Source organism: Xenopus laevis, chromosome 3S, assembly GCF_017654675.1.
Source record: "Xenopus laevis strain J_2021 chromosome 3S, Xenopus_laevis_v10.1, whole genome shotgun sequence".
In the NCBI taxonomy this organism is placed as follows: domain Eukaryota; kingdom Metazoa; phylum Chordata; class Amphibia; order Anura; family Pipidae; genus Xenopus; species Xenopus laevis.
The window spans coordinates 73,941,822-74,013,910 of record NC_054376.1 but is presented as its reverse complement, the minus strand read 5'-3'; the positions used below and the strand labels follow the sequence as shown (position 1 = coordinate 74,013,910).

Sequence of the window (72,089 nt, the reverse complement as noted above, 5' to 3'; positions counted from 1 at the left end):
TGTAGACTTTGTTTAGTGGATATTGGTGGGTTCATCAGATATCTATGAGTATCTCCCAGTATACAGTCTATTTAGGGTTGGTTACACAATGTGCTAACAGTGAGTCCAGGGATCACAGGATCATTTTGCACTGTACACAACATAATGGAATTAGGCATACCCAGAAATAGTCTATGTATCTGAAGCATGTTTTGTGGATCCGGTGTATCAGTAAGATAAAATTATTCTGTGTGCCTGATGTATCAATAGAGACTGTGCTCCATCACTTCGGGGCACATTTACTAAGCTTCGAATTTTGAAGTATTTTTTTGGGTATTTCGACCATCGAATAGGCTTCTACGACCTTCGACTTTAACTTCGACTTTGACTTCGTTTCGAACGATTCGAACTAAAAATCGTTTGACTATTCGACCATTCGATAGTCGAAGTACTGTCTCTTTAAAAAATACTTTGACTACATACTTCGGTAGTTTAAACCTACCGAGGTTCAATTTTAACCTAGGGGGACCTTCCCCAGCACTTTTCTAAGGTTTTTTTGATCGAATAAAAATTGTTCGAAGTATTTGCGCTAAAATCCTTCGAATTCGATATTCGAATTCAAAGTATCGAATTCAAAGGATTTTACTTCAATGGTCGAATTCGAGGGTTTATTAACCCTCGAAATTTGACCCTTGATAAATCGGCCCCTTCATGTTCAAAGGGTTAAAGAGAGAACAAAGTTAAGTATGACTAATTCTAACTCAATATTTGTACTGTTTTAAACATGCAGGAACAAGGAAGACAAAATATATTGTTATTTAAATGTTCAAAGTCTATTTTAAAAAATGTGAAGGAATTTATTGATTAAATGTATTTGTCTTAAAATGCCATAGCTATGAATTGTAAACTAGAATTAAAATGAAAACGAATGCAATGGCAAGTAAATGAGCAAGCACCGAGAATGAACTTAGCGTACAGAGAATTGCAAAGTACACAAAAATGAATGTCAGTACAGGTATGGGATTCGTTATTCGGAAATCCGTTATCAAGAAAGTTCCAAATTACAGAAAGGCTCTCTCCCACAGACTCCATTATAATAAAATAATCTAAATCTTCTCTGTAATAATAAAACAGTAGCTTGTACTTGATCCTAACTAAGATATAATTAATCCTCATTGAAATCAAAACAAGCCTATTGGGTTTATTTAATGTTTACATGATTTTCAAGTAGACTAAAGGTAGTAAGATCCAAATTACGGAAAGATTCATTATGCGGAAAACCCCACTTCCCAAGCATTCTGGATAACAGGTCCCCTACCTGTACAGACAAATATGTGGCCATGTCCTCTGACTTTCAGGCCCATTGTCTGCAACACCTTGTTTCTCAAATACATATGTCTTATATATTTAACTTTGATCATGAGTAGACTTATTTATTGCCACTTTTAATAACAACTGGCAGTTGTAGATTGCAAGCTCCATAAAACAAATACAACAAAGAAAACATCCCTTGAAACCAATTTTCAAAGTTTACTTTGTCATGTAATCATATGATTTTGGGGTCAACAATATTTAAATTTTAAAGGTAAACTAGGCCACTAAACTGCTGGTGTATTTTCTTTGCCTTTTTCCTAGATGGACAGGGTTTTGCAATCTCAGCTGAATGTAGAAACTGTGTTGTTATTTATTGTACATGGTGGACATGAAATTGGGGTAAGGTTAATGGAGTTTATTGGATCAAAGCTTTATTTTATCAGACATTTTCATGTACTTTCTCTAAAAAGGTAAGTGTTTATATTATCCTGTTGATATCAGTTTTAAATTACCTGAAACATTGTTATATCACTCAACTGGTATAAATAAACAGCAGCTCATTATACATTATAAACATCTCAGTTGACTGCTGGTTTGTTTTACTTGGCTTATTGGGAAGTAGAATGTGGCTTTAGTTTCATTTTTATATGTTGCCCAAGAACATAGAAATTTCCTAATTAAAAGATGCCCACCAGACTGCACTCTAAACCTTGCTCCAGATTTATGTTAAGAAACAAGTAAAGTAAAAGAAAATGCAGGCCATTGAGAAAAAAATACTATTTACTAGTTAGCATGTGGTCAAATTTCATGAAAATTAAAATCATAGTAAATTAATTAACATTATAAAGACAGAGCATAACATTAAACCTGTATATATAATCACACAAGTTATGTTTAACCTTTCTGCCATATTTCCAGTGCAGTAATCTAAGCTTTTAAAATAGAGCATTCATCTTTTACAATGTAATTAGCTTCTTCTATGAATAAGGTTAATAATTCTTCCATTGTGCATGGAAGGCATTCGATGTTATTGATTTTTGTATAAAGCTACTATCAGTTTCTTTGAGACTTCTTGCCTTTTAAGAGACACATTTGGAATGCTAAACTCATTGCTCTCTCAAACTGATGGTCATCTCTCTTTTACTTCTAGAGGTTCTATACAAGTCAAAAATGCACAGGTGCATAAGTGCTGCACAGCGTCATTTCTAGGCTGTCCTCAGCCACACTGCACTTACCTCTTTGGTGTTGGAGTGGGTTATGTGGGGCTGAATTGCTAGCGCAGAAAGTGCTAATGTTCTCTCTGCACTAAAATAAATCAATTTTCAATTGTAAAAAAGGAAATTCACTTCTTAGAATTACAAAAGATGATTGTATGTTACCTCCGGTGTATCTGAGTCAAAACTAAGGCTGCTATGTATCAGTAATACAGGTTCATGGACTGGGATTCAACATAAACCCTGCCCAAACAGTCCTCCACCAGCTTAATAAATAGTGACTGTCCTTAAAAGTCCACTGTGCCTCTTAAATTTAACAACATATTTACTTCTAATGTTTAGCAACTCTGCAAAGGATGTCACTCAAAGGGTGCCAAGGGCATGGTCGCCAATGGTAATAACAAAGTGCCAGTAGTGAGTTTGTCTACAATAAAATTGCTTTTCAACATGTATAATAGAGAGTGCAGTTAGAAAATGTTTGTTCCATCCATAACTTCATTTTAATTGAGGTAATATAAGTTTTTAAAATATGTACTAGGTAAGAAACCCAAGCACATATCTAACAGATTGCTATGAGTTAGTGCAAACTTTGTAACTTTTAGGACATTTCCTCACTAGAATGTTAGAATAATATGAGGAGTACAGCATTTTTGTCTATCTGTAATGTAAATCTTAACGAAATATGTTAAGAGAGCTCCACAGCAAAATTTCACTCTTTTGGCCATGGAAGTTGCATCCCTTATGTGCAAAGGAAGTTCTCACCATATATAAACCCAAAATCAGCAATTCAGTTACATAATAGTGAAATAGTCAATTCATTTTTCGTGTTAGATTATCTTTAAGTAAATAGGCTCATCCTACAAAACACATTTACTCATGTACTGTATGTTACAATTACATGTACTACTTTGTAGAAAAGAATATGCGACTGGGGAATGGTAGCTTAATGCTCTCAATCTCAGTGGACACCCCCGCATCAGGTGCTAAACTTTATCCAATTTGTCAGAATACTGAGAGAAAGCAATCAGAGCAGAGCTTGCTGCTAAGTGTTCTTTATTGGACACAACATGTTTCGGGCGGGTGCCCTTTATCAAGTGTACAAATAATCAGTGTTAACAAACATTTAAAGGGTAAAACAGGAAGTGAGATCACATAACAAGATAAGCATTAGGGGTAATTAGTGAGTCATTTATGCAAAATGTCCTTGATTTATTCAGTCCACAATGTGATATTTTCTGGAACCATTTCCAAATAGTCTCTTCAAACAAATGTTGAAAAATTGAAAAAATTTGAAAAAATTTGAAAAAAATTGAAAAAAAAAAAGTGTATAATACTCAAGGAACTGCTCATTTCTGGGCCTACCACAAACATATCTTGATAAATTACTCAATTATTATGGAAGGAAAAGATATGCCCATTACTCTTACCATTAGCCGTACATATAATGTAAATATCATGGGCTCAGAAATCAATTATCTGAAAAAGAAACAAATCAAGCATCAGTAACAAGAAAAAGTAACAAAAACTTTTTAACTGTACAAGTAAAACGCAACATTGTAACGGGGTCAAAGGAAGCATTTCACACTCCAGCTGTCATTCATGGTACATTGTATCTAACATCTTGAGCATACTGGATCAAGAAGTTAGATACAATGTACCCTAAAGGCATGAATGACAGCTGGAGTGTGAAATGCTTCCTTTGACACCGTTACAATGTTGCGTTTTACTTGTACAGTTAAAAAGTTTTTGTTACTTTTTCTTGTTAAAAAGTTTTTGTTACTTTTTCTTGTTACTGATGCTTGATTTGTTTCTTTTTCAGATAATTGATTTCTGAGCCCATGATATTTACATTATATGTACGGCTAATGGTAAGACTATTTGGAAATGGTTCCAGAAAATATCACATTGTGGACTGAATAAATCAAGGACATTTTGCATAAATGACTCACTAATTACCCCTAATGCTTATCTTGTTATGTGATCTCACTTCCTGTTTTACCCTTTAAATGTTTGTTAACACTGATTATTTGTACACTTGATAAAGGGCACCCGCCCGAAACATGTTGTGTCCAATAAAGAACACTTAGCAGCAAGCTCTGCTTTCTCTCAGTATTCTGACAAATTGGATGTACTACTTTGTGTCATCATGGCACAAATCTCTGTGCATTTTGACCCCATAATTGAAATATTTCTATGGTTAATTGCAATGCATTTGTAATATTTCATTGCATAATTGAAACAAAGTACTGTTAAAGCTTTCTATGGTATCTCTAGCATCTCTACAGTAGTAATGATCCAGGCCTTCAAAGTTGTCACAGGAGTTTCCTAAGCATGTGCAGTGAATCAGCAGAGAAGAAGATGGGAAGCTACTGGGGCATCTTTGGAGACACAGATCTTCCCTGCTAAAGTGCTGTGGTTACCTCAGGCTAGTATAGAAGCCGAAAACATGATGTACAAAATGTCTGCCCTACGTCTTTAGTTAAGCTTTAGTTATTCTTTAAAGGTTGAATTATAGTGGTTTTAGAGGTTTTAGAATCCACAACTAAACATTATTTACCTAAAATCACCAGTGCTATGAAAATTATTAAAAAATCCAAATATAAAAAATTAATAAATGTTAAAAAATGGTGAATGTTATGTTACACACAACTTCTGTTATTAGGGTTGCCACCCTTCCTCGTCCTCCTTTCTGGACAGAGGAGGGCAGGAGCTGACATCATAGGGGAATGCCTATGGGGTGGAGGATGGGTGATGAAGTTGTTGAAAAATATTCTCTGACCGACTGGATGAATGAAGGTATGGGAGATTTTCACAGTTTGGAAAAAACTTCAGCAAGATCTGCATACTTATGTTTGTCCAGTCGCTTTCAGCTATCTAAAGAGATTTGCAGATAACAGTGAGTAGTGTTCTGTAAAGATCCTGGCTCAGATCTAAGGAAAATATCACTAAGTACAGCAGCTTGAAACAGAACACTGAACAATTCACTTAAAATACAAATATCTCTAAAATATTAGTTTTTCGGACAATTACTAGCGAAAAAAACCTCTAAAAGTCTGAATGGTAAAAGAAAAAAGGTCCAGTGGCTTCCTTTGGCTTTTCAAAGGTTTTTGCAACCTGGTTTCAGAAGTTTTTTTTGTGGTTTTAACACTAAATAAAGATCAAAATTATCAGCTTTTACACAATGCAGTGCTGAAGTCTAAAACACAACGGGCCCTACTAAATCCTCCTGTCCACTCTCCTCACCTGATCCCCAGCCACTCGAGCAGAAGACCAACTATAGCTAAAGCAGACCCCATGGTTTGGACCTCCATTTCCCCTGTGCTCCCCAATGGCTGCATGGTCTGCTTGCTCTATAATTATACCGGAGGATATAACAATCTAAACACTTTCATTTCACAGATGCTTGGGGCCTGGGGTTTTCCTGATAAGGGATCCTTCCATAATCAACATACTTTAAGAATCATTCAAACATTAAATAGTTTTGTTTTGCCAGTATGGCATCATGTAGCTTTGGATTAAGGACAAGCTACTGTACTGTTTAATTATTACAGAGAAAAAGGTAGTCTTGTGGAGATGGCATTCCCACAATTCAGAGCTTTCTGGATAATGGGTTTCCAGGTAAGGATGTACCTATTTAAGTGAAACATAAAAAAATTTAAGTGTTTTAGAGTAATACAAATATAATGCGGTGTTGCCCTGCACTGGTAAAACTGCTGTGTTTGCTTCAGAAACACTACTATTTTTTATATAAATAAGCTGCTGTGTAGCCATGGGAGCAGCCATTCAAAGGAGAAAAGGCTCAGGTTACACAGGAGATAGCAGATAAGCTCTGTAGAACATAATGGTGTTATCCGTTATACACTATTTAACCGTGCCATATATAATTTTTTCAATTTCCTCCATGTTACACTGCAGCTTATTTAAATTATTTATTATTCATTTTAATTTTTTTGGTGTTACTGTTCCTTTAATAGGATTTAAGCACAAAAAAAATCATTGTAAATGTAATCAGGGTTCTTCTTTCAGCACTTTTGCAATTTTCCATTGAGCAGTTTTTGAGATATTTTTATTCTTAGATGTTTAATCAGGATGTTGACTGATCTGAGAGTCAGCAATGCTAGCAATGTTTGGCTCAAGTCAGAATTCCTTGGATAACTGAATCCAGGAGTTGCATAGACAGCGCCCAGTTTAAAATTGTAATTTTTAATTATTCTTTAAGTAAACCCCGCGTAAATTTACAAATCACGAGTTCTGTGGGGAAAAAACTTTATTTTACCTAAACAGGCTTTTAAAATGAAGAAAAAACACACAAGTTTACTAATCACGTGGGTTACTTGCTGAAGAAACCTCAGTAATCTTACTTAAAGAGATACTGACACCAGAAATTAAATCTTTTTTTTACATCTATCATAATATTGCCTTTGAAAGCTACTAATAATTTTGCCAAAAAAATAATATTTGCACAATGCTTTTACATTACATGTCTGATGCCCCATGTTCCTGTATGAGGGGGCTGCCATATTTGTGCAGCAGGAGTCCCTTAGCATTGGAAACTTTAAAGGAAAACTATACCCCTCAAACAATGTAGGTCTCTATAAAAAAGATATTGCATAAAACAGCTCATATGTAAAACCCTGCTTCATGTAATTAATTTTTTTTTATAATAATATACTTTTTTAGTATAATATGATTCACGGTGCACACAAACATACCAAACAAACCATATGTTAGGTCACACGAGCTATTGAACAGAGTTCTGTCTTTTGCTTCCACACTGCTTCCTGTTACAGTTAGAGTTGTAGTATTTATGTTTCAATGCAAGAGATGTAAAAGGGCAATATTTACTTAAATATATATTTAAGATTCTTTAATATGCCACTTTATTTGATATAAACTTTCTGTAGCTCAAGCATTAATTTTGGGGGAATAGTTTTCCTTTAACTGACAGGCTGAGATAGGACAGTCAGGCAAAACCGTCAGTTTTAGGAACTTCAACTAACAATTACTTACAAAAACAAACCTCTCAGCAAAAAACATGACCTGTAGGTAACTTTTAATATACTTTCATATTTTAAAAAGTAGTTTTTGTAGTGTCAGTATCACTTTAAATTGGTCTCTTAGGGTCACTAACACTTTAAACCTTTAAAGAAAGCTTTTGATCCAAGCCTGTTTAGCAGTATATACGTATCTACATATATCAAATATAATGTATATAGTGAATGTCTCACTTAAAATAGAAAATTCATTTTAATTGAAAAAGTACTCAGAGGACCACTCTAAATAAGTTTACTCCAATTCATATTTTTGAAGTTAGATCTTCTTTTAAGGGTTTCCTTTGCTTCAGGAACGTTATTCAAGTTTGCTAATTCTATCTAATTATGGTCTCTTTAATAAAGTCTATGAAGATTCTCATTCATCCACATCATGATATATTTTATCTACTAGCAAGTGAAAGGCAACTGGACTTTTAGGAGGTTATTTACTAAGGTCTGATTTTTTTCTTGTCTGAGTTTTCAAGGGGAAAACACATTTTTTTTTGTGAAAGAAATACTTTATTATTTTTTATTTATTAAAATGTATTATACTATATATATATATATATATATTGTGACAAAGAGCTATGTCCCAATAGGCTGCCTGTATATGATGGGAGGTATATAGCACCCAGCCTGAGGTATTGGCTCCTTTAAATCTCCAGGGTAAGACAGGTTAGGACCCTGGAGCAAGGATAGTTCAGTATGCTGCCCAATTAGTCCGCAGGTGGGGCTGTTTAAGGGAGCCTGGCGGGGAGTGGGGGTGTGTTGTACTGGGAGTCAGAGAGAACCTCTGAACACACGCTGTGAAGTGTTTTGTGAACAAACTGTGTGTTTGACTGCAACTCCAAATGGCAAATGTTTGTTACCATCGCAAGGAACTTTCCTATGGACTGTAACACTGCAAACCGGTGAGGTTTACATTATTATTTGACTGTTTAGCACGGAAATTGTGCCTGTTTAAGTTGTCTGGTTTGAACAATAAAACCCCAGGCAGGAGCCTGTTTCACTTTTGTTGCAAACCCAAGCCTCCTGTCTCCTCTGTAAGAACTGTTTTACCTGAGCCCTACCGGCTGCTTTGAGCTATTCCCCACAAATGGTGTTTCGGATGCGGGCAACAGAGAGACAGTGAGCATAATAGGACAACCATTGTTAAAAGGGCAGTGCTATCTGCTGCAGACTGTGGGAGTTGTAGTTCAACAACATGGAGGAACTTGTGTTGCAGCTGGCCAAAGTCAATGCTAGTCAGCAGGAGGCAAATGCTGCCCAGCAAGAGACCAATACCATCCAGAGGCAGAGTATGGCCACCCAGCAAGAGACTAATTGTTTGCTTGCAGCTCAACTGACAGCATTAGCAAAGGCGGTTGAGGCTGATCGACAACTCTTGACGGATGTGGTACAGCAGATGATTGCACTGGGGTCCAATGTGTCGAGTGGGGCCCCTAACACAGATAGCTCCATTAAGGCCAGTCGTTTTCTGCAAAAGATGACGCCACATGATGATGTTGAGGCATATCTGCATACTTTTGAAAGGACTGCCGAGAGGGAGTCTTGGCCCAAGTCCCAGTGGGCAGGTCTGGTAGCGCCTTTTCTGACTGGGGATTCGCAAAAGGCATACTTTGATTTGACCATAGCCGATGCCAAAGACTATGACAAGTTAAAAACGGAGATACTCCACCGCTTGGGTGTCACCTCAGCCGTGCGAGCTCAACGGGTGCACAAGTGGTCATACCAGCAAGAGAGGTCTCCCCGTGCCCAGATGTATGACTTAATTCATCTTGTGAAAAAGTGGCTGCAGCCAGAATCTCTGTCAGCTCCTCAAGTCGTGGAAAGGGTCACTATGGATCGCTTTCTGAGAGCTCTTCCGCCATCCTTGAGGAGATGGGTGAGTCATGCAGATCCCCAGACAGCCGATCACCTGGTGGAGATGGTGGAACGTTATATTGCCGCTGAGGACAACTTAGGATCATTTCCACAACACCGCAAGCCAGCCACAAAACATCCATCTGCAAGGTCCCCAGGAAAAGCCAGTGATTCGTTGCCTCAGGATACTGGGGCTGACCAAAAGGCTATAGAATGGTCTAAAGGAGCTGACAAAACTCAGCTGTCCCCACCAACCAAGGGTCAAGGCCAAGTGCAATGCTGGCGATGTAATGAGTGGGGTCATGTTGCTGCCAGGTGCCCACTACCTGCAGAGCCCATGGATTGTCACTCGGCTCAACAGGTGTCGTTGTTTGCTCACCCTGCGTGCACCGCAGACACTGACTTGCATATGGCGGTGGTAAAGGTGGGTGGAAAGTCTGTTCAAGCTCTGTTGGATTCCGGGAGCTTAGTCACAATGGTACACGCCAGTTTGGTAAGCCCAGACCAAGTTAATGAACGTAATCTTGGGGTGCTCTGTATTCATGGAGACTGTAAAAGTTATCCCACTGCTATAGTGACATTTGAAACTGTTACTGGTACTGCATGTCATGAAGTGGGTGTTTCCTCTGTTTTGATGCATAGTGTAATTTTGGGACGAGACTTTCCCCTCTTTTGGAAGCTCTGGCGAAAGGAGGGTTCTCCACAGGGGTCTGAGAAAGGGATTCCTAAGGATGCACCAGGGGTTTGTAAACCTAACTCAGAGGTAGTAACTGAAGGGGAGACCATGCTTGAAGCAGATAATTTTCCCCTAGAGGTACTAGCAGGTGAAACAGAGTTGCCCTTGGAGCCCTCCGAAGCATCCGATATGCCAGACTTGGAGGTCTCTCGGGTTAACTTTGGAACAGCCCAAATGAGGGACCCTACCCTGAATAGGGCCTGGGAAAATGTTAAGGTAATTAATGGTGAACCTCAGGAACCTGGGGCTGAGAGTGTATTCCCTCATTTTTCTGTCAGTCAAGATTTACTGTATCGGGTTGACAAAGTCCAAGGGGGGGTGGTAGAGCAGTTGTTAGTGCCCCAGCCCTATAGGCGAATGGTCTTGGACCTGGCCCACACTCACCCCCTGGGTGGTCACCTACGTCAGGAGAAAACCCAACAGCGAATTTTACAAAGGTTTTATTGGCCCGGTATATTTGCGGAGGTGAAGGGGTATTGTGACTCTTGCCCAGAATGCCAACTGTCTGCCCCGGTACCTCACTTCCGTAGCCCTCTAGTGCCATTGCCTATCATTGAGGTCCCATTTGAAAGAATTGCAATGGACTTGGTAGGGCCACTGGTTAAGTCAGCTCGGGGGCATCAGTATATTCTCGTAATTATGGATTATGCTACGCGGTATCCTGAGGCAGTCCCTTTAAGAAACACAGCCTCCAAAAATATTGCTAAAGAGCTGTTCTATATGTTTACCCGCACTGGCATTCCTAAAGAAGTCCTCACAGACCAGGGTACACCCTTTATGTCTCGGGTTATGAAGGAACTATGTAAGCTCTTGAAAATTAAACAGTTAAGAACTTCTGTTTATCACCCCCAGACTGATGGGTTGGTAGAGCGCTTTAACAAAAACCTGAAAAACATGTTAAAGAAGGTGGTAGATAAGGATGGGAGGGATTGGGATTGTCTCCTGCCATACCTTATGTTCGCCATTAGAGAGGTGCCCCAGTCATCCACAGGTTTTTCGCCCTTTGAGTTATTGTATGGTCGTCATCCCAGGGGTCTCTTGGATGTAGCAAAAGAGACCTGGGAGCAAGAGGTAACACCCCATAAGAGTGTGGTGGAACATGTTACCCTCATGCAGGATAGAATTGCTGCAGTCATGCCCATAGTCAGGGAACACATGCAGCAAGCACAGAAGGCCCAGAGTCAGGTTTACAACCGTTCAGCTAAGGTTCGAACTTTCAACCCTGGGGACCGAGTATTGGTTCTTGTCCCAACAGTTGAGAGCAAGTTCCTGGCTAAGTGGCAGGGCCCGTATGAAATAATCGAGAAAATAGGTGAGGTGAACTATAAAGTTTACCAACCAAATAAAAGGAAGAAAGAACAGCTTTACCACGTAAACTTAATAAAACCCTGGAAGGACAGAGAAGTCCTCACGGCTATAATTCAACCCCTTCCTCCTACCCAGGACGGTATACAAAAGGTGAAAATAGCTGAAACCTTGTCAGAGCCACAAAAGCAAGAAGTCAGGGAGTTTCTGCAAAGAAACACTGAGGTGTTTTCTGACATACCAGGTTGTACAAATTTGATAAAACATGATGTCATTACTGATCCTCAGGTTCGGGTCCGCCTTAAGCCCTATCGGATCCCAGAGGCCCGTAGACAGGCAGTCGACGAGGAAGTGCAGAGGATGCTGGATTTGGGGGTAATTGAGAAGTCTGTAAGTGAGTGGAATAGTCCCATTGTGCTTGTTCCTAAACCAGATGGGTCTATACGATTTTGCAATGACTTCAGGAAGGTAAATGAAGTCTCAAAGTTTGATGCTTACCCTATGCCAAGGGTTGACGAGTTGATTGAACGACTAGGTCCTGCTAGGTACATAACAACTCTTGACCTAACTAGAGGGTATTGGCAGGTACCAATGTCAGAAACAGCTAGGGAGAAAACAGCCTTTTCTACCCCACAAGGGCTCTTCCAGTATGTTCGTATGCCATTTGGCCTCCAGGGGGCCCCAGCCACGTTTCAAAGAATGATGGACCAAATTCTTAGACCTCATCAACATTTTGCCTCTGCTTATTTGGATGACGTGGTCATTTTTAGCAGGGATTGGCAAAGTCACCTCCCCAGAGTACAGGCCGTCCTAAATTCCATTAGAGAAGCAGGCCTGACGGCAAATCCCAAGAAATGTGCCCTAGGTTTGGAAGAAGCCCGTTATCTGGGGTACACTATAGGGAGAGGTGTTATCAAGCCTCAAGTGAACAAGGTGGAGGCAATTAAAGACTGGCCCCAGCCACTCACTAAAAAGCAGGTTCGTACTTTTCTTGGTATGGTGGGCTATTATCGTAGGTTCATTCCAAATTTTGCAAGCAGGGCTGCTCCTTTGACCGACCTGACCAAAGGGAAAGGGTCCACAATGATTAAGTGGGGACCAGAGGCAGAGGAGGCATTCCATGATTTGAAAGTGGTTTTATGCCAAGATCCAGTGTTGGTCGCACCAGACTTCAAAGAGAAATTTGTTGTGCAAACTGATGCCTCTGGTGTTGGATTAGGTGCGGTATTGTCACAGTTAGTTGGGGAAGAAGAGCATCCAGTGGTCTACTTGAGCAGGAAGTTGACCCCTGCAGAAAAAAATTATAGTATTGTTGAGCGGGAGTGCTTAGCAATTAAATGGGCACTGGAAGCTTTGCGGTACTACCTTCTGGGCCGCCAGTTTGTGCTCATTACGGACCACTCTCCCTTAACCTGGATGTCACAGGCAAAAGAAAGAAATGCAAGGGTCACACGTTGGTTCCTTTCCTTGCAGAATTTCAATTTTACAGTGGAACACCGAGCAGGCAAACTGCAAGGTAATGCAGATGCCTTGTCAAGGGTCCACTGTATGGTGGCTAATGGTGTCCGAAACCCCGGGTTCGAACAGAGGGGGGAGGTATGTGACAAAGAGCTATGTCCCAATAGGCTGCCTGTATATGATGGGAGGTATATAGCACCCAGCCTGAGGTATTGGCTCCTTTAAATCTCCAGGGTAAGACAGGTTAGGACCCTGGAGCAAGGATAGTTCAGTATGCTGCCCAATTAGTCCGCAGGTGGGGCTGTTTAAGGGAGCCTGGCGGGGAGTGGGGGTGTGTTGTACTGGGAGTCAGAGAGAACCTCTGAACACACGCTGTGAAGTGTTTTGTGAACAAACTGTGTGTTTGACTGCAACTCCAAATGGCAAATGTTTGTTACCATCGCAAGGAACTTTCCTATGGACTGTAACACTGCAAACCGGTGAGGTTTACATTATTATTTGACTGTTTAGAACGGAAATTGTGCCTGTTTAAGTTGTCTGGTTTGAACAATAAAACCCCAGGCAGGAGCCTGTTTCACTTTTGTTGCAAACCCAAGCCTCCTGTCTCCTCTGTAAGAACTGTTTTACCTGAGCCCTACCGGCTGCTTTGAGCTATTCCCCACAATATATATATATATATATATATATATATATATATATATATATATACTGCTAAAAGTCTAAATAAAAAAATACTCCATCTCAAATCTGCCGAGGTCATGTAGAAGTAAGTCAATGGCAGATGTCCATTTTACAATTGCAAGATATCATGCTACGATAATCAAAAATATGTGTGGTTTTCAGGCAATAATCTGAAAAATTTGGAGTATTTGGGAGTTAAATTGTACGATTAATTTTTTCCGAAATTCAATAATAAATAAGATTCTAAAAATCCCATAGGAATGAATAGAAAGTGAGTAAGGTTTTCTGTGGTGAGTTCTAGTTTTACACTTTGATAAATCTGCCCCTTAACGTCTGCTAAATGCTACACAGTAGTTTATAATGACATTTACTCCAGCCAACAGTGATTATAAATTGAAATTCTAATAGCTGCTCCCCACACTTGTCGTCATCATACACCCAGCTGATAAGATATACAGCAGATGGAGAAAGACTTCCTAGTGTGTGAGTAATACATAACTGTACAACATCCACACGTGGTATCCGTTTTATAACTATTAAAATAGGAAAATATGTAAGTCAACTTACCATTCTACCTTCATAACCCATTAAATGTAAATGCTCTTTATACTACATTACTCGTCACAATTAATGTGTGTCTGTTTAAATATATGACAAAAGACACATAATGCATATATGTATGGAACACATCCATACCAATGTAATAACAAGACCGTTGCAATGCAGCTACACTGTGCCCAACATATTTAAACAAGTGTAATGTTTCTATACTTACGTGCACCAAAGCACTGAGCTATTTTTGCAGCAGGTGAAATCTTGGTGGTTCTTCACATCAGAAATGTCAGCATCAACTGATACAGACTTGTAAATTCGGATTTGATACAAAATGGGATGAATCCAGTGCAGTGCCAATAGCTGTTTAAATGAAGAATGCTTCTTTCCACTTAGGAGTAGATGTACCAGACATCTGAAGTCAGTATTTAACCAGAAGAGAGGAGAACACTCAAATGCAGATTTACTGCTTTGAATTAGTGTTTATTGTCGACTGACAGACACAACATGTTTCGGGCCTTCAGTGCCTTTTCTCAAGTAAATTCTGATTTGATGCGAGGACTGACAGGAGTAGCACAGGACAATAGGGACACTTAGGTATTTATAAACTGAACTATAAACTGGTCCTGGGCAAATTTAGTGCCTTACATATGGGTGCAAGTGTTTTAATCCTGAAACAAATTTCACTGAATCTTCTTTTTCTTCCATTGTTGCCGCGAATTAACAATAAAGGCATGTTTTTTTTAAAATGCTGTTGCTAGGTGGTGAATGTTTATTACTTCCTTTTGAAATCCTGAGCCAGGGAATTAAAATTTAGTTGAGGGAGCTTGGGTGGTGGGCAAACCGTTATGGATTATTTCCCTTTGTTATTGCAAGATGACCGTATGTTAATTTTTATGTATGCATCAAATTATCTGTCTTGTGTAGCCTTTTAATCTAAAAGCAGGAGCACTGCTGCATCCAAAAATAGACTACAATTTTATAAAGGGTCAAGTGGAACACTGAACAGGTGTTAAAATGAATTTGGCAGCAATATAACATTTTAAGATAACAATACTTAATAACGCCCAAGAACATTTGTGCGTAGTTCGGTAAAGCATTTTTATTTATGTAGCAATTAATTCAAGTTTCAGGACAGTGCAAACACTAAGGAACAGGAATATGTATGAATAACTACAGATGTGGGCTATAATGTTAATATGATGCCTTAAGATGGCCATAGACTCAAAGATCTGCTCATTTGGCAACATCAGCAAACGAGCGTATCTTTCCCCGATATGCCACTAATTAAAAATCAAACCTTCCTGATCAATATCGTGGCCAGATATCAATCGGGAAGACCCGTCGGAAGCCCCCATACACGGGCAGATAAGCTGTCAAATTGGTCAAAACGTTCGATATCGGCAGCTTTATGTGCCCGTGTATGGCCACCTTTAGCTATAGTTTTAAATGATTGTGAAATTTGTAAGAATTTAGTTTAATGTACACAATGTAACTGATTGTTGAAGCTATGTTTTGTGTTTTCATCAAAACTTTATTCAGCGAATTATAAACAGCATTTTGTTCTTGAAATAATGCAACAGTAATAACATACGATGTGTAGTATGCAAATATCCGAAGTACACATTGTACCTCATACTGCCTAGATGCAAGTGGTCATAAATCACAAGTCCTTTCCTGCTATGAATGTCAAGGAATCCTACTGATCCCCCCAGGTATCACAGTTTTATCTTAAACAAAAGGTCCATTTAACACTGCTTACATTTCCAGCTACCTAAATCCTTGCTTTGTTGTCTTATAGGCAATTAACCCACCATAAAAATACCCAAATCAGCAGTACAGGGCCAATATTTAGATATGGCTTTACCTGTCTTATCGTTTAAATAAACAGATCATATAATACTGATCCTTTTAATGGAACAGTTACACCAAAAAATAAATAAATATTGTTCATATGAATTCACACTCCATTTAGTTATATTCTCTGCATGTAAAATGCTTTCTTAGAAGAAGAGGAGTACATAGGTTTTCTTGCATTATGCTTATCTGTCTGGAGTCCGAAGACATCTTTTATTTGTTGCCTGAGACACCAACAAAAATAATTCAATATCATTTTTAGATATAATTAATATAGGGGTTTGGCTAATAGACTATAGTGTGAAAGTTGGCAAAGGACTTTTTCCATTTATGGGAAATGGGCTTTATGTTGAGACATATATTAATTGAAGTTACAACATGGAAAAGGGGCAACAAAGATTTTCAAAAGCTAATACATGTATGGGATCTGTTATCCTGAACCCATTATCCGGAAAGCCCCAAATTACTGAAAGGTCATCTCCCATAGACTACATTTTAATTTAAAAAAATCCCATTCCTATGTTATAATAACAGTAACTTTTGTTTGATCCAAGCTAAGATATATTTAATCCTTATTGGCAACAAAACAACCCTATTGAGTTTAATTAATGTTTAAATGTTTTTTTAGTATACTTAAAGTTCCTTATCTGGAAAACCCTAGGTCTCAAGCATTTTGGATAACAAGTTCCATACCTGTATAAATTAAAGCTGCTGACAGTTTGTATATTGATTTGTTTCACATAACGGTAGTGCTGATCCTTTCTCCACATTTCTCCACATTCTTAGATACCAATAAAAATTAAAATGAACCTTGTACTTGAGGCCTAAGATATTGCAGCCTATCTGCTTTTAAAAACCAAAGTTCATGGAACTACACCCATGGTTTGTTTACTCACTAAGTAATCAAATAAAAAAAATTTCAGTCTAACTTTCTCAAAATAAAATTGTGAATTTTACTTCATGCACCTATTTATAGTAAGAGGTAATTTATTTGGGATCCATATTTTCTACTGTAATGTGCCTGCATAATCTTAATTACTGTTGTTTCTCATAATTTGAGAAAAGCAACTACTTCATAAGAATAAAGGGCCAAAAAACAACCTACAAGTTCAGGTCTACTCTCTGGTAAGACATCTGCCATGTGCCAAACTGCCAAGCAGCATTCTAGCATGGATAAGCTGAAATGTAATGCATTCTACCTTGTGACCGGTGACGGTGCTCAGACTAGCTAAATGACTAGCCACACAGATATTGCATTTTTTCCATTTATGCATTTATAAAAGTGAGAAATCAAAACATTAGCAGAAAAACAATTTACAAAAGCCCTAAAGTCTTGGCATCACAAAAAGTACGAGAGCTTTTTTGTGATGATCCATTTTGAACCACTTTGTAGGTGTCGTCCTAGCCACTTCTTTAAACAAAATGTTATACATGTATTACATTTCAGGACAGGCACCACAAACTAATGATTTCAGTGCACTGTATTTTTAAATTTCATTCTTTGTTTTTCTGGTTCTCATGATGGTATAATTTTGGCCTTTACTACTGTAGTAACTGAATGTCCAATATTTAAACCACGATCAAAATTGTTTTGGAAGTAAATGATGAATTTCAGCACAGCAAACCCCTTGTTTTTCTATGAATAAAATATATGTCCTTTTTATTCAGAAGATATCCAAAATATCACTCAACCCATGTTTTGCCACTTGTACTTAAACTCACACACCTTCCTATGTCTGCTTTGGCACTTTAAGGTGGCCATTAACCCACAGATAATATCGTACAAAACAAATTTACGTACGATATTCGTGCGTGTATGGTGGGAAAAGAGGTGACTGATATAGGCAAAAGACTTGAATATCGGTCGCTTGTTGATCGGGCTGGAAGGAAAATTTTGATCAGGTGCCTTTGAAGGCCCCCAAACATCGGTCAATTTTAGTGCTGAATTGTCAGATACAGGTAGAATTCTATTGTTTCTACCTATATATCTACCTGAATATCTGACGATTTAGCTCTACACATGTGTATTGAAACGAACGATCTTTCTTGGAATTGTTACATCTATGGCCACCTTTAATGCTAGTGCTACATTCTTATAACAACATTGGTCAAAGTCACAGTTTTAATAGTTGTGGTCTGAAAGTTTTATGGACACAAACAAGCAGAACATATCTATGGAGAATTGAAAATAAAATAAAATGGCTAAACATGCAATAAAATTACCAAAATAAAAAAAAGTAATTTCTCAGTGATCCACAGAAAATCATATTTTTGTTGAAAATCGGATTTAAAATGGAAGCAAATGTTTCCATCAGTGGCCAGAGTAAGAATATCTGGGCGTGAGAGTGCATGCAAGAGTGTGGATAAGCCTGCCCCTGAGTCCATTGGCAAATGTTTACAAATGAGTTCATCTTTGCTTCTGTCCATGTTTATAAAAGCTTGAATGGATCACCCAGATTCAAGCCAGCTTTCAGTCAGCAGATCACAAACCAGCAGATTTGCTTTAATTTAAATGTAAAAGCTCTGACAGGACCATAAGTTCATATGTGCTTTTTTAAAAAAAGAAGGGTTTCATGAAAGCACTGGCAGCTGTACCATTTTCCTCATCTCTCATCAGGTGTTGGTTGATAATGCTGACTGCGCTGTTTTTTAGGCAGCCATATGCATATATGAACTAACCAAAAACCTAAATAGACCTGAGGCAAGTGGTTTTTATAGGAGTTAGGTTTAAAAGGGAAATACAGCAGCACTCTGTACTGCTGCACTGCAAGTTGGAGTGATATCAGACCCCTCCCATACCCTTCAGCCCATCAGCAGAACAATGGGAATATAACAAGATAACAACTCCCTGACACAAGAGAACAGCTTCCTGGTAAATATGAGAACTTAAAGTAAAACCAAAAAAATTAAGTATTTTAAAGGAATTACAATATAATATACAGTAGTGTTGCCCTGCCCTGGTACAACCAGTGTGTTTGCTTCAGAAACTCTATAATAGTTTATATAAACAAGCTGCTGTTTAGCCATTGGGGCAGCCATTTAAAGCTGAAAAAAGCAGAAAAGGCACAGGATACACAGCCAATAACATATAAGCTCTGTAGTAGTTCCTTCATGAAGTACTGGCACTTTCTGAAATCATAGCATCAGGCACAATGACCTGAGATGACACACCAATTTTACAGCTAAAAAAATACACTTGTTTGTTCAGGAATAAAATTTTATATGATAGAGTGAACTATTTGTAATATAAACAGTGTAATTTAGAAATAAAACAATACACCATAAAAAATCATGACATATCCCTTTCAGAAGTTATTCAGAAGGAAAGGGGTGGAGGTAGATAAAAGAGAATGAGGGAATAGGAACTAAGGATAGAAAGAGATATCAGAGAATAGGAGGGGAAACGTTAGCTTAAGTAGTCAAGTAGTTGACAATATCCTAGTCCACATGGGATGGCTGAGGAATATGTGTTGACAATTTTGCTCTTGTCATGCACACAGAAAAGATGTTCAACTACATCAGCTTTATTCTAATTAGGTCAATGAGACAATTAATTAGTTAATATTTATAACCGTTATATATAATTATAAAGGCAGCAATTTGCTCTAGTGCTAAAAGTTGTATGTGCACAATTCACTCATTTCCCTTGTTACTGTTTACTGTTCTGTTCATTTACTGTCATATAACCAAAGGTAATTAGTTCTGCACCATCAAATGACTGGGGGTTCTATGAACTACAAATTACTGCTTCAATCAAATGTTTAGATAATAATTATACAAATGGATCAAAGAGCCCCACAATTTTCTGTTCGCTTGGACTTAAGTGTCACGCCCGGTTTCCCAAAACCCAGGACAACCAACGCCCAATGTCCCTGTCTCAGCTCACGCTTCTGCCTTCATCAGCCGTTTTTCATATTGGGAGGAGCCCTCCACTAATTGCGCAAGAGGACTAGAGGTAGGAGTTCTGAGCAGGCAAGGGAACCAAAGCGTAGACACAGTTGAACGGGGAACAAGCAATGTGTAATCGGGACAAGCTGCGATCAGTACCGTGAGAGCAGCAAAGTACACAATCGAAATCCAAGTCGTAGCCGGGGACAGGCAAAAAGGTCGGTACAGGCAGCAGATATAAAGAGTCAGAATCAGGCAAGGAAGTCACACACAGGAATCAATATAATCACACCCAAGAACTAGTAACACAGAACCTACGTTGGGCACTGGATATTTACCTGCAGGCCCTTTCAATTTTCAAATTTCGTACCTTGCGCAATTACACAGCATCATCACGCAGCGTCAGAGCGCCTGAAGATGTGAATGCGCTAACTGCACATAGAAGAGGGCTGTGGGTGTCCCCATGCGATCGATCGTGCATCTAACGATTTTTCGTCTGACGTCGGTCCGAAAATTGATCGGCCAGGTTAGAAAATTTTCATCAGTCACATTGAAATCTATCTATTGTCTAATTGTTTGCAGGGCCAAGCAGGCAGCTACCCTCAGTTTTCCTGGCTTTAACTAGGCAACATTGCTTGAAATGGTCTTTTTAGTTGATGGACAAATCGTACATTTAAACGATCGTTTCAAGATAAGCTTGGTCCTACAATAACGAAAAGATCTTTTAAAAATTCTAACCTCTATGGGCAGCTTTAGGCATAAAGATTTCTTCTCTGAATCCTTAGCAGGTGTGTACAGGTTAGTGATTGCAGACTTGCCCCTTTCAACCAGAATATTGATTTGTTCAGTCATAATACAATGAAGACCCAACAAGGTTTCAATTAATACACAACTAGATTTATGTAAAACTGCACTGTAAGTGAACAGGACACATTGTTTTAGACAGGCATTTTTATTCATGATGTAACACCAAAATATGAAAGTATTTTAAAGTAATGCAAATACAATGTACTGTTGTGCTGCACTGTTTAAAACTGGTGTGTTTTAGAAACTCTAAAACAGATTATATAAACAAGCTACAGTACTTTGTGGCCATGGGGGCAGCCATTTAAATCTGAAAAAGGAGAAAAAGCACAGGATAGACCACAGATAACAGATAATCTCTGTTGTACACAATGTGATTTTTCGGAAGTTATCTGTTACCCATTGTGTATCCTGTGTTTAAATGGCTGCCTCACGAGGAAACTTCGGGCGACTTCGGAAAAGCGAAACGATCCGAATGCCATCCCGCCAGCGATTCACATTCTTGCCGGCGGGAAGGCATTTCGGGAGATTAGTCACCCAAAGAAGAGGAGATTTGTCGCTGGGTGACTAATCTCTCCGGAATTGCCACGTGTGCCACCACCCTTAAGACACTTTTTTGATGTTACTGTTCCTTTAAGGGGCAATTTGCCACAACTCAGATAACTTCCCTCAATACTTTTATGGCCAGTATTAAAGTACTTATATTTTAATTACATTAAAACACTTTTAGTTTTTGCTCTTCTTTAAAGGTCAATTTCTGAAGGAGGGGAAATACCTCATATCTCAACTTCATGTATAATCCCCCTTACTGTATTTGTAAACTATCTACACAGGCAGGGTAAGGGAAAGTTTGTTCTTTTCTTATACAGAGCTCATTATCTCATTCCAGGGGGGTGAGAGGGGCAAGTAGTTACAGAACATAGATCTACTAATACTTTAATTAAGAAAATAAAATATTGATTATTCTAAAACAAAAGAATAAGCAGAACTTTTCACTACAATCTCTATTATTTGGCTCAATTTGAGAGGTTTTTCCTTTTAACTGAGAACAGTACTCTATTGTATTTGTAGCTTTGTGATCTCTCACTGAAATTAAGGTTTCAGTGTCTTCTTATAATAGGAGACTATGAGCTGCTTTCCATTTGGCAGAATAACATCTAAAGTTGTGCTAGTACAGTTTATGAAGGATTTGCAAATCATTATATATATATATATATATATATATATATATATATATATATATATATATATATATATATATATATATATATACACACACACATAAATATTTAGCATAAGCGGGAAATGCAATAAAACATAATAAGACAGAAATGCACAGGTGAGCATAAAAGTTAATATTTTGCAATCTTATATTCTTTATTAGGCTTATTGTATTGCATTGCTAAATTTAATTGCGCATTGAGCACTTTAAGGTATGCTTGAAGGTGGGCTAATCTTTTGAAGCAACAAAACATACTCTGCACAACCAATGGGAATTTTTTTGGGTTCACAAAACCTGTATTAAATCTGTGCAATGTGTTTAAGCAAAGGCATATAGTTTTGAATTGCAAATATTATTCCTGTTAGCAACTATTATTATATCCCCCATTAACTTTTAATGTTTTTCATAACTGAAACATCACTGTATTTTGGACGCATTTACTACAGTAACATACACAGGCTAAAACAGTTAACTGTGGGAGTTAAAGAGCAAACAGTGGAATCTACTGCCATGATCCTGTAACAGATACACTCATAGTTCTATTATAATGTACCGTCCCTTCAGTCAAGCCCAGAATAATGCTTGAACAGACATTATACACCATATTGTAGAGCAAAGACATTATATATATATAATATATATTTATGATATATGGGAATCATTTGTCCTATGTTTTTACGAGAACAATAAAGAAAGCAAAGACACTGTTCATTTAGAACTTCCTTATCAATATCACTCATTGATGACAGCTTCAAAGGTTGACTCGTTTAAAATCTTCTTGTATCTTAAACAGTTAAATCAAGTTAATGATTGCTCTTCACAAATTTGAAACGCCTACAGGAATATATGAAATGCTTACTACCTGAAAACAGTTATTAGCTGCCTGCTACTGCCTTTAGGAACTGGGTTATATTAAGGAACTATTTTTCCACAATACATACTGAGCTCATAGGTAAGTCTTTAAATTTTTAAACATAGTTTTATTACACGGGTGGATGTAAAACCATTGAACAAAATCTTTCTAATTTAGAATTTTACTCCTAAAACAGTGTAAATAAATGACACTTGTATATTGTAATTCAAATGATAATAAATGTGGCCTTTTTTCGAAAAAACAGAAGATTGCTATAAATGTAAAACTATTGGTATCTCATGTGTCACTGCTGTAGAAGGTGTAAAATGTCTATGGCGCACAAATCCTGCACGCTGCGTACATTTGATAGTGTACATTTGAGAGTGTGTGCTAAATAACCGCTATATGGACAGTAAAATAGTAGTCTTGGATAACATGTATAAACTAAAGTCCATCTGTGATATCAGCTGGCTTCAGTTTGTCCTAGATAAGAAGCTCAAAGACCGTAAAGCTACATATAATACTGAAATCTGTGTGCCGTTACATTAAGAAAATGTGACAATGACCTCATATGTACACCACATTTTTTTTAAAATTTACTGCATATCAAATGGTTAATTCACCTGAAAATCTGCACACTAAATGGAGGAACATCATTAGGGCTAGGGCTGTTTCTACTTAGAGTTCTACCCAAACTTTCTCAAAACAGATTAATTTTACCACAATGAAACAGATTAATTAAACCACATAATCATAATTGAATGTCTTCTCATTCTAAACATTTTCAAATGTGTCAGTTCATCAGGATATGTTTGACTGCATTAGACAGTCAAACACCTGTGCTGAGCTCTTACACCTAACTGAGTAGTTTTTTTACTGTTAAAAAATATCCTTTATAAATCAATCATCTAATATTAGATTTTCAGCATTTTGAGAATTATTTTAAGCATTTTAAAAATGAATGAGATTTTTTTTAAATGGCTCAATCTGCTTGCTTGAATGATGAAAGTACAATTCCCATCGAGTTCTATGAAATCTACATTTAAGTTGGCAAGATCTAAATTTCTTATTTTTGTAAGATTTCTATTTGATAGATGTCAAAAAGTAAAGGCAACATTTTTTATTGTTGACCCTAGTGTGGATTATGTCCCTACATATACCATACTGCACACTGTTTTATGAAGCAGGGTTACAGAGGCAGTATACTAGGGTTAACCAAGAAAGAAATGGTAATGACAAATCAAATTACTTTACAGCACAATATAAAAGGCAGATTCTGATAAGATAAACCATATAACCTTTGAAGTTGAAGAGCTATATGGCTATTCAATCTCAATTTTGTAAATTTAGCAAGGGAGAAAAATGTAAAGTCCCTTTTAATTGACGTAGAGCAGAACTGTCCAATTGGAGACCTTCTGGTTTGATATAGCTATTTTCATGATTTCAAGGCTGCTGAATTATTGATAAAACACAGTGACAAAGTAAAAGTGGGAGGAAGGGACATAAACATTGTGAGGAGGATGACTTAGTGAATGTAGCATTAGAATGATGTTTTAACGGGTGTTCTATCCTTTTGTTCAAGATGAATTTAATGCAAAGGGTTTGTGAGGGAGGTGCATGGATTTTTTTTTATTTTAAAAAATAGACATGTATTTTTTAGCATGTTCATTTTGAAAAAAAGGATGCGAGGCATTATAGATGTATAAATGAGTCATTTCTTGTACTCAAAGTCCACACTTTGCAAATGCCAGAGGGCCTGTGCTGATTTCTAATATGCTATGAAATTAACAAGTATTGCTTAAAGGACCAATAACATCAAACAATGAAATTGTTTTAAAGTAATAAAAATATAATGCAGTGTTGCCCTGCACTTGTAAAACTGCTGTGTTTGCTTCAGAAACACTACTGTAGTTTTTATAAATAAGCTGCTGTGTAGTCATGGGGGCAGCCATTCAAAGGAGAAAAGGCTCAGCACTTAGCAGATAAGCTCTGTAGAACATAATGTTATCTGTTATCCACTATTTAACCTGTGCCACATAGCCTTTTTTCAATCTCTGCCATTGCTACTCAGCAGCTTGTTTATATGAACTATAGTAGTGTTTCTGAAGCAAACACATCGGTTTTACCAGTGCACGGCAACACTACATGATATTTTCATTACTTTAAAACACTTTAATTTGTTGGTGTTACTGTTCCTTTAACTATTTGGGAAAAATATTGTTACCACATTGGTAAAAAAAAGCTTAATAAATCTTACCCAATTTCGCACATAAAAATTTAGAGCTTTTTAGAAAAATAGGAAAACCACAAATTTTTCGAGATTCTTCAGGGAAAAAACAATTAATTTGTTCAAATGGGCCCCATAGTGTTTGCTCATCTGTCTACCATGGCGATGGAACCCTCTGTTTTCTGCATAACTGGAACCCCCACTTGTGTGGCCTTATTCTTAAGAAATTTGAAAAAAAATCAGGCAAATTATTATATCAACCCAATTATGTTAAAAATACTGTTGAAGAACTTACTTTGCCATCTCAATTGTCTAAACAGTCTTAACAACATTTGGAAATATGTATTTGCAACAAAGCATAAGCATTTATGTGTGTTTTTGTGCACATGTAATGCTAACAAAGTGTTTGGCATTTAAAGAGGGTGTATATGGATGTTCATGACACTAATGCTAGAGTGCCTGTATGTGCTTGGCAAATATAAAGTCTTGTACTTAACGTCTTTTCATGAACGAGTCCCATAAGAACCAGGAAGTTGGAATTTAGCGTAATTGTCTTGTCCTGTTTAGTGCAAGAAACAACAAAACACATACCATGCATACAGTATTTCATCATTGAACAATAAGCAGATCATGTTTATCACAAGCCCATTTCATTGAAGTAAAACTGCCCTATGGTCTTATTTTATATTAATGAAGCCAACTTTTTTATAAATCGCTGAACAAGACACGTGCAATTAAAGAGGATTCCATTGCATTCACTGATGTATCACTGAGATGGCTTTTTCTTCCAGATGAATTAAACATTTTCAAACAAAAACTCCCTCAGTGATGGATTCGGTGGAAAATAAATATTTGGTGGCAAGGCCCATATACTCAGAGGATTCCTTCAGTTCTGATCATGAAATAGTGCAGAGGCACCATAAAACACTACTAGATCACTTTAAGAAAATATGCACGTAAGTAATATTTGAAAAACTTTGCAAACGTACATCTGTAGATCTAGGGTAAAGGCATTAAAAGAATATTACTAATAGTGAAATACAGAAAATTATTACAAAAGATAATTGAAGCTGTTGATAATATTATACCTTTAAACAAGTCAAGAATCTAGTAAGAGCTGCACTGTGTGATGCCTGAAAGCTGTTTGTATGAAATAGAAGAGTGTTCAGGCCCAACAGCCACTCCTGTTTGTTGGCTTGTTTAATAAATTCCATTCCTTTGATTTACATTGTATTTTACTGATCTGGGAATAATGAAACAGAACCTAAATAACACTGACTGAGCTGAGGACAACTACTGTTTTCTGTACCTTACATATTAGTCTTATTTTACAATCCCAAATTTACAGTAGCCAATGACACAAATGTTCCATGTCTTGAACTGCCTCCATTTCCTTGCCATCTTTCATATGTTGTTTGGCCCATTAACTTGTGCCTGAGCAAATGAAAAAAATAGCAAATGTTTACCAGGCTCTAAGTTATTTTGTATCTAAACACTTGCTAATCTCAAAAAATTAAAGCATTACCCCTCTCTGGATAAAGGGGTGATTTAATGAACATATTTTATAGGTGAGTAGCATAATGGTGCTATGGTTAGCATAATTGCTTTAGAGCCGTGATCCCCAATCAGTGGTTCGTGTGCAACATGTTGCTCACCAAGCCCTTGGATATTGCTCTTAGTAGCCTGTTTATTTTTGAATTCCAGGCTTGTAGACAACTTTTAGTTGCATAAAAACCAGTTGTACTACCAAACAGAGCCTCCTTTAGACTGCCAGTTCATATAGGGGCTATAGCCAATCTCAGCCCTCATTTGGCACTCCCAGGAGCTTTTTGCATGCTTGTGTTAACCCCCCCAACTCTACAGTTTAATGTGCATCACAGGTAAAAAAGTTTGGGGACCCCTGCTTTAGACTGTTTGGTTCCTAAGTGTTATAGTTGCCAGGGCATTATCTGCTGGGACTTTGTAAAATCACCCCATGCTTAGTCAGGATTAATACTCTAGACACGCCTCCTCACCTTCCACTTTCTTACATGTTTTGTCCAATACAGCAGGTGTGCACCATCAAATTTTAGGGCAGTTTGTATGGCTGCTGACAAAAGCCAGGGAAGTATTTTTATTCTATGCATGCATGTGGGATAGCCTCTCAAGCTGCCGCTATATTCACAGGCCTTTGGATGCCTTTATTGAAAGACAGACATGCTTCCATTTGCATTAGTTTCCTGCTGGTGATCTGTTTACTCTGTCACACCAAAATGAAGTTTAACTGTCTCCTCATAATTATAGCCATAGTGTGTATATGAATTGTTCCTTAAACTGTAATCTTGAGCAAGGAATGATGCAAGTGATGTATAATCTATTAAGTGGAATTTAGTATTATATATAGGAAAATATAAATACAACTTTTAATCTGCCTTCTCTCCTACCTTACCTTATACTATATATGTCTAAGATCAACCATGTAGAACACATTTAAAAATGCATTTAATGGGGAAGAGGCGAATTTGATACATCTCTGCAAAATTCTTAGTTTCTTCATTTGATGGTAAGAAGTGGTCAGACCATTCACAACCCCAGTTAGTCACTGTCCTCATACCTTCTGACTTTCTCAATTCTGTTGTAAACTCTTTTATGTCTTGATATTCTCATTCTTATTTTTCCTTTTCTAAACACTCCCTCTCTCTTTTAAGTTAAAAAAATCATCACCATTAATCCTTAGTGAGGGGGGTTAGGAAAAGATATGCAAAGGCTCATGTACAAACACAGAGCATTTTTAGGATGAAGTGCAAGTGCAAAGTGCTAGAATGGGTACAAAATTACCTGTGCCCATACATGCTCCTAGCAACTTAGTGTGCACTCCTTTTTGGTGAAGAAAATGCATTGGCCTGGGTATGCTACAATGAGTGCTACACCAGCATTTTCATAAAGGTCCCAGAAATAGCTTGCAGCTTGTCAGATAGGGCTTGTGTGACTTTTATTTTGAATGTTATAAAAAACCTTGGCTCTTATTCCCCTTACTGTTACTTAATGGCATGACTATTAAAGGAGAACTAAACCTTAAATATGAATATGGCTAAAATGCCATATTTTATAAACAATAGCAGCAATGGTCCAGGCCTTCAAACTTGTTATAGGGGGGTCACTATCTTGTAAAGTGTCTGTGACACCCGCATGCTCTGTGGGTGCTAAGCAACTGTTGAGAAGCTAAGATTAAGGGTTATTGCAAATTATATTGTAGAAAATTAGGTTTGCCTGTAATAAAAACTAATGCTACAAGGCTGATTATTAAATTATCATTTTCTTCTGTGCTGCCATGTAGTAATTATCTGTATTAATTACTAAACAGCCTTATATTGTGACATTTATATTCTATGGGGGTTATTTATCAAATCCGGGTTTTTAATCCTTATTTAGTATTACATTTTCCCGAAAATTTGCTTTGCGGGAAAAAATCAGATTTTCACAAATTTTTGCTGACTTTTTCATTTGATTTTCAAGATTTTTTAGTAATTTTAACCCAAAAACTTCGGGGTATTGCCCGAAACCCAGCGCACATCATCATTGGGACTTCTTCCATCGACAGGTCTGAGATGCCGGATTTTCTGATTCTGACTTTTCCATCCTCTGGGTTTAGAGTTTAGTAAATAACCCCCTAAGTCGGTCCCTAAGTAACTGACAACAGCACAGAGCATATGCAGTGAATCAGAAGAAAAGAGGATGGGGAGCTACTGGGACATTTTAAGAGGAACATCTTTACTGCTAAAGGGCTGTAGTTGATTTGGGCTGACACTTGAGAATGGGCTCGGCCAGAAACATGCAGTGTACTTACACTGCTTATAAATTAACACCTGCAGTTTATTTAACACTGCCTTACAGTTGTTTGAATCTCACATTTGAAATTGGTTGATATGGGCTGGTACAGACGCCCAAAACATAATGTGCAACATTTCTAGCCTACTTCTTTACTTAAGCTTTAGTTCTTGTCCCACCTCAGTCTTAATGTGGCCATACACGAGCAGATTAAAGCTGCGATATCGGTCCTTTATACCTATTCGGCAGCTTATCTGCCCGTGTGTGGGGGCTTCCAACGGGTCCCCCCAATTGATATCAGGCCAAAATTCAGCCAGCTATCAATGGGGCAAGTTTGATTCTTTCTTCGATCCAGGACCGCATCGACTAGCGACCTATCAGCGCCATTTGCATCATAGTAATCCTTTCTCAAGACATTACAGTTGCCTGTAATGTCTTGAGAAAGGTCCAGAACGGGTCCGAAACGTTGACAATAAATCTTCTTTTCTAAACTGCATTATGAAGTCCTGGAGTGCGTCACTCTTGGGGAACTACTTTCTACAATATATTTGATAGCACCCAGGCATGAAGAGAACGCTTGACTGGAGTGCACCACAGTTGCAACTTTATATATATATATATATATATATATATATATATATATATATATATATATATTATTTTTTTTTCCAATTTACAATTTTTTTATTACACAGAAAACATAGACTGTAAGTATGCACTTTGTACACCAGTATGAATTTTACAATAGCCAAATAAAAGACTGCCATAAACAGTAAATAAATAGGTACATATACAAAAATCGCTGAGCATTATATTGCCACCCTTCATGATGCTGACTTACATATGTCCTGCTGCATCTTTTTCTGTGCACAAGTTTTATGAGTGAGCAATAAACCTAATGTAACATTCATATTAACATGCAGTGTCATTTTATTTGTAGACATTTAAGGTATAAATCAGTTGGAGTGTTTAACTAAACTATAATTATTCATTATATCCAAAGGCCACATTCTACAGCATAACAAAGTGAATTATTGGTATCTCAAGGTTCCCAGACTTTCCTGAATGTTTTGACATTATTATGTACAAACACCATAATCTTTTCCATGACTGGCATACCCCTTATATTAATTTGTATAGATGTCCAGGTGTGCAGTATAGGCCCCTTCCAGTGTCTAGCGATGACAATTCTATCAGATAAACAGATTTTCATGATTCTTTTTTTTCACTATTCTTATTCTCCAGAAGGAATGTGATTAGTAGCGCTATATTGGAGCACATTTTTCCCTGATCTTTTGAAACACTCCCACAATTTCATCTTTTGAGGGACTTTCCCTCTTGTCTAACGAACTTTAAGGGGAGTGAAAAGTCATAGACAATGCTGCTGCTATGTTCTGTAGTATGATTATATTTTAGGCCTCACATTCTTGAGCATTTATTTTATAACCTGATAGCTACCCAAGACCATCTAAGGTCTTGTGTAGATTGCAGAGGCACACATGGGGATTGACTAATGTTAGCAGGACATTGTCTGAAAAAAAATTGTAATATCTATATTTTGTCTTTTTTTATGTGACATACAGTAGGTTTGATGCATAGCATGAACAGGAGGGGTCATAGGGGACACCCTTGCCTGGTGCCTCTTCTAATCTCAAGTGGGACTGTTTTTAAGAGCCTATTTTTAACTTTGGCATTGGGGGTAGTATATAATCCCTTGACTGCAATCAGAAAGGGGCCTGTAATACTCAAAGCTTCCATTCTTGCATTGGTATCACTAATATGCACAATTGAATGGTATCTAGTGGCAACAATATGGTTTGAAGTTTTTGTTTATTGCTGTAATCAATAATGTTAATGTCCCTCCTTAAATTATAAGTTGCATCACACCTCTTATAAACCCCACCTGATTAAGATGTATCAAACTTTGCACAGTGTATTAAGATGCTACTCTAACATTTTTGCAAATATCTTTATGTCTGTATTTATCAATGGTTTGGGGTGGTAAATGGAAAAAAAGTTTACAGTCTTTCCCTTCTATATGACTTCTGCCTGCAAAGTAAGCATTTAGTTATGGGTGTATCTGAAAGTAAAACATTGAATAGCTTTGTCATATGTAGGATACATTTCTTCTGGAACATCTTATAGTATTGGCTTAAGAAGGTGTTTTTTCACCTTCCACTATGTCAACTGTATCTTCTAATCTATCTACTATATATTATTTTAGGACAATCAGTCAAAAAAATTCACTTAATAGCCAGCCAGCCATCAAGCCAATCAGCCACCCCACAATATTTTCAATCTATGATCATGCACACATTGCGGTGTTGTCATCATCAGCCTTTGGATCATGTACAAACAAAATGCTGAATGTACTAGAAAGAACATATATATATATATATATATATATATATATATATATATATATATATATATATATATATATATATATATATATATATATATATATATATATATATATATATATATATATATATATATATATATATATATATATATGATCAGAAAATGACCACACATTTTCAATGAATGGCCAAAAAGTCATATATAAATCTCAAACTAAAATAATGATTATTTCCTGCTGTACATGTTTCTTACTTTTCCTAACTACTTTGTTTTTCTGAAAATATATTTATACCATATTCATCATATTATATTCCTATAGAAATAGGTTGCATTTTAGCCATAGTTTTCCTTCAAGATACTGTATCCCAATGTATGCACAAAGTATGTTATTTTAATATCGTCAAGATCCACAATACGTAAATATATAGATTTACAAGGCAAGGGAAAAGCATTTGAGGACATCACTGGTTCATTCAGTGTTTTTGCTATTTCTTTATATATTCCTGGCAACATAAACACATTAGCCTTTGCACTATTTCACTTAGCAAACACATTCAAATCTACTGAGTAATAGTTTCTGATAACTGTCGTTTGACCTTCTACCAAGCCCATTTACTTTCTAAATAGCAAATTCAATGCATATGAAAAGTAACTTTTCCACCTATATACAGTATAGACTTTGTGAGCTACCCTCCTTTTCTGAAGCACCGTCTAAATTTACTTCTGTTTGTATAGTAACTAAATGCAAATCATTACAGTGTACAATTGCTACTGCTCTAGAAAAAAATGCCAGGCTTCCTAACAGTAGCATGATAAGTTTTTCTTGTTGAAATGTTAAAATATCTGACAGGTTTCACCCTACGTACATAATACGTTATGTAAACTACAACAGTTATAGCTCTATAACTTGTTAAGGCTAAAGCTTTATGAGGGCACCATGCATAGTAATGTGAGACACTTAGAATTACTTTGCTATGTACAGGAATCACATTGCCACGATGTGTGCATGATCATAGATTGAAAACATTGTGGGGTGGCTGATTGGCTTGATGGCTGGCTGGCAATTAAGTGACATTTTCTGACTGATTTTTCTAAAATAATATATAGTAGATAAATTAGAAAATACAGTTATCATAGTGGAAGGTGAAAAAACACCTTCTTATGCCAATACTATACAACATATACAAAACAGCTTGTCTTGGCACAGTTATTTTTTACAATGCTTTGTATAGTATTTTGCATTGATTTGAATCTTTTTTTTTGTACAGTAGGCAAATCTACTGTTAAGTGCTGCCAGGGTATTTCCTTTTGAATAGGATTAAGATGCCTGTAACAGTTATTTACAGCACCGAGTTCAGCCAACAAGAGGTCTGAGTTAATTTTTTGTAGACCTTTAATAAACCAGTTTTCTCACTGAGTGTTCAAATTTCACACATAACAAATCTTCCTTTGACCTCAGGATTTTTGAGTAAAGAGTAAAAGAACTACAGGCCTCAGGTAATTTGACAACAACAAAGCATATCACACAGGAGATATCTGTGCCTTTATTATTATCAAAATTTTAATTATAAGTAAAAAGACAGTTTACTGTCCCCAGTGTGTACATCTGAACCTAGGCAGCATGGTATTTTTCCAGTGAGAAACTATAATATTTTTCTTCAAAGCAATTTATTATTTTCCACTATTTGTGCTCCTTATACTGCACATTAAATTGAAACTGTTTTGTTCAGGTTTTTACAGAAGCAGGTTGGTATTACTTTAAAACGTTCCTAGTTGTATTTTACTTCTTAAAATTAATCCCCAGCCTCCCACTATCCTTCATTTCTTTACAAGAGTTTGACTAGGAACTTTTTATATGGGTGCTCAATCTAGGATGTTGAACTTGAGGGGGGATGAATATCTTATAGGCTGAAAATATTTCCATTAATGCTCCAGCATTTCATGTCTTTGGCCAAACCCTCAACAAGATATAATTAATAATAATCACAGATGTACACTCACTCCTTTATGGTTGTTAAGGGTAGCCAGTCACTGAACTGAGATTGATTGGCAGCTGACTCATCAGAAAATTATTTAAAGCAATGCTGAAAATATAATGTCACTACAAATATTAAGACTCTTTATTGTCATTCATTGCCTTATCTGCATTTCTATAGTAGCTTTCTGGTGTGGGTATCACTGTTCATGTTCTATTCATGCTTATTTTTCTAGTTTTCCTTTAACATCGGCATGTTTTATAACAGTTAGTACAGTAATACCTTGCTAATACCTCCTCCTTTCTATATCAAAACAAACAGGGGTTCAAGTTTTTATTCTATTAGACTGAGAAATTGTCTCGATTATGAGGTTAGAGTTCATCTCTCCCCCGAATGTAGGTTTCAGACTCTAACCACATCAACTTCACTTCTTTGGAAGTCCACAGCATATTTTCCCCAATCTCTCTACTCATTGCAGTCATACAGTATATCATTCCTCTGGTCACTATTCTACATTTCAGTATATTTGCTGCTTGGCTTTTACACTTTCTCTCAAGCTACACACCAGCTCTCATTATAGGTGACTTAAACATTCCCTTTGACAACACTGCTTTAGGTACCTCTAAACTCCTCTCACTAACAACTTTATTTGGTCTCTTTCAGTTGACTGACTCACCTATTCACAGTTAAGGTGATACACTTGATTGTATGATCTACCACTCCTGCCACTTGTCCAATCTCACTAACTCTCCCTTCCCCCATCTGACCATCATTTACTTTCCTTTCTAGATAACACTTTCAACAGTTCTATCCCTCGTACAGAAATCATTCGATCCACAATAACTATCAACAGTAGCAGCAGATCATGTCTCATAATAACAACCTCTCCTGTCCACATATGGCAGATCCTCTCTACAATGATGCTTTCAACAGCCATTGATACCCTTGCTTCATCCACCACCCATCACAATTGACCATCTAAACCCCAACCCTGGTACACTAGCTTAGCTCATATGTAAGAAGATTCAATGGAGAAAGTCACAAACTGACTTTGTCAACGTTCATGCTGTCCTGCTAAATCAAGCTCTATCAATAGCAACAACTGTACTTCTCTATTTAATCTCCTCTCTATCCTCTAAACCACAATAAACTTTTCCTTTGCCACATTAAAATATTTCTTGTGCCCTCCAGCACATCCTTCACCCATTACTGTAACTGACCAAGACCTTGCTCATTTCTTGCAAAGGAGAATTAAACTCTTGCCCCCCTCCAAGCTCCTCCAAGATCTGTAGTGCCAGTTTGCAGAAGAGGATCAGAAGAAGTAGATGGTGCCTTTGAACTCCATTGCTCAACTCTGAGGATTTATAGTAAGTCAGCAGACAGGAAGACTTCTGAAAAGAATAGATGCTGCAGAGAAGGAGCTTGGGGGGGGGGCAGATGAGGGAACAGTGGAGGGGCAGATGAGGGAGCAGTGGAGGGGCCAAAGGTTTAGTTCTCTCTTAAGGGCAAAATTACCATTAACCATTTGATGACAATCTTAAATGAACTTGCAGTACAGTCCTTTCACCCCTGCAGCAATAGATAGTTAGCACACTTTTAGGGGCAGATTTACAAAGCTCGAGTGAAGGATTCGAATTAAAAAACTTCGAATTTCGAAGTGTTTTTTGGGCTACTTCGACCATCGAATGGGCTACTTCGACCTTCGACTACTACTTCGACTTCGAATCGAACGATTCGAACTAAAAATCGTTCGACTATTCGACCATTCGATAGTCGAAGTACTGTCTCTTTAAGAAAAACTTCGACCCCCTACTTCGGCAGCTAAAAGCTACCGAAGTCAATGTTAGCCTATGGGGAAGGTCCCCATAGGCTTGCCTGTGATTTTTTGATCGAAGGATATTCCTTCGATCGTTGTATTAAAATCCTTCGAATCGTTCGATTCGAAGGATTTAATCGTTCGATCGAACGAATAATCCTTCGATCGTTCGATCGCAGGATTTGCGCTAAATCATTCGACTTCGATATTCGAAGTCGAACGATTTTAGTTCCTGGTCGAATATCGAGGGTTAATTAACCCTCGATATTCGACCCTTCTTAAATCTGCCCCCTAGTCTGTTCAAGCCTCATAACCGGCAAACAAACTACATTATCAACCCCTTACAATCTGGCTTCTGCCCAACAAAATCAGCAGATCAACAGATACTGCACTCACCAAAGTAACCAAATATCTTCCATACTCATCTTTCACAATCTCTCCATGACCCTTGCCGTGGCTGACCACCAACTCCTCCTAAACATTCGTACTCGGTTGGAATGCATGACACTGCTTTTTCTTAGTTTAAATCTTATCTATCTGACCATTCCTTTAAAGATGTCTTCTCTAACTCTACCTCCACCTTTTTCCTCTCTCTGTTGGAGTTTCCCAAGTCTCTGTCTTAGACCCTCTGCAATTCTCACTCTATACTACTTCTCTAGTAAAACGTATTCAGTGATTTGGACTTCTGTACCAAAATTTAAGATGACACCCAACTGTACCTGTCTTCTTCTGATTTCTTTCCTTCTGTCCTTTCCCAAGATACATACTGCCTTTCTGCTATCTCCTCCTGGATGTCACAGCACCACCTAAAACTGAATCATTCTAAAATGGAATTCATGATATTTCCTCCAACAGCTTCACTTATACTGTACCTCACATTCTAAATCTAAGTTTCACTTACATTCAATAACATCACATTACAATCAACCACACAAGCACACTGAGTAGGAAATCTTAGGCTCCCATCTGTCTTTTACACCACACATCCAAACACTTATTCAGTCTTTTATTGTTTTCCATCTTGACTACTACAACTTTCTCCTTGCAAGTATTCCAACACATTGCTTTTCACAAATTCATTCTGTTCTAAACGCTGCTAGACTCATTCACCTATCCCACCTCACCCCTATGTATATCTTTTAACTGGATCCCAATCTTTTCTTCAAATTACTAACATTCACATTCAATGCCTTTAACAATGAAACCCTTCCTTTTATTTCAGCTCTGATGGCAAAATACACTCTGCATCAAGCTATCAGACTCTCCACTTTCTTCCAAGCAATGAATTCCAGGCACACATAGGGGCAGATTTACTAAAGGGCGAAGTGGCTAAAAATAGCGACTTTTCGCCAGCGCTGCCACCCGCAGGGACATCGCTGATTTACGGACGCTTCTCCACAAATTCGTTAAAATGCAGATTTTACTAAACGTTACCTATTTTGCCAGAGTTGCCTTTGCCACATCAGACCAGGCGAAGTGCTTTAAAGTAGATAGATCTTCCTCAATCTTCTGTCACTTACATTATATTTTGTGAGCCAAAAATGCGTCCAAAAAACGCTGGCGTCTTTTCCTTTTTTCAACCTGATTGCCTGCAAAAGACCTAACAAACTTTTTTTGAGTAACCGGGTTTCCCCTTACTTTTGCTAACATATGGAACATTAATTTTACAGTGGGCACATGTGTAGGGCATTAGAATAACTCTATTGTCTTTATTAAGGTTCCTTGGACATGTGTTTTTAAAAGTGTAATTTGTAAGTATATACACCAACATTTAACATAAAGACGTCCATACAACTTTAAATTTCCCACCCTATGCAAATTGACCTGAGTGCAAGATCCCTAGCGAAGTTTCACTAGGCAGAAATGAATGCTAGTGTATCTTCACTATCAAATGCTCACATTGCCAAAGTAACGCTAACAAAAAGTTGCCAGTGTTGGCCCAAGTTGGCTTATTCCAATAAATTAATGTCCCAAGCTTTTTAAAGACCCCTAGTTCCTTCCACTGCACTCTGAGTTTATAGAATGACTTAAGCAAAATATAAATATGTACCTCTGCAAAGATAAACTTCACAGACATTTTTCTGGCTTCTACATGTGATACAGGGGCACATTTACTAAAGTGTGAATTTCCTACATGTCCATGGTGAATTTTCTCTTGGTGTGTATTTTCTGTGAAAATTCGCCGGTATATTTTCCTCATACAATTGTAGTGGTGAAAATTCTCTAGAGAATTTTCACCATTAAAAATGAATTAGTTTGAAGTGACAATGTAGATAAAGAGATTCAAAAGTCACTGCTCTGTCTTTAAAATGGTGGTTCTCCAACCTGAGCCTCTAGAAATTTCTCTTGTTGAAAATTTGTTCTTGTGCGTAAATTGGAGAATATTCACTGGAGAAATTTCATCTGGCGAAGATCTGTGAATTTACGTCATTGCAAAGAAAATCTTCACTACTGCACAGGGAATATATGGTTTTACTCCATATTTTCACTTTCACCCTTTAGTAAATATGCCCCATTGAAAGCAACTCAAATTGGGAAACCTCTGTGCTTAGATGTGATGCAATTATTTTTTTCTGTAATATTAGGAATAACTAAATAAACAAAATACATGAACATATAAAAGTATACTTTCTTGAAAACTTTTTTTTTCAGTTTATTAAAACAGTTGTGATTTTTAAAAATCATTGGAACAAAGTGATTTTCATTTGTGAGCATCCTTCCATCACCAAAAACAATTATGATTATTCTATTTGTTTTTTTCTTAAATATGGTAGAATTCAAGAACAAAAAGTTTTGTCTCATTTTGTTTCTATGAGCAAACTCAAAAATTTAAAAATCAGTCTCATTTGGCCAAACCTGTTGGGTGAATGTGAAAATAGTGGGGTAAATCAGAAAATAGTTTTAAAAAATGACACATTATTAGTTTTATTACTGCATGCCTGTATATTCATATGTTTGATCATAACTGTTATAGGTGTTCTCCTCAAAAAGCAAAGAAGATTGCGTTAAATTTTGTACCTGTTCTTGCTTGGCTTCCTGCTTACCAATTTAAGGAATGGTTCCTAAGTGATATAATTTCTGGAGTCACCACAGGACTTGTGGCCGTGCTTCAAGGTGATAAGATTTTTTTTTGCTATATCATTTCTAATAGCATAGGTGTGAATGGGAATTAATAGAAGGTGTGTGAGCTCTAAGGGGTAAATTTACCCTTACTGTTTGGGTAGCCTTTAGAGTTAGTGTTTATGTACTAGCCCTATTATGTTTTATATTTGCTACCCCTTCTTATCTATCCTTTGAATGTAGAATGCATTTTAATACAATCACTGTATAGACTCTGCAAAGAGCTTTTGTGAAATTATTATATGTTCTGCTGTATTAAAATGATAGAGCTGACACTTTTAACAGTGTGGGTGCTGAGCTGATACTCCACAGGTAGATATGTACAATCTAAATATGTGTACTGTGTCACAGTAAACCCCATAAAAGGATCTGACTTTGACACCAACCTATGGCTAGGGTACACAGGATCCTGGACTAACTGTATCTTTCATAGCACTGGACATCACTGACACTATCCAATCTCCTCCTGAGTTGGTGTGCAATTTAAGTTGCTTATGCAACTGTAGAGCCCATTTTAAGCAAATAATTCTAATTTTGAAAATGGATTTCCTTTTTCTCTATTATAGTAATAAAGCAGGACCTTTTACTTGATCCTAACTAAGCTGTATGGATCCATAATAATGTTATTGGGTTTTTTCCTGTTTAAATGTTTTTTAGCAATCTTAAAGGAATTCTGTCATGATTTTTATGATGTATTTTTTATTTCTAAATTACACTGCTTACACTGCAAATAATTCACTCTACAATATAAAATGTCATTCCTGAACCAGCAAGTGTATATTTTTTATTTGTAATATTGGTGTGTAGGCAGCCATCTCCGGTCATTTTGCCTGGTTATGTGCTTTCAGAAAGAGCCAGCACGTTAGGATGCTTGTTTTTTCCATGACAGTATCCCTTAAAGGTATAGTGACAATATTATGCAAAGATCTGTTGTCCAGAAAACCCCAGTTTCCAAGAATTCTGGATAATAGATCCAATACCTATATTTGCATTTGGGATTGCAAGTGGGAGACATTATTTTTCAACATATGAAACTCTGTGGAAATGTGTTTCTAGTACACAGAGACATAGGCCTTATGGTCCACCTAGGGAAGCTTCACTAACATACACATATCTCATGTGTCTCAGCTTTCTAAAAATGTAATGCACTACTAACCACACAATAGCCTTTCATTTTTTTCAATTTAACGATGCCATGACACTTTTTGTTTTCATTATTCAAAAGCCAATGGGATTTGTGTTTTAGGACTACATTAATTATATGAACTGTTATAGATCTGCTAATCTTGGATTGTAACCCTTTACAAAATAACATATTGCGGGTAAGGCTTCCATGGATTTTCTTTTATAATTACCTATTACCTACATACTACCAGTTCCACAATAAATTCAAAATGAAAGTATCAAAAGAGATCAAATTAGAATTGTTTCTGAGGCATTGGCATTTATAATAATTAGATGGACCAAGTGCATTTATTCTGTTTTATTATCTCTCAGTATAAACCTTTTTATTTTTCTTATTAATACATTTTTTGGGCATAACTTACATAAGGAAATCACTTGATATTTTATAGGTTTAGCATATGCACTGCTTGCAAATGTAGCACCAGGATATGGACTATATACATCATTTTTCCCAGTAGTGGTCTATTTCTTCTTTGGCTCTTCCAGACATGTATCAGCAGGTAAACTTCTTAATACTATTTGTCACTGAATCGTTGGAATTCTTTGGCCTGAAAAAATAAAATTTTCAGTCAGTTGTGTGTTTTTAAAACCTGAATTACAGTTATAAAATGGGTTATATGTGCTTGTAAAATAAAGTTTTTTATGTATTAGATTTTACTTTTTGTGTGTATCACATTGCTTTTGTGTGTATTCAGTAAATTACACTATGGGGATGATCTAGTATTAAATATATTTTGAGGGTACCAATGCAGACCATCTGCGTATCATAAAAAAGATCATTTCTTTTTACTGTTAAAACATTTTTTTTTCAGACAAGAGTACAACTAAGTACTGACACCCACTGAAATTGATGTGTTTGACTGCTCAAATCAGTCAAATACATTATGATGACTTTACACATTTATCTGCTTTGATAAATGTATTCATTTGTTAACCTGTCAGAAAAATGTTCCTATTAAATCATTAAACTGAAAAAAAAATCTGCTGTGAATCTTTCCAAAATCCTCCATTTAACTGTCCTGCCCCTAAATTATTGTTTGAACATATGCATATTTATAATAACCATTAAATAAACAAAATATTGTGTTCACTTTAGGTCCTTTTCCAGTCGTGAGTCTCATGGTGGGCTCAGTTGTGGCTAGTGTTGTCCCTGGTGACACCACAGGCTTTTCAAATTCTACCAATGCCACTAATGAAGCATTGATAGAGCATCAAAGAATGATTGTAGCATCATCTTTATGCTTCCTTGTTGGCATTATACAGGTGAGTATATCCTGCTTAGATAGAATGCTATTATTTGTAAATGCTTTATAATTACAACTGGGTATTATTTTTTCAATGTTTCTTTTTTTTAGTTGGCTTTGGGACTTCTGCAAGTTGGTTTTATAGTCATATATTTGTCGGACTCATTAATTAATGGATTCACTACTGCTGCTGCTATTGAAGTGGTGGTGTCACAGCTTAAATATATGTTTGGAATTAAAATTCCTTCATTTAGTGGGCCACTATCCATATTTTATGTAAGTATCTATTTTAATTTGTACATGTTCGAAAATGTAAATGAAAATAATATATACATTTAACTTTTAAAAATGTTGCACCAAACACTATGGTTATTTACTTATCCAAGGGCTGCAAGTGCTAAAGGAGCAAGAAACCCCTTAGTGCTCATTTTACTAACACTTGTGTCCTGAGGAAAGCTGCACTGTGCACTTAGTGCTGTATTGAATGGCGCTCAAATTAGGGGGCTGGTAGGGGTGATGTCTATGTGCTTTGCCCCCCCCCTTAGAAATATAGTCCTAAAGCTTCCAACTGTATTAGTTGGGGAAGGAGCAGATCTCTGCACTCCAAAATGGAGTGGAAAGACCTGCTATAAATTCCAGATGAAGACAGTGTGCACAGTGATCAAAAAAAAGAAAGAATACAAAACTTTGAGTGTTACAAGGCATAATGAAAGCAAGAACAAATGGAACAGACTTTATTAATGCACGTGACAACAAGAGTGCACACAGCATGCAGTTCATTTAAGTGGACACAACAGATGCATCAGTAAAGATTTAAAGTGAGGAGGGGGAGCACTTTCCAATGTGATGAGACGAATGGTGTACAGGGTCAATGAAAATATCAAAAAAATGACCCAACCAATACTGACTAACCAATACTGACTAACCAATATTTGCCCTAAAATAAGTATAACTGTTATTGAGCTGATAGATTAAAAAGAGAATTATGTCCATAGAAATAATTGATAGAATATATGGCCAGGCAGGTGTCTAAAGCACATGTAGCAAACTACTTGGCAACAAAGATGTGGGTCTTGGCGGTTAGGCAGGGCAAACTATCAACGTTTCCAAATTAAAACAAGTTCTGACCCCTGCCTAACTGTTACTAAAATATTTTGTGCACAATCTTTTAGTAACAGTGAGGCAGGGCCTGTACATTCTACATCTGGGAAGATACTCTGAGTGGTCAATGGGAGCTGTGTTGTGTGGAGGGTAAGGGGAACATTGACTACTTTGACAGGTTATATTTTATTTAGGCAACATATAGGTCGGTCAGTACGACTGAATGGGGAGGTGCATTTCTAATAGGTCATTCTTTTTTCTACTTTGTATGATAAATTACATATATGCCTACCACACAGAGGATTTTTTTAATATGAAATATTCTGAAATGAAAAGAGTGTAATGTATTCTAACTATTTCTCTCTTTTTTTCAGTCTCTAGAGAGCATATTTTCTCAGATAACCTCAACCAATATCCCTGATCTTCTTATAGGCATTATCATTATGGTTCTTGTCTACATTGTGAAAGAACTCAATGTTAAATATAAGTCAAAACTGCCTGTTCCAATTCCTATTGAAATAATACTGGTAAGTACTGCATTGCCCTCAACATGCTATTCATTGCTTGAGTTACCCAGAAACATGTAAACCACAGTACAGTACAGAGTACAGAATTTTCCCACATGGTAATTGTATGTAATGTAACTAGCAATAACTGATTACCTAATCACTGTCTGCAACAGTTGGTTTGCCTTTGGGGATGCCACATCACATCATAGCTTACTGTAATATTGCCTTAAACAAGATACATCTATATTTAACAGCTTATTTGATAAAGACATTTTTAATGCTGGTACCATGCATTAACCCAAACAGTTTAAAACTGTACTTCTATAGCATTCAGTTAATCTAACAACAGGTCATAGTGTACAACAAAATGTTTATATGTGTGATTAGCATACTTTGTATGTTCTCTTTTTTCACAATAGATGAAATGCATAAATACATTTCTCATAACATATATTACTTTGCAGCCTTTTTGAATTTTCAGTATAAACACTAGTGGGTAATGTAATAAAAACAGTGCATGTTACTGATCTATTATAGCAGTCAATCAGCAGTTAGCATTTACATCTGATTGGCTCCTGTGTGCTACTAGACCTGTTACCCCTTTTATTATATTGCCTTGACTGGATTATCAAAATGTTATTTTAGTGATGTGCAATACACCCAAGAGATAACACAGCCATTTGGATACTTCATTGTTCTTACTGCACCAGACCAGTTAAATCTAGCTGCTGAGAAGTTAGAAAAGCAGAGAAAGTAGAAAAGCAAACTTTGCATATATTTAACATTCACACTACCCATCATTTCTACTACTTTCTAAATAAATGCTCAGTTTTCTTACCAATGTAGCCCTAATGATTTTTATCTGCACTATAACCTAATACTCAATCTCATACTACAGTAGAATCATAATAACAAAGACCATACACTTTAATACAGCAATTTAGCTCTGACCGCTTGGATTACATGGAGTATATGTCTAACGTTTATTATAGGGATAACACACATGTATGTAACATGTAACAAATTCTCTTATTTTACGCAGCCTTCTTGGGGCTGTACTTGACAAAAGTACGAGGGATACCTACCAAAATATTGTTTGGGATGCACATTTAATAGCAATCAAGTTTTAGTAGTATACAGGAACCAGAACAGGAGCCAGAACACCACAGTATTGTCATAATGAACATCACAACACCCACCTGGCAATGTTTGTCGTGCCCAGTCCTGTCCCAAACCCCTCCCTACTCTTCTACTCTTCCAACCCCTCTTATAATCGGCAATTAAAAACAGTCAAATTTCTATAGAATTCAGTGGGAATTTTTTTAAGATAGCTCTTCAAGCAACTTTATTTTAATTAATTTTTTTCAGTCAAGATTTTCAGTTCAGAAGAATAAATGTGACTACTATTCTGTGTGACTATATATATATAACACAGTAATTGATACATATACCCCTTAGAGTAAACGTTCCTACCAGCAGCATATCACAGAGGCACAGTAAACTACCCACACAGCTTTAACCCAGTGATGTCTCAATTTGAAGACTATATATATATTTTTAGGTTAGTTTACATGGAGTCTTGATGTCCTATTATCAAAAACCTCTGTTTTCATTTATAGACAATCATTGCAGCTGGTCTGTCATATGGATTCAACTTTAAAGACAGATACAATGTAACTACCGTAGGTACAATCCAAAAAGGGTAAGAGCTCAGTTTTAACTTTTTTAAATAGCTCTTTTACATTCTGAATGTGTAATTAAGATTGCAGTTATCAACAAACACAAAAATGCATTTTGCACTGGTGCTTTGTATTCTGCTCTTAATCATATTTCATATGTATCCAATATTATGCATTTTTTAAAAGCTTAGAGCTCTTCAATCCTGATTAAATCAAATGATCAATTCAGATGTCACAAAAGTCTCTTTCCAGTAAGCAGTATCCACATTATATTCTCCACAATGCATATATTGCAGTTGTATTAGTATTACTTCTAATATGTTATTCTTTATTTAAAACCAGAGCCATCTCAGTGCTTTTTTGTCCTTTCTAGATGGGGTTCCTATCTATAAAGTGTATGAGAATCCCCCCATTTTGCTCTTAGTATATCAGATCTAGGCCACCAGTGTGGAATATATTAGTATGATACTACTAAAGTACATAATGTGTATTGGTGGTTGTTTATTCTGACACTCATATTATTATTTTTACACAGATTCCAACCTCCTTTGGCCCCAAGTTTACAAGTATTTCAAACCACAATAGCTAATGCATTTTCTATTGCTATAGTAGGATTTGCAGTTGCATTCTCTGTTGCCAAGGTATATTCCATCAAGCACAACTATAATGTAGATGGTAACCAGGTAAGACATATGTGTGTTAACTAAGTGACGTAATTAGAACAGGCTCTGTTAAAAGATTTATGATCATTAGCTCATGGCTCAAATTAATAAAGTTTTTTTCTGTATATTATATTTTAATACATCATCCTCACTGTAAATAATATATTATGATGTATCAGTTTCTGAGTATTTTGAAGGGGAAGACATTGGGTGTTAGTCACTTTATTGTATATCATTGAAAACACTTAAAGAAATCAGGTTTGATACCTGTCTTCCCTACAGTTTCTATATGCTAATCTGCATGTGTAATCTGCATGCTAATCCACAATCTGCCTTTTTGAAAAGAACCATGGATTTCATAGCATGAGGTTTAAAGATAATTTACAAGGGCAGGCAAAGCCACCAAATATATGGAACCGGGAGCAGCCAGCTAGTGTTGTGAGTTGACCCAAAAGTAAAGACAATCAGTAAACATGAGAATAGTCATAGAATAGGTAGAAATTTACAAGACTGGCCAAGATAACAGTTTGCAACAAATAATCATGACTGCAATACAGGCAAACATAAGCAATTAACAATGAGCAAGTGTGATGCAAACTGAGGTATTCCGAAACAATTTGCAAATTACTATTTTTTAATTGGCTTTGAATTAACTTTTGTTCTATGGCTCTCTAGTTAGGAATCTAAAGTGTTTATTTGCTGTAACTCAACTTATCTACACTTAACAATGAATAAAAGATAAAGATGGGAAGGGAGAGGGCCTTTGTAGAAAAATATATTAAAAATTATAAACAATATTAATAACAATCTAAAATAAATTTCAGGGCAAAATGAAACAATAAATAGGCAAATGAAAACAAAATCATAAAAGCATGCTTGAAGTTCATTTTAATTCTATCTGTAAGGAAAACTAACCTGTTTCTTTCATAACTATTTCAGCCAATACGTTACTATACATATTTTTCCAATTATTTTATACAGGAGCTAATAGCATTTGGGTTAAGCAATATTGTATGTGGCTCATTCAGAGGATTTGCGGCTAGCACATCATTATCAAGGTCATCAGTACAAGAAAGCACAGGAGGCAAAACTCAGGTAGCATGGTATTTTTGTTACGGGAAGACACACATCATCATTTTAGTTATTGCCCCTGAACTTGGAGTGCTGCTAGAATTACAAATAACATTACACATTACATGTAAAGGAATTAAGCATAAAACAAAGGGGAGGTATTGTAATAATAGGTGTATAGTTATACTTTTATGGGGTGTGTTGAATGAATTATTTGTGTTTTTAAAATTTATAGTCAAATTATGTGCTTTTATGTATTTCCTGCTACCCATGCAAACACATTTGCTTTCATTCTGGGAAAACAAATAAAACAAATTTTTTGTTTTCCTTTCAACTCAGATTATAGTGTTAGGATTAGAATTAGTGATGGGCGAATTTACGGCGAATTAATGAATAAATTCGCGAAACGCCCGCGAAAATTCGCGGTAAAAATTCGCCGGCGTCAAATTTTTTTTTTCGAAAAACGGACGCCGGCGTCAAAAACGGGCGCCGGCGTCGAAAAAACGGGCGCCGGCGTCAAAAACGAGACGCCGGCGCCGTTTCGCGAATTTTTTGCCGTTTTGCGAAATTCGCAAATTTTTCGGCGAAGCGAAACGGCGCAAATTCGCCCATCACTAATTAGAATCAGATCAGTAGTCTCAAAATACTTATAGGTAAGATAAATGATATATTGTGGCTTTAGAAAAAAGGGTGCTTGTATGAAGGCCTTCCTGAAGCATATACCAATCATTCCATTGGATTTAGTCAGTTCACACTCATTTGCATGATAATTAGTCAATTTGTTGGCCTCCAGATATAAGAATTTAGGAGGGTCAAACATAAGGAAAGTGCATCACATAATCCAAAATTGGGAAACAATTGTCAAATTATTGTTTTACCATGGAATGCATGATGTCAAACAGCTTAAAGGTGGCCATGCACTGGGTGGCTTTACAGTTATCCAGCCAATAGACTCATGGGCCAAGCTAGATATTGCACAATTAGACCATCTTATATGTGTCTTCATTTTCTTTCAGTGTTGTAGTCATTTATCTAAAGGTAGCCAGTACATAAAAGATTTTCCCATTTAAAAAGAACAACTGTGATTCAATAGGATTGCAGAGTTGTCTTTTTTTTCATGAATCTCGAAATATTTGTGATTTTCCTATATTTCTAAAAATGCAAGATTTATTAAGGTCAAAAACCATGAAAATCTCTAAGGCGAAACTTTGCCAAGTAAAAGTTGTTGAGGTGCTATAGAAGTCAGTGGGAGATGCGCTGATCCTATTGGACCATTTTTAATCCAATTAGAATTTTAGAGGTTTTAGGATTATCTTTTGCTACAAAGTGTCTGAAAAAACTTGAATTTTTAGATGTTTTCAGGTTTTTTTTTGCATTGTTCTTTTCTAGTTCATACTTTTTATAATCTGCACTTTTAAAATGACAATTGTTGTTTCAAAAACCTCTAAAATCACAAAAAACTGACACTTAATAAATAAGCATTGTTATGTTAGTATGTATGTTTGTGTTGGATAAAATAATTCTATCCCAAACCAATATCAGTTTTATGAACTATTATTTCTGATATATGACACTTTCATGGTTATTATTACAGGTTGCTGGAATTATATCAGGAATAATCGTTTTGATTGTTACATTGGCTGTTGGATATCTTCTGGAGCCATTGCCTAAGGTATTTGTACACATAAACTGCAGCATTTAAATAATTCTCCATTTAGAATTACTAACCTTATTGGTGGTACAGATCATCACTGCTTTAGAACAGTAGCATCACTGGACTTGTACAGTAATTTGAAAAAATAAGGTTTGGTATATGTTATCTGATATGACTAGAAAGATATGAATCCTAGCATTTTCCATGACGTATTGTTTGAATAAGATTTTTTTTGTTTACTAGTGATTAGCAAGCAAGCTGTATTTCGCTTTGGTGAAATTATGGAAAACCTAAAACTGCTAATTTTTGATATTGCATTGGAGTTATTGGTTTGGCAAAATTACATTAAGCATGCATGTACATTGTTCTACATTTTTTAGAGAAGCTCCTTTTTACTATGATACAACTGTTCTTGATAGAAAAAGATGGCTCCCATGTTGCAAATTTCTTAAAAAATCATTGCTGGAGAGCTCCTGTACCCCCCGCCCACCCCAAAGACTTATGTGGAAGACAAGGGGGGATAAAAACATCTTGAACATGGCAAATTTTTGCCGCAATTTCGGTGGCGAAGTACAGAAGTATAGTCCTGTGCGGGTCCATTTTTTGGAACCCGTACCTGCAACCCGGACACACATTCTTACCTTCTGGGACCCGCTACCCGACCCGCAAGTACCTTATCCGCAACCCGGACCCGCGACCCGCTGACCATCAAGAATCAGGAAGTGCTGTCATTGTAAACTGGAAGTGACGTCATCAGAAGTAGGTGTGATCAGAAAAAAGGAGTAAAAATCGCTATTGAGAAAACCCGCAGAACCGCTGACCGCGTCTATACCCGCACCCGGAACTTCTATCCGCAAATACATGCCAACTAATCCCTACTACTAATTCCTCAGTATTTATGTCAGTTAACCCATCATAACTCCCTTTTACTTCCAAAGCCACTTCTAAATCTTTTAACAGTTAAATGTTTTTCAGTGCATTTGTGAAACAATATGGTCTTATATACAACATTTATGTTGCATGACTGAAAGACATTATAAGTGTAATCACTACAAATGTAGTGGGGATGCAGTAAAACAATTATGCTCAACTAATATATTCATGCAGATTATGTTAAAATCATAACTGCTATGAGTTTTTTCATTTTTTTATCAGTTAATTAAAGCAAAAATGAATTAACATAACGCAGCACTTTACTCACACCTTATTTTCCAGTAATAGCTAAACAGAAAAATGCTGTGCTGAGGGACTTTGTAGGGTTCCATAGAAATGCCAAAAGGGTTAATATATAAAGAGAAAGGAAGTTAACAGACATTTATATCACACTTACATTTAGTTAATGAGTAGTAATGGTTTTTAATAATATTTACACACCCATAAATTATAGTAGAAAATTTAACAGAGTGCAATAAAAATATCACTGGCTTGTGCTAGAATGATACCAAACAACTGCATGTCATCATTACTTGCAAAGTGAATACCAAGGGTACAGACTAATAAAAAATATACTGTATATTTTTTCTCAAGGTATATTAGGGACAATTTAATGTATAAAAGTGTAGCTGGAGAAATTCTGATTCTGTCATTAAAGTCATTAAACCATTTCATTATATTATAGTTATAATATATATTATATTTTAACCATTCATATATATTATAGTTATAATATATATGATATTATAATCATTCAATTATATTATAGTTATATATTATACTATATTATAACTATATATATATATATATATATATATATATATATATATATATATATATATATATATATATATATATATATATATATATGTTTAATGATCAAAGGGAAAGTGTGCAATTACCTTGCTCCAAATTACTTTAACTGTGCTACAACACATTCCTTTCACCGCCTATGTGTATACATGCTAAAAAGGTATAATATTCCTGCCATTACATTTATGTTACACAATAAACAAATTATACTTGCAATAAACTATGAGAGGTGAAAGCATGTGGCCTCAGGCCTTGGTTGGTATGGGTTACTGCCTAGGTGCAGATTTGTACAATGTTACTTAGTGACCCTGTATATATTTCTAATTGTCACAAGTGTGGACTGGAATGCATTGCTACAGCTAAGTATGTATATTTCTATAGGCACTCTTTTATTTTTAAAATATATTTTATAATTTATTATATATTTATATTTAGGTATTTAATTTCCTGTAAAGGCTTTGCCTGTCCCAATAATATTATACGTACCATTTGTATTTTAGAACCACAAGTGTGTAACCTTTCTTTTATCTACAAGTGATCAATAAGTGTCCCTATTTGACAGTTTTACTACATTCCAAAGACTGTCCACAAGGATTTATCAGCAAATAGATACATTGCTTACAATGCCCTCTAAATTATTTAGAAATAGTTCATATAAAGGTGAATACATAATACAGAAAAATGCTCATTTTCAGTTAGACCATGTTCTTACTAAAGGTTCCTTAGGGTCCTTAAAGCTGGCCATAGATGCAAAGATCCGATCGTACGAATCATCGTACGATCGGACTTCCCCATCTCCCGACCTGCCACTAACCATTCAGATCAAAGTCTTACCAGTCAGATCAAATAAAGTAGTTAAAGAACAGATCAGCCAATATTCTGCCCCTGACAGCAATCGTACGATATCTATGTCCGACAAAGCTAGTGTCTCCCACTGAAAATCGTACGATTGGCAATACATGCAGAGATATTATCGGCAGCCAACAGAAATTTTCTAACCTGTCCAATTGACCAAACGACCGCCGGACGGAAAATGACGGGACTCTCCACACACAGTCCGAAAATCGTACGAATCCTCGATTCGATACGATCGGATCTTTGCGTCTATGGCCATCTTAAGGTTGTAGATCAGAGTGAGATTTAGCATGTATACTGATTTGTTATGCTGGATACTACTAAAACTGCAGTTAGTTTTAGTTTATATTTATAGCCTTGTTATAAACTAAGGAGCCCATATTCTTTGCGATGACAATTTTGTGAGTTCTCCCTGATATAAATGCACCTGATATTCTGTTGTACTATTTGAAACCACAATGCAAACCGGAGTTTATTGAACAAAACTCAAATACAAAGGCAAATACCTACCTCTTATGTCACTGCCCTGCCCCAAATATCATATACACCCCTACTAGCAATGACCCTGCCCTATACATCACCAATCCACCCTGCTCTTACTACCACACCCAATTATGTCATAAGCCCATCCCCTATTTATTAAACATTGCTTTTAGGTGTAAATAAAATACATTTTTTATGATACTATGCCTTTATTCCATTCCATTCAAAAGGTAAAAACAATAATTCTCTTATGAATAGCAATTTTAGTAAAAGTAATAACATCCTTATTCTTTTTGCTTTAATGTGTCTTTCTTATATATCTTGGGAAAGATAATGGAAACAGTAATCATTTTGTTTCTCTGGTTTAGTCTGTTCTGGCAGGCATAATTATCATCAATTTAAAAGGAATGCTAATGAAGTTTAATGAAATTCCTGTGTTGTTCAAGAGAGATAAGTTTGACTGTGTAAGTACAAAGCTTTCTGTGACTGCTCGTCTATCTTCTTAAGTTTTTTTTAAAACAATTTACAGTGTACAGTATTAATTGGATATACTGTATATGCCTTGTATGACATAGTTTTTACACTATTAATAGAATGATTATTCTTCTAGGAAAGGCTACATTTGTAGCTGCAATATAATAGTTTTGTCACTGGCAGTACCACATTATACCCAGTTTAATTTATTTAGAACATAATCACCATTTTTAACTAGTTTTCTAGACATAACAGCTAAATATACTATCTTCCAAATGGAGATGGCCAGTAGATGTGTAATGATTTCTATCCATTTCTATCCATTCCTTTCATGTTTAGCATACAATTAATTTATATTATTTTTATTTAATGAATACTGGTATAACTTAAAGGTTGTAATCCTTGATCTTCCAATTAAATCTTTTGCGGCAGTATTTTACAAACAAAGAACTTGTTGCATTTTATGCTTCACTGGCTAATTTATGGGTATATATTTTTCACAGCTTGTATGGATTTTAACCTTTATAGCAGCTCTGCTTCTTGGGTTGGATCTTGGACTGGCAGCCGGTGTTGGAATAGAACTTCTAACAGTGGTGTTCCGTGTACAATTGTAAGTAAAATGCTTGAGATATCACACAATATCCATAATCAGAAGATCTTTTGGCTTCTAAGGTGCATTTTCAAGATTGTTTAGCCTTTTTGACTTTATTATGGTTCCCTCTGCATGTATAGTTATCAGTGTAAATGTAATGTATTAGATGCAGCATGTAACATAAAGACATGCATTCAACGTAAAATTTCCCGCTGTATGCAAATTAGCCTGTGCGCAAGACCACTAGTGAAGTTGCGCTAGGCAGAATTGAACGCTAGCGCTTCTTCACTTTGATTTGCTCGCATTGCCGAAGTAGTGCTAGCGAAAATTCACCAGTGTCTGATGCCCAGGGCGAAATCTCGCATTTTAGTGAATTAGCGTTGCCTGAGCAAATTTTCATCTGGTGAAGCGTTGCAATGGGTGTGAAGCCGTCGCTGGCGAAATTTCAACCCATGAGTAATTGTGCCCCTGAATGCCTGTTAATGTGTATCATTTTTAAAAGTTATGTAAGCATAACATATCTTTCTTAATATTTGCCATATGTTTGAAATTCAAAGATGTTTATGTTAAAGGTAAACCTTGTAAAAGTAATTGTTTGATTGTAAAAGTAATCTATTGATTGAGAATATTGGTGAAGAATTAAAGCATATACCAGAAATAATAGGCACGTAATTTCAATCAACTGAAATAACTATTCCATGTCATTGAGAATTAGAATGTTTGCACAAGAGGGAATGTGACCTATAGTATGTCTTAGAACAGAAAACATAGTGTTGTCCCTGGAGCATTTCATTTATGGCTTGTTCCACTAGCTGCAACCCAATGATATTCAATCACTTCCCTTGATTGTTAAGCCACAACCCTGCTGCTATCTTGTAAGTAAGTTATAATATTATAGAAGGGCTATGAAAAGTGATATACAGTATGAGCCAGCCAGCATAGCTGATACTAAATGCTGAGCCAGCAACACCTTGGAAGGAGAAGGAAAGGCAACATAACTGGGGGGCACCAAAAGTTAGGCACCCCCAATGATTGTATTGACTTACGTGAAACCTTGCCTCACTTTTGGCACACCGAAGTGATTTTGACTTTCCTTCTCCTTTAAAGAAAACTTGGAAATATAATACAAAAGAATTAAAAAGGGAATATAATAACTGATTTTGTAAACATGTGTCTGTAGTATGAGCAGAGGCAACTCTTTCAGTTGGAAAATAATATGTATTTGATATAATTGTCATTTTGATGATGAACTAAAGTGGCAAGATGAAATCAAGTATACGTTATATTTCAGAATATGTGCCAGCTGTTTAAAGGAGACATTTTGTTTCAACCTTATCTCCTAATATTTTACCCTCCCTCCCTTTAAATGTTTGGTGTCTCAAAAATTTTTAAATTGTGTTTTACCTGTTTAAAATGTAATTACAGTATATCAAAGCTGCAGAAAAATTCTCTTGGCTCAGTGTTCAGGCTGTGGTGGTGTGCCCGTTTATTCTTCTTCAGGAAGTGGCCATACCTTTGAGTAACAAGCAGAACTCTGCAGTAGCATCCCAAGTCTCACCTTTATTGTGTGGCTTGCCAGCTGCCAGAAACAGCTCCCTGTGGTTAAGTCACAGCTGGAGGGTCAGTACTGTAATTAGGTGGGATTTATTACCAGCTTTGAATAGTTCTGTGACTGATGAAGGGCCACCTGCTCACATGGAAGACTATGCTTTCTTGTCATTTTGCAACGTCATGTATCAGCTTCCCAAGCAACTGTAATTTAATGTTTCTAATGTCTCGTTACATTGTTAGGAGCTTAATTATTAGGGAAAACAATATATACCAGCAATCATTTTCATTTCTGCATATGTGTTTTACCATATATTTGAATTTGGTGCACACATTGTATAATCTGATTATAGCTCTATTACCAGTGAAATAAATGTTTTTAAACCCCTCTATTTTTACAGCCCCAAATTTGCCGTGTTGGCCAATATTAGTAGAACAGACATCTACAGGACAAAAAAAGACTACAGTGATGTAAGTAGGAATGGATTTTGTGTTTGTCTGGAAAGCATTTTATCATTTCTGTCTCACATTTTAACTCTCTGACCTCTGTCTCTATTAATCCATTTCTATATAAACTTCTTCAGCAGACACACAATAATTATGCACACTATTTTTACAGATTTATGAGCCAGACGGTGTAAAAATCTTCAAATCTCCAGCTCCTCTCTTTTTTGCTAATGCAGATTTCTTCAGAGATAAAATCACTGCTGCAGTAAGTATATGTTTTTTTTAATTATTTCATTCATATAGCAGGTGGCAATGTTGTTCAAAGGGAAGTTTTAATTCTTATCTTTGTTATATACCATTTTGCAGACTGGTTTTAACCCACTATGGGTACTGCGTAAACGCAATAAGGCTTTAAGAAAAATCAAGAAATTACTGAAGAAAGGAGAGCTGCAAGTGACACCAGTAAGTAATTTTCAAGAAGCAATAAACTGTTTAATAAGGGATAGAATAACATTTTTTACTATATAAACTGGAGCTTAGAGTATAAGAAGTTTGAGAATTACTTATTTAACTAGTTTATGTTTTATTAGCACCCACACTGCATTCAGAATAAGCCTCCTTATTATCTTTGTTTAGTCAATGAACTTACAATTTAAGAAAGCATCATGGCTTACCCAAAAGAGTGCTGGGTTTGTGAGACACTGGGGCAAGTTATGGCCTGGATGGATCAGAGATATTGATAAAGATCTCCCACCTGATAAACTGAAAATGGGCTGTATAAAATACAAATACAGGGGCCTATTCATCAAACATTGAGTTTTTGTTTTTTCTCAATTCAAGAATAATATGGCAAAAAAACACTGGTGCTGAAAAAGTGTTTATTCAAACCTCAAATAAAAAAACATGAAAAGTCACCAGAAAAAAATGAATGTGGTCTAGGTTGTATATTAGTCAATGGGAATATTCTCTAACAATTTATTTAATTTTCTCAGTTTATTTAAAACATTTAAGATTTTCAGCGTCATTGAAAATTAATGAAAACAATGATGTAGCTTTCAAAATACCATAGAAATGAATGGAGAGTGGAAGAATGTCACACTACTTGACAAGACCTGTAAAGATGGTCAAAGAGGTGCCTGCTGCTCATACCTTATTGATTTATATTGAAACAGTAGGCACAAGAATTTACAACTGACACCTTTTGACCGTCTTCACAGTTAAATTCAGAAGGAGAGAGAAGAAAAAATAAAGGGGGGTTGGAGCTTCACTCTTGACCAGAAACTAGCTAAAATGAGCTATGGTTTTCTACTAGTGATTTAGAAAAGGCTTCAGACTGAATTCAAGAAGAAAGGTATGTTATTCTGGGGTAGAGATGTCGCGAACTGTTCGCCGGCGAACTTGTTCGCGCGAACATCGGGTGTTCGCGCTCGCCGGAAGTTCGCGAACGTCGCGCGACGTTCGCCATTTTGGGTTCGCCATTGTTGGCGCTTTTTTTTGCCCTCTCACCCCAGACCAGCAGGTACATGGCAGCCAATCAGGAAGCTCTCCCCTGGACCACTCCCCTTCCCTATAAAAACCGAAGCCCTGCAGCGTTTTTTCACTCTGCCTGTGTGTGCTGAAGAGATAGTGTAGGGAGAGAGCTGCTGCCTGTTAGTGATTTCAGGGACAGTTGAAAGTTTGCTGGCTAGTAATCGTTTTGATACTGCTCTGTTATTGGAGGGACAGAAGTCTGCAGGGGTTTGAGGGACATTTTAGCTTAGGTAGCTTTGCTGGCTAGTAATCTACCTTCTACTGCAGTGCTCTGTATGTAGCTGCAGTGGGCAGCTGTCCTGCTTCTGATCTCATCTGCTGACTGCTGCAATAACAGTAGTCCTTGTAAGGACTGCTTTTATTTATTTTTTGTTGTTTTACTACTACTACTACTACTACTACTATAAGAGCCCAGTGCTATTAGTCTAGCAGTGTTGGGGAGTGGGACTGGTGTGCTAATCTGCTGCTCCTAGTAGTTCAGCAGCACCAACTTTAATTTTTTTTTTTTAATATTCATTTTTTTTTTATTTTACTTTTTTTATTTTACTACCGCTGTAGTAGTGTATAAGTTGACCTTTTAGGCATTATTTGCCCTGTAGGCATTATTTGCACACTGTTTTCTTCAACCCGCCATCGAGCTGTGTGACCTTGTTCACATTCTGTCTAAATATCCATAATATTACCGTCTCCAGAAAAAACACCGGAGTCACTTTTTTCAAGCAGCCATAATATATTTTACGTAATCCGTATCCACCGCTGTAGTAGTGTATACGTTGGCCTTGTAGGCATTATTTGCACACTGTTTTCTTCAACCCGCCATCGAGCTGTGTGACCTTGTTCACATTCTGTCTAAATATCCATAATATTACCATCTCCAGAAAAAACACCGGAGTCACTTTTTTCAAGCAGCCATAATATATTTTACGTAATCCGTATCCACCGCTGTAGTAGTGTATACGTTGGCCTTGTAGGCATTATTTGCACACTGTTTTCTTCAACCCGCCATCGAGCTGTGTGACCTTGTTCCCATTCTGTCTAAATATCCATAATATTACCGTCTCCAGAAAAAACACCGGAGTCACTTTTTTCAAGCAGCATTCATATATTTTACGTAATCCGTATCCACCGCTGTAGTAGTGTATACGTTGGCCTTGTAGGCATTATTTGCACACTGTTTTCTTCAACCCGCCATCGAGCTGTGTGACCTTGTTCCCATTCTGTCTAAATATCCATAATATTACCGTCTCCAGAAAAAACACCGGAGTCACTTTTTTCAAGCAGCATTCATATATTTTACGTAATCCGTATCCACCGCTGTAGTAGTGTATACGTTGGCCTTGTAGGCATTATTTGCACACTGTTTTCTTCAACCCGCCATCGAGCTGTGTGACCTTGTTCACATTCTGTCTAAATATCCATAATATTACCGTCTCCAGAAAAAACACCGGAGTCACTTTTTTCAAGCAGCATTCATATATTTTACGTAATCCGTATCCACCGCTGTAGTAGTGTATACGTTGGCCTTGTAGGCATTATTTGCACACTGTTTTCTTCAACCCGCCATCGAGCTGTGTGACCTTGTTCCCATTCTGTCTAAATATCCATAATATTACCGTCTCCAGAAAAAACACCGGAGTCACTTTTTTCAAGCAGCATTCATATATTTTACGTAATCCGTATCCACCGCTGTAGTAGTGTATACGTTGGCCTTGTAGGCATTATTTGCACACTGTTTTCTTCAACCCGCCATCGAGCTGTGTGACCTTGTTCCCATTCTGTCTAAATATCCATAATATTACCGTCTCCAGAAAAAACACCGGAGTCACTTTTTTCAAGCAGCATTCATATATTTTACGTAATCCGTATCCACCGCTGTAGTAGTGTATACGTTGGCCTTGTAGGCATTATTTGCACACTGTTTTCTTCAACCCGCCATCGAGCTGTGTGACCTTGTTCCCATTCTGTCTAAATATCCATAATATTACCGTCTCCAGAAAAAACACCGGAGTCACTTTTTTCAAGCAGCATTCATATATTTTACGTAATCCGTATCCACCGCTGTAGTAGTGTATACGTTGGCCTTGTAGGCATTATTTGCACACTGTTTTCTTCAACCCGCCATCGAGCTGTGTGACCTTGTTCACATTCTGTCTAAATATCCATAATATTACCGTCTCCAGAAAAAACACCGGAGTCACTTTTTTCAAAGCAGCATTCATATATTTTACGTAATCCGTATCCACCTCTGTAGTAGTGTATACGTTGGCCTTGTAGGCATTATTTGCACACTGTTTTCTTCAACCCGCCATCGAGCTGTGTGACCTTGTTCCCATTCTGTCTAAATATCCATAATATTACCGTCTCCAGAAAAAACACCGGAGTCACTTTTTTCAAGCAGCATTCATATATTTTACGTAATCCGTATCCACCGCTGTAGTAGTGTATACGTTGGCCTTGTAGGCATTATTTGCACACTGTTTTCTTCAACCCGCCATCGAGCTGTGTGACCTTGTTCCCATTCTGTCTAAATATCCATAATATTACCGTCTCCAGAAAAAACACCGGAGTCACTTTTTTCAAGCAGCATTCATATATTTTACGTAATCCGTATCCACCGCTGTAGTAGTGTATACGTTGGCCTTGTAGGCATTATTTGCACACTGTTTTCTTCAACCCGCCATCGAGCTGTGTGACCTTGTTCCCATTCTGTCTAAATATCCATAATATTACCGTCTCCAGAAAAAACACCGGAGTCACTTTTTTCAAGCAGCCATAATATATTTTACGTAATCCGTATCCACCGCTGTAGTAGTGTATACGTTGGCCTTGTAGGCATTATTTGCACACTGTTTTCTTCAACCCGCCATCGAGCTGTGTGACCTTGTTCCCATTCTGTCTAAATATCCATAATATTACCGTCTCCAGAAAAACACCGGAGTCACTTTTTTCAAGCAGCCATAATATATTTTACGTAATCCGTATCCACCGCTGTAGTAGTGTATACGTTGGCCTTGTAGGCATTATTTGCACACTGTTTTCTTCAACCCGCCATCGAGCTGTGTGACCTTGTTCACATTTTGTCTAAATATTGATAATATTATCGTCTCTAGAAAAACCACTTGAGTTACTTTTTTCAAGCAGCATTCATATATTTTACGTAATCCGTATCCACCGCTGTAGTAGTGTATACGTTGACCTTGTAGGCATTATTTGCACACTGTTTTCTTCAACCCGCCATCGAGCTGTGTGACCTTGTTCACATTTTGTCTAAATATTGATAATATTATCGTCTCTAGAAAAACCACTTGAGTTAACTTTTTTCAAGCAGCATTCATATATTTTACGTAATCCGTATCCACCGCTGTAGTAGTGTATACGTTGACTTTGTAGGCATTATTTGCACAGTGTTTTCTTCAACCCGCCATCTAGCTGTGTGTATTATCGTTTCCAGAAAAACCAACTGAGTTTTTGTTGTTGTTGTTGTTTTTTTAAAAATAATGCCAGGCAAAGGCAGGCCGCCACGCAGAGGCCGTGCTAGGGGCCGTGCTGCTATGCAATCCTGTGGCCCTAGCAAATTGCCCAGTTTTAAAAAGCCAATGACCCTGAACTCCCAAAATGCTGAAGAGGTAGTTGACTGGCTTACACAGCACACCCCATCCTCTACCGTTTCTAACTTTACCACAACATCCTCCTCATCCTCCACTGCTATGGCCACCCCACGTAACACTTCCTCCACCACCGGTGCCCCTTCTTCACTGGGGTCAGAGGAGTTATTTTCCAATGAGTTTTCTTGAACTGAGTAATGCGCAACCATTATTGCCAGAAGAAGATGAAGGAGATGAGGACCTTACACCAGATTTAATTCTGGCAGAGAACACGATAGAGATGGACATAATGAGTGATGAGGAGGAGGTCCCCGCTGCTGCTTCCTTCTGTGATGTGTCAGAAGAAATTGATGCATCTGAGGAGAATGATGATGAGGAGATTGATGTTTTGTGGGTGCCTAGTAGAAGAGAGCAAGAGGAGGGTAGTTCAGATGGAGAGACGGAGAGTCAGAGAGGCAGTAGGAGAATAAGACTTAGAAGAAGCAGGGAGGACAGCCCGCAGGGATCAGTAGGGCAACAACATGTATCGGCACCTGTGTTCAGCCGGCCAACGCACCCGCCATTGCCGCCAATACCGCCAACTCCGCCAACTTCTACTGTTACCCGCCAGATCGCACACTTCCAAAAAGTCAGCAGTGTGGGATTTTTTTAATGTGTGTGCCTCTGACAAAAGCATTGTAATTTGCAATGAGTGCAGTCAGAAACTGAGCCTTGGTAAGCCCAACAGCCACATAGGTACAACTTCTATGCGAAGGCACATGAGCGGCAAGCACAAAGCACTTTGGGAGCAACACCTCAAAGGCAACAGGCAAACTAAAAGCCACACTCCTTCTGGTCCAGCATCTTACTGCTCTACCTCTGCTCTCCTTGACCCGTCTGAACCACCCTCCACTCCGCCTTCCACCTTGACCACCTGTTCCCATTCCCAGTCATCTGCCACCAGCCAAGTTTCTGTGAAGGCCATGTTTGAGCGTAAGAAGCCAATGTCTGACTGTCACCCCCTTGCCCGGCGTCTGACAGCTGGCTTGTCTGCACTCTTAGCCCGCCAGCTTTTACCATACCAGCTGGTGGACTCTGAGGCCTTCCGCAAATTTGTAGCAATTGGGACACCGCAGTGGAAGGTACCCAGCCGCAATTTTTTTTCTAAAAAGGGAATACCACACCTGTACCAACATGTGCAGAGCCAAGTTACCGCATCTCTGTCACTTAGTGTTGGGCCAAAGGTCCATATGACTACTGACGCATGGTCCTCCAAGCATGGTCAGGGCAGGTATGTCACCTACACTGCCCACTGGGTGAACTTGGTAATGGCTGGGAAGCAGGGAATGGGTAGCTCAACAACAACAGTGGAGTTGGTGTCACCGCCACGGATTGCACGCGGTTCTGCCACCACCTCTACTCCTCCATCGCTCTCTACCTCGTCTTCTTCTTCTTCTTACTCTGCTGCTGGGTCCTCCTTCTCCTCCTCCACACCTGTGCACCCCCAGCTCCCCCTAGGCTATTCGACGTGCCAGGTACGCCGTTGTCACGCTGTCTTGGGGATGACGTGCCTGGAAAGCAAAAACCATACCGGATCTGTACTCCTGTCATCTCTGCAGTCACAGGCCGATCGGTGGCTGACCCCACACCAACTGCAGATCGGAAAAGTGGTGTGTGACAATGGAAGCAATCTGTTGGCAGCGTTGAGACTAGGCAATTTAACACATGTGCCCTGCATGGCACATGTGTTAAATTTAATAGTCCAACGTTTTGTCTCCAAGTACCCAGGATTCCAGGACGTTCTCACCCAGTCCAGAAAGGTGTCGGCCCATTTCAGACGTTCCTACACAGCCATGGCACGCCTTGCTGACATTCAGCAGCGCTACAACATGCCAGTCAGGCGTTTGATTTCTGACAGCCAGACTTGCTGGAATTCAACGCTCCTTATGTTGGAACGTCTGCTGCAACAACAAAGGGCCGTCAACGAGTACCTTTTTGAACTGGGTGGTAGGACTGGATCTGCACAGCTGGGGATTTTTTCCCCCGTTACTGGGTGCTTATGCGCGATGCCTGCAGGCTCATGCGACCTTTTGAAGAGGTGACAAATATGGTCAGTCGCACCGAAGGCACCATCAGCGACCTAATACCCTTCGCTTTCTTCCTGGAGCGTGCCGTGCGACGAGTGACAGATGAGGCTGTAGACCAGCGTGACGAGGAGCTGGAAGCGCACGATTTCTGGTCGGAATCACCAGAACGAACCCAGGCACCTGCTGCAACGCAGGGAGAGGTGCCAGAAGTGGAGTCAGAGGAGGAAGGTGGCTTTGTGGAGGAGGAGGAGGAGGACCAACAGGAGCAGGCTTCCCAGGGGGCTAGTGGTGACCTTTTGGGGACCCCTGGTCTTGTACGTGGCTGGGGGGAGGAGACCGTGGATGATGCAGTCCTTGATAATGAGGAAGCGGAGATGGATAGCTCTGCATCCAACCTTGTGAGAATGGGGTCTTTCATGCTGTCATGCCTGTTGAAGGACCCCCGTATCAAGAGGCTTAAGGAGAAGGACCTGTACTGGGTCGCAACGCTACTAGACCCTCGGTACAAGCATAAAGTGTCAGAAATGTTACCAACATACCACAAGTCCGAAAAGATGCGGCATTTACAAACCAGCCTGCAAAACATGTTGTACAATGCTTTTAAGGGTGATGTCACTTCAGGAACTCATCAACATTCCAGGGGCAGAGGTGCCAGTAATCCTGCCACGAGCACACCTGCAAGGACAAAGCCCTTTGGCCAGTCTGTAACGTCAGACATGCAAATGTTTTTCTGTCCAAGGCAGCGCCACAACCCTTCTGGATCCACCCTCAAAGAACGCCTCGACCGGCAGGTAGCGGACTACCTGGCATTAACTGCAGATATCGACACTCTGAGGAGCGATGAACCCCTGGACTACTGGGTGCGCAGGCTTGATCTGTGGCCAGAGCTGTCACAATTTGCCATGAACCTCTTGTCTTGCCCAGCCTCAAGTGTGCTCTCAGAAAGGACCTTCAGTGCAGCAGGAGGGATTGTAACTGAGAAGAGAACTCGCCTAGGTCACAAAAGTGTCGATTACCTGACCTTTATTAAAATGAATGAGGGGTGGATCTCGGAGGGTTACTGCACGCCGGAAGACTTGTTCTGACTTCTATGCAGCTGTCCTTCTCTTCAAGCCTCATGACTCCACACACAGCTGTCCTTTAGCGTCCTCCTCCTCCCTCCGCCACCGTTACAAACTAGGGTGCAAACCCTACTGGTTTAATTTTTTCTGGCCTCTGTGCTTCAGTGGCTGCGACCAAAAAAATGCCTATTTTCTGCATTTATATGACATAATTTTTCTGGCCTCTGTGCTTCAGTGGCTGCAACCAAAAAAATTTATATTTTCAGCATTTATATGGCATAATTTTTCTGTCAACTGTGCTTCAGTGGCTGCGACCAAACAAATGCATATTTTCAGCATTTATATGGCATAATTTTTCTGGCCTCTGTGCTTCAGTGGCTGCAACCAAAAAAATTACTATTTTCAGCATTTATATGGCATAATTTTTCTGGCAACTGTGCTTCAGTGGCTGCGACCAAAAAATGCATATTTTCTGCATTTATATGGCATAATTTTTCTGGCCTCTGTGCTTCAGTGGCTGCAACCAAAAAAATTTATATTTTCAGCATTTATATGGCATAATTTTTCTGTCAACTGTGCTTCAGTGGCTGCGACCAAAAAAATGCATATTTTCTGCATTTATATGGCATAATTTTTCTGGCCTCTGTGCTTCAGTGGCTGCAACCAAAAAAATTTATATTTTCAGCATTTATATGGCATAATTTTTCTGGCAACTGTGCTTCAGTGGCTGCGACCAAAAAAATGACTATTTTCAGCATTTATATGGCATATTTTTTCTGGCCTCTGTGCTTCAGTGGCTGTGGCCAAAAAAACTGGGCAAACAATGCCTACAAGGTCAACGACGTTGACCTTGTAGGCATTGTTTGCCCAGTTTTTTTGGCCACAGCCACTGAAGCACAGAGGCCAGAAAAAATATGCCATATAAATGCTGAAAATAGTCATTTTTTGCCATACGTTGACTCAACGTATATGGCAAAAAATGACTATTTTCAGCATTTATGTGGCATATTTTTTCTGGCAACTGTGCTTCAGTGGCTGCAACCAAAAAAACTGGGCAAACAATGTCTACAAGGTCAACGTATGGCGAAAAATTACTATTTTCAGCATTTATATGGCATATTTTTTCTGGCAACTGTGCTTCAGTGGCTGCGTCCAAAAAAACTGGGCAAACAATGTCTACAAGGTCAACGTATGGCGAAAAATGACTATTTTCAGCATTTATATGGCATATTTTTTCTGGCAACTGTGCTTCAGTGGCTGCGTCCAAAAAAACTGGGCAAACAATGCCTACAAGGTCAACGTATGGCAGTTGTTTAAAGAGAACAGTAGATTACTAGCCAGCAAAGCTACCTAAGCTAAAATGTCCCTCAAATCCCTGCAGACTTCTGTCCCTCCAATACAGAGCAGTATCAAGCAGATTACTAGCCAGCAAACTTACTATCATCTGTCCCTGAAATCACTAACAGCTCTCCCCCTACACTATCTCTTCCAAGCACACACAGGCAGATTTTTCAGATACATTTTTGCCCTTGATCCCCCTCTGGCATGCCACTGTCCAGGTCGTTGCACCCTTTAAACAACTTTAAAATCATTTTTCTGGCCAGAAATGTCTTTTCTAGATGTTAAAGTTCGCCTTCCCATTGAAGTCTATGGGGTTCGCGAACCGTTCGCGAACCGCTCGCATTTTTGCGCAAGTTCGCGAATATGTTCGCGAACTTTTTTTCCGACGTTCGCTACATCCCTATTCTGGGGTCTGTTTAGAGTCTTTTTAGGGAATTTCAATTAAAAAGCTAACATCTTTTAATAGACTTCCATTAGCTGTAGCATGGATCAGTAATGGATATTGGGGGTACACAAAATCACAATCATAACGCATAAGTAACTTCAGAATTATGATTTTGACTTAACATAATCAACCTGTCATTTGATTTTTTTTTTCTTACAGAAAGGTTTGGTCACTGTATCTCCTGATTGCAAAGACATTGAGGATGAGGAACTAGATAATAATACATTGGAAGAACTGGACCAGCCTACTAATACTGCAGATTTGCCTGCAGATATTGACTGGAATGCAGATCTTCCAATGAACATTGCAGTTCCTAAAGTTAACATTCACAGTCTAATTCTTGATTTTGGAGCAGTATCATTTATTGATTTGTCCGGAATGAAGATTCTAAAAGGAGTAAGTATTTCTAATTTGTTGTATGTCCTTTATTAAAAAAACCCAGAATATTAATACCAAGGCTTTTCTCTAAGATCCATTGTGCAAAGCTTATGAAGATGATACTAATGGAAATCATGAACAGGCATTTGGAATACCTTCATTTACAGTTCTATAATTTATCCTCCATACGGAATGAGGGTGGTAAATCTTCGTCTTTCCTCATTCTTTTGTTAGATTAATAGAATCTATATATATTTTCATTTCTTTAGGTACTATTGAGTTTAGACTATGACAACACAGTCAAGCAAGCACAATTTAGAAACCATCTTCTGTATTGCTATTTTATTCACTTCTCTAGTGTGCTTTGATTTCTTTGTGTCATTCACATTATAATGTTGTTGATAAACCTACAGCAAGCTAAAGAGAAGGGTTTACATTAACTCATCTACATAAGGCAGGCTTACGTTTAATTGGAATCGATATCTAAGATAGTTGTGCAGAAAGTACTAGTGTTATGTGCCTTGCAGGGAAGGAGGCTCTCCCTTTATTACAAGGAAAACAAGACAAAAACAATGACTAAAGTATTGAACAGAAAGTAATGCTGTTTAGAAAAGTGACAGGGATACAGGACATTGTTATTTATAACAGCAAATCAATTGAAAATTGCTTAAAATATCACAATAAAACAGGAATTTTAAAAATGCTGATTTGCATCTCTGTGTGTGGGTGTCCATGTATAGAAAGCAGCATAATTACCAATAAGTACAAGGTACAACAGTATTGTCAGTTTAGAGAAAATATTAATTATTTACTAAAAATAGATTGTATGGGGCAAATTCACTAAAGAGCAAAGCGGCTAACGCTAGCGCAAATTCGCCAGCGTGACGTCATTTTGTTTCTTCGCCGATTTACTAACTAAATTCGCTAGCGAAGTGGACCTACTCTAGCGCTACTTCGCACCCTTACGCCAGGCGAAGTTGCGCTATGGCGATGGGACATAACTACGCTAATTCACTAACTTGCGCATTTTACTGAATGTTACCTCTTGCGCCAGACTTGCCTTCACCACCTCTGACCAGGCGAAGTGCAATAGAGTAGATAGGGATTGCTTCCCAAAAAACGCTGGCGTCTTTTCCTTTTTTAAGGGTGATAGGCTGAAAAAGATCATAAATTTTTTTGGGGGTACCCTCCTTCCCCCCTACATTTCCTAACATATGGCACCTAAACTATACAGTGGCCACATGTATAGGGCAAAATAACAACTCTATTTTATTATATGAAGCTTTCCCAGGCTTGTGTAGTGTAATATATTTCCTGCTACACATATATCCATTGTACTTTAACTTGGTGCCGTATTTAAATTAGGCATCGCTAGCGTAACTGCGCTTTCCTTGACGAATTAGCGCCTCCCTGAGCGCAACTTTGGATTTTAGTGAATTAGCGGCACCTGGCGAAGTGCGACGAAGTGTGGCGAAGCCTGCGCAAGCGCAACTCCGCAGGTTAGTGAATTTGCCCCTATGGGAGATGGCTTTTTTGTAATTTGGAGCTTCTTGAACTTGGGTTTTTGGTAAAAGACCCCGTATAAGCAATGAAATACTACATTTTGATTTAATTAACAAGAAATATGATACCATGCCTAATACATATCACAATAACAGTAGTCTTTGGAGAATTAGGCATACTCTTTTGTGTACAAACGTATTAAATTTTTTACAAAATATCAAAATTCTCCTTTTACAGACTCTAAAAGATTTCCTGAAGATTGATGTAGATGTATACATTGCTGGTGCTGACTGTAAGTTTATTTCTTACTTATGGTGACAGTTTTAGCTGCCATCTTAAGGGACTTGTCTCCTGTGGGACTCAACGTGCTTTTAGAGCATGAAAGGTAGCCAATATAGGTGCATTAAGCATGCTGGGATACATGGAGATTAAGGGTCACAAGGAGTTGCCACAGGGAATTGAACCAGGGTCTCTAACATGAGATCCCACAAGGCTCATCACTTAACCTATAGGTAGCTCATACTCATGATGGTGGCACAGTGCTGAGCTGTATTAGATAATTCCCCACGTGGTTGCATACTTTGCTGAAAGGATACCTAACGTTTTGTAATCCGCAGTGAATCAGAGTACCCTTAACAGTAACATATGTACAGTGGCCAATTCAACAGCATCACCAAGCCCTTTGGCTGTATTATATTTATTGTACAATCATTTAAAAAATGTCATTTATGGGTAGGGTCAAAGACTAAACGCAGATAATATAAATTTATTTTAAAACCATGATATTGCTTAGTCCCCACAGTAACCATTTATAAAGTGTTCTTGTAGGTCTAAGTTCAGCACAGCTCTATTATTTTTTATTGCTTCAATAGTCTTTTATGGTCTTTTATGTTCAGAATGCTCCCATCAAGATGTTTATTAGTAAACTGTTCAAGACTTATAAGCAGATTCTGCCTGTCCAATAAAATGTATTTCGTCGATTTTGTCTAAAACACGTTTAGGCTTGATATTTACTTTTCCAAATGAATTGTTTATTATGAAATAACCAGAGTACTTGATGAATCAATTCACAATACCGTTCAGGTCTTCCTCCCCTGTTTGCAGTGCCCATATTTCTATATATCGTATATACACGAGTATAAGCCGAGTTTTTCAGCATCCAAAATGTGCCGAAAAAGTCTACCTCGGCTTATACTCGAGTCACTGGGCAGTAGCTGAGATTGCAGTCACTTTTAATCATTCTTATACCAACAGTTCGCTTGGGGAGAGACTGCAATATCACACAGCGCCCTCTGTTGGTTATATGAAAGAATAAAAGTGACTGCAATATCACACAGCGCCATCTGTTGGTTATATGAAAGAATAACAGTGCACCATCTGTTGGTTATATGAAAGAATAACAGTGACTGCAATATCACACAGCGCCATCTGTTGGTTATATGAAATAATAACAGTGATGGCAATATCACACAGCACCCTCTGCACATGGTAGTGGGACAGTGGGACAATGCACACAGTAATCCGTTTGGCAATTCTCTGTCACCATCAACTTTGCAAAGAAGACCGGTTGATCGCTGGGGGGGTCGCTTTGGAATGTGCGCTGCTGGGAGACAGGGCTGTAGTTGTGTCTAGGCTTATACTAGAGTCAATAAGTTTTCCCAGTTTTCGTAGGTAAAATTAGGTACCTCGGCTTATACTCGGGTCGGCTTATACTCGAGTATATACGGTAGGTAACATTTAATATGTGACTGATTAGGTAAATATGTATGTAGATGTAAGGGTACAGAGCAGTGACAGACAGACCTTGGCACAAAAATGCTAGCTTTTCCCTGCTTGCAATAGCCCTAACATCCACAATGGACAGATGCATTACTTTCGGGCAAATTTACTAAAGGGCAAAGTGACTAACGCTGGTGAAAATTCGCCAGCGTGACGTAATTTCGGAACTTTGCCGATTTACTAACGGGCCCTGGCGCAAATGCGCTAGCGAAGGAGATAGACTCTAGTGCTACTTTGCACTCTAACACCAGGCGAATTCTCGCTCTGGCGATTTGACATAATTAAGCAAATTCACTAAGATGCGGATTTTACTGAACATTACCTCTTGCACCAGACTTTCCTTCGCCACTTCAGACCAGACGAAGTGCAATAGAGTAGATAGGAGTTCCTCAAAAAATAGTTGAAAATTTCCCAAAAAATGCTGGCGTCTTTTACTTTTTACAGGGTGATAGGTTGCAAAAGATTATACATTTTTTTGGGGGTTCCCCACTACATTTCCTAACATGTGGCACATAAACTATACACTGGGCTCATTTGTAGGGCAACATAACTCTATTTTATTTTATTAAGGTTTCCCAGGCTTCTGTAATGTAATGTATTTGCTGCATTGCATATACATACATATACATCCATTGTACTTTAACTTCCCGCCGTATGCAAATTAGGCAACGATAGCGCAACTTCGCCAGCGTTCAGCGCCCTGGAAGCAACTTCGGATTTTAGTGAATTAGCGTTGTTGAATCTATGCCTGGCGAAGTGTTGCGATGTGAGCGAAGCCGTCGATGGCGCATTTTCCATTAAACAGGAACTACTTGGGGGCAGATTTGCTAAAGGGAGCGAACTGATTCACGCTGGTGAAAATTCGCCAGCGTGATTTCATTCAGGCCCTTTGCCGATTTACTAACGGGCGCAGGCGTAACTTCGCTAGCGAAAGAGATAGACGCCAGCGATCATTCACACTCTATCGGCAGGCAAATTTATGCTCTGGCAAATTGACATAACTCCGCAAATTCACTAAGATGCGGATTTTACTGAACGGTATCTCTTTCGCCAGACTTGCCTTCACCAGCTCAGACCAGGCGAAGTGCAATGGAGTGCATAGGACTTCCTCAATTTTTAGTGGAAACATTTTCTATGTCCCAAAAAACGCTGGAGTCCTTTTTCAGAGCCTGCAAAAGTCCTTAAATTTTTTTTGGGTAAACGGATTCCCCCATACATTTTCTAACATATGGAACACCAACTATACAGTGGGCTCATGTGTAGTGCATTATAACAACTGTATGTTCTTTATTTAGGTTCCCTGGACATGTGTATTGTAATGTATTTGCTGCAACATATACGTCCATTAAACAGCGAAGACTGAGTGAAGACTTCTAACGAAGTTGCGCTAGGCATAATTGAACATCTTTGCTTTGATTGCCGACATAACGGTAGCGAAAATTTGCCAGTATTCGGCAGCCTGGACACAACTTTGCATTTTAGTAAATTAGCGTTGTCTATGCGAATTTTTGCCTGCTGAAGTGTAGCAATGTGTGTGAAGCTGTTGCTGGTGAATTTTCACAGGTTAGGCATTTTGCCCCATGGTTTCCTCCTCTTCAATAAATGACAAAATCAGGAGGTGTCTAGAAATGCAATGTAGTTCTGGATAAAGATCATTTTAAAAAATATATTTATTCATTCCATAATTTTGTGTCCCTTCAGGTGGAGTTTTGGAAAAGTTACAAAGGAGTAATTTTTTTGATGACGATATAAAAACATCAATATTTTTTCTTACTGTCCATGATGCCGTTTTACATGTGCTGGAAAAGAAAGGACTAAATTTGGCATTGAAAAATGGCACCTCAAAGGTAAGAAATATATATATATATATTCCATAAATGTATCAATATTTATTAGGATACCGTAATCCTCAGTTGGTCTGAAAGAATAATATTCATTTTTGTGTATTCAGAAAGGGCAGATGCATGAGACCTCATTTACAATCGATTAGACACTGTGCAAAGTGTACTTTTTGCCCTGTCCCACACTTAGAACTCATATGGAGTATGTAATAATAGTCACAAAGCGAAACACAAGTTGCACAATTATTCAGTAATTTCAAAATATAATATTCTTCCTCAAACTGTTATTGCATTGCAAATATAATTGCACATTTTTGAACTTTTAAGAATTGCTTGAAGGTGTTGTAATCTTTGGAGCAAATATAACTTATTCAGTAAGACATTTTATTACATTCACTGTGCACTGGCTCAAACTATACATTTGCAAGCCTTCCACTGTTGGATAAGGACGCTAAACAGTTTCCAGGTTCGCAAAAGCTATATTAAATTCTCGCAAAGGAAACTTTGTTCATTCAAAGGTATAACTTTTTGCATTGTGAATATTTTTGTGTATTTATGGGGGGGCTGCAAACAGCACATGGGAATACCCTAACTTGAGGGTTACTTAGAAACCCTGTTACTACACCCTTCGCTGTTGTGCCTAGGAAGAGGCAAGATTTTGCTCCACTTACTTTCTAGCACTTATTCACAAAAAATAAAAGAACCATGTGGACTGCATTTTTTGTGTTCTCACAATAGTATATGTGAGATTCAACAATACTGGATAAAAAAAATGCTCCACACTCGACTAATTGTGATGTGGAGCTGGGAAAGTATACATGGTTTCATTCTTGATCCCTATCTCATTAGTAATAAAGCAGGAAGAATTAATGGTCTCAGGCCTCCCTTGATTAAAGGATGCCTCAGCCAATATTGCATCACTTGTAAACTCCCTTCATCCTGCAGGAGGTTACACAGTTTCTGGGTTAGTAATTAATTAATAATCCAATACAATTTTAAAAATATTTCAACCAAGTCAATCAAATAGCAGCAACTTGAGACACATAAAGCATAATAATAATAATAATAGTATCATTCTGCCCTTGGCCGCCGCTTCTTATGCTGCAGAATTGGCCTTAATACCAAACTCCAGTGTTATAAGGGAACATAATCATCTAGAATACAAATACAAAATGTTTTTGCATTTATTAAATACCGTTGCTCTGAATATTTTAGAAGAGCTGATGAAAGTAACCAGCTTGTGAACCTTAGGCTATTTTTTCATAGCTGTAACTTTTTTTTCTAGGAATCAGAAAATATTTTATTTACAACTGAGACATCAAATGGAACACTGAGGGAACGACCAGTGAGTTAATAATTTTGTTTCCAAGATGTGATTTTGTGCACTTAAGGATCATTTTAATGAGGATTCATATGAGTACCTATACAGAGAAAATAATTGAATTGAGAAACTACCAGTACTGTATATGATTTGATATTATACCGACTAAATAGCAAGCTTTACATTATATGCAACATCATGCAAGTAAAACATTTCCAAGAAAAACATTTCTGTAAATGAGACATTTAGATGAAGATTTCCCTTTCTTTCATGAGGCAAAAAATGGCAAGGGCTACTCTTTGTGCTATTTAATCATCATCATTAATTTTAAACAATTCAGGTATGAGACCTGTTATCCAGAATGCTAGGGTTTTCTAGATAAACAATCCAATAGGATTGATTGTTTTGCCTCCAATAAGGATTAATTATTAGCTGGGATCAAGCGCAATGTACTGTTTTATTATAATTTAGAAAAATTATTAGACTATAATGGAGTCTATGGGAGATGGCCTTCCTGTAATTCAGAGCATTCTGAATAACGGATCCCCTACTTGTATTAATATATTATCTTTACGCACAACATATAGGGGCCCATTTACTTAGTTCGAGTGAAGGAATAGAGGAAAAAAAGTTCGAATTTCGAATGGTCGAATATGGCTACTTCGACCATCGAATGGGCTACTTCGACCTTCGACTACGACCTTCGACTTCGAATCGAACGATTCGAACTAACAATCGTTTGACTATTCGACCATTCGATAGTCGAAGTACTGTCTCTTTAAAAAATTCTTCGACCCCCTAGTTCACCACCTAAAACCAATGTTAGCCTATGGGGAAGGTCCCATAGGCTTCCTAACAATTTCCTGATCGAAGGAATATCCTTCGATCGATGGATTAAAATCCTTCGAATCGTTCGATTCGAAGGATTTAATCGTTCGATAGGACGATTATTCCTTCGATCGTTCAAACGTAGGAATAACGGTAAATCCTTCGACTTCGATATTCGAAGTCGAAGGATGTTACTTTGACGGTCGAATATCGAGGGTTAATTAACCCTCGATATTTGACCCTAGGTAAATGTGCCCCATAATGTAGTAAGTATCTTATAATCTTACTTCTAGAGTATTTTCATGCATTGTTATTCAGATTCTTAAAAATATACATTTTTATTTATTTGTTTCATAGATGCCAAATGAAACAAAGTTCTAAGGATGTTTTGTCATGAAAATCTCTGGCAGCGGCTGTTTGTTAACATTCCAAACTTTTATCAACACTGAACCCAAGGAAAGCATCTTGCCTACTCAAGCTCCTGCCGGCATTATTTTCCCCCTAGATGGAAACTATTTCTTAATTTCTACTGTCTTTTATGCATTCATGTGATGTCTCTTATGAAAATATGCATATCATAAAAGAGGTAAACTTCATTGGACACCACCCAGCAAAACTTAAAGGAATCCATATTTATACCCTCCTTTTTTATTAATGCTTATTAAAATATAGTATTTTTCTGTATGTTTAAGTCTGTCAATAAGAGTTGCAAAACACGTTTCCCTGATTAATAACAGTTAGCACATTTAGGCCTATTTATCAGAATTAGGATATGTGTAATTTTAGAGCTTTTTTTATTCTTCGAATAAACTCACTATTTAAAAAAAATGAATGTTACCTTGTTTATTAAGAAATCCAAATTTAAAAACTTGAATGGATAAAATCGTGGAAAAAAACCCTTTTTTAAAAAAAAAACCTCAAATGGAATAAATGGACACAGAAAAAAATACAAACATTGATAATTATTCCCATAGATTCTAAGTTTAATTGGCAAATTGTACAATATTTACTCCAATTACAAACAAATGTGTAGAAAATGTAGACCATTATAACACAATTCATCATAATGTTC

General features: G+C 37.5%; 1 protein-coding gene across 1 annotated transcript; it reads left to right on the top strand.

The window, feature by feature from the left end:
* The first annotated feature begins 22,756 nt into the window (after positions 1-22,756).
* Positions 22,757-71,854, top strand: slc26a3.2.S (solute carrier family 26 member 3 S homeolog). The gene is made up of 21 exons (XM_018254587.2): positions 22,757-22,858; positions 25,778-25,942; positions 37,924-38,063; positions 39,644-39,754; positions 40,351-40,517; positions 40,610-40,774; positions 41,974-42,126; positions 43,728-43,810; positions 44,323-44,470; positions 45,431-45,544; positions 47,115-47,192; positions 50,627-50,722; positions 51,236-51,342; positions 53,274-53,343; positions 53,492-53,584; positions 53,686-53,781; positions 63,527-63,763; positions 65,486-65,540; positions 68,729-68,874; positions 70,154-70,213; positions 71,375-71,854. The coding sequence occupies exons 2-21, from the start codon at positions 25,815-25,817 to the stop codon at positions 71,396-71,398; spliced, it is 2,271 nt and encodes a 756-aa protein (XP_018110076.2). The 5' UTR covers positions 22,757-22,858; positions 25,778-25,814; the 3' UTR covers positions 71,399-71,854.
* The last annotated feature ends 235 nt before the right edge of the window (positions 71,855-72,089 follow it).

Excerpts from the sequence above, each read along its gene's own strand:
- slc26a3.2.S (XM_018254587.2), top strand. The coding sequence starts at position 25,815 with ATGGATTCGGTGGAAAATAAATATTTGGTGGCAAGGCCCATATACTCA. Across the intron at positions 42,127-43,727 it reads TTCCTATTGAAATAATACTG|ACAATCATTGCAGCTGGTCT; the intron begins GTAAGTACTGCA and ends TTTCATTTATAG. Across the intron at positions 65,541-68,728 it reads ATACATTGCTGGTGCTGACT|GTGGAGTTTTGGAAAAGTTA; the intron begins GTAAGTTTATTT and ends GTGTCCCTTCAG.